General features: G+C 41.2%; 1 protein-coding gene across 3 annotated transcripts; it reads left to right on the top strand.

Moving 5' to 3' along the window:
- Positions 1 to 1,888: 1,888 nt before the first annotated feature.
- Positions 1,889 to 59,187, top strand: BAZ2A (bromodomain adjacent to zinc finger domain 2A). Of its 3 annotated transcripts, none has more exons than XM_075199509.1 (29): positions 1,889 to 1,993; positions 23,506 to 23,643; positions 24,964 to 25,476; positions 31,321 to 31,488; positions 33,738 to 33,947; positions 35,152 to 35,319; positions 36,596 to 36,656; positions 39,115 to 39,223; positions 39,872 to 39,973; positions 40,560 to 40,767; positions 40,914 to 40,975; positions 43,109 to 43,153; positions 43,386 to 43,625; positions 43,787 to 44,041; positions 44,164 to 44,378; positions 44,546 to 44,620; positions 45,011 to 45,167; positions 45,590 to 45,652; positions 46,086 to 46,230; positions 46,484 to 46,995; positions 49,082 to 49,292; positions 49,820 to 49,975; positions 50,138 to 50,298; positions 52,216 to 52,493; positions 52,626 to 52,758; positions 52,849 to 52,995; positions 53,607 to 53,812; positions 54,179 to 54,322; positions 54,744 to 59,187. In XM_075199509.1, the coding sequence occupies exons 2-29, from the start codon at positions 23,508 to 23,510 to the stop codon at positions 54,910 to 54,912; spliced, it is 5,049 nt and encodes a 1,682-aa protein (XP_075055610.1). In that variant the 5' UTR covers positions 1,889 to 1,993; positions 23,506 to 23,507; the 3' UTR covers positions 54,913 to 59,187. The 3 variants fall into 3 exon arrangements, with proteins under 3 accessions (XP_075055610.1, XP_075055609.1, XP_075055611.1); XM_075199508.1 differs by lacking the exon at positions 1,889 to 1,993 and adding an exon at positions 18,265 to 18,441; XM_075199510.1 differs by lacking the exons at positions 1,889 to 1,993; positions 52,849 to 52,995 and adding an exon at positions 18,265 to 18,441.
- Positions 59,188 to 72,089: the final 12,902 nt, after the last annotated feature.

Genomic DNA, 72,089 nt, shown 5'->3' on the forward strand with positions numbered 1-72,089 from the left:
CAGTATTGTCTTATTAATGTTTGTTCCCAATTGTAAAGCTCTACGGAATTTGCTGGCGCTATATAAATAAATGTTGATGATGATGATGATGAATATTATATTCAGCAGCAAATGGGCTCTCAATATGGTCTCTTCATGGGACACCTAAGTCAGTACTGCTTGTTCTGTAAGATTTCCAGCTGATAGACCAAATGATTAGTCCTCAATCATGTTTCAAACAAATTCCATCCATTCATTAGTATACTTTCTATATCAGTTGCTTTCAACTAAATCCCTATTCCTATAGAAAGATACACTGAAGGCTTTAAACACCCTTTACCTATTTACATGTCAAGCTTATAACAATGAAATTCTTTGCTATGAGTGATTTTTTTTTAAGATTTCCTCTGCTTTCAGCATATATGATCCTAATGAAATCTCCAGTCAGCAAAAGCTGTGATTGCAGAGCTGACAAAGTCGGTAAATATATAAAACGTCAATGTTTACATTTTGCATATATACATATATATATATATATATACACCTCTTACATGAAATAGAGCTTTATAATTAGCATTTTAATTTTATTGGGTTCACTTTCATGTTATGCCATGTCTAGACACTCCCATAGACAGGACTAGACATGGAACAAACTCTGCTATATGTTAATGATCCCACATTTGAACATAAATTCAAATATATGATCAAAACAACAAAAATGATCAAATACAACCCCCGGAGAGACTGAAAATTACTAAATAGCAAAGATGTGGCTTAAACTTTTCAACTAAAATATAAAATGTGCTTAACTGTATAGCATGATTGTTAATATAAACTATATTGTATAAAATATATGAAGGGTAAAGTATAAAGTAAAATGAAATAAAGTGAAAGCAATTCTGGAAGTCGGGGCTGTAAATAGGAGTGGATCTAACATTTAAAATAGCACCCTTCTCATTGTTTATACTCAACATAGCCATGTATTTTAACACACTAAGCCAGTGGTTCCCAAACTGTGTGCCTAGGCTTCCTGGGGTGCCTAGGCGACCTCACAGGGGTGCCTCGGCCAGGGCAAGTGGTAAGCAAGGCGGGGAACTACTTGGTAATTATTTTGGCTTAGGGGTGCCTTGAAATAATTATATAAACCCTAAGGTTTCCTTGAACTAAAAAACTTTGGGATCCACTGCACTAAGCTAAAATAGTGTATTTTTATATCTAATTGTTTATGTTATAAGAAAAAAGCCATGAGTCCAGTCAATGGAAACAAGAAATGTGCATCTTAACGAATTCCTTAGAACTGACTGCCCTTTAATCCCTACTTACCTGAAATAACTCCCTGTGTATATATATATATATATATATATATATATATATATATATATATATATATATATATATATATATATATATATATATATATAACATATGGCAGGTAATAATTTATTTCTGAAAATGTTTATTATTTGCCAGCAGTATATTCCTATTCAAAATGTACATTCCTTAGGGCAAATAGAGACAGCCACAGAGTGAAAGCTGCTATTCACTTCAATAAATATGATTTCAGTACTATTTGGAATTGAATTGTGTACGTACCAAAGCATTGATAACATTCACATTACATACAGTTTTAAAAAGAACATATCTGCCATTACAACACTTAACCTACCAATTGTGCTAGACAGTAGAACAGATATATGCCCCAAGCAATCTGTCTCTAGTTCAGAGTACACAAGCACTTATGCAAGACTATTACCTGACTGTTATTTCGAATCATATTGTGCCTCCCATCTCCCCAATGATGAAAATGGATCCTGCGTCTTTAAATAATTCATGTTAATCTAGCTGCTGGATGGAAATGATGGGCAGTGAATACAGTGACATCAGCAGCATAGCAATATCAGCCACCTGCTTCCAGCGAAGAGACACACACATACACAGAGGGTGGAGGGAGAGCCCAAGCTACACCCCCTCCTTAACTCCTCATTACACTTGAGCTCCAGCACAGGATATCCAGGTGAGTGACCTGCCCTCCAGACACCTAACTGACCTCATCCCTCACCCTGCTCATACAATACTTTGCAGGCAGCTCTGCTTCATTTCCTGCAGCTGTCGGCAGCATCTGGTGACTGCTGGGTCTCAGAGGCCTCGGTTTACAGCCGAGAACCAGTTCCTAAATCTACCTACGTGATGCCGCACTCCTCATTGTTTAGTCTCCATAAAAGTGTATCAGTGGTCCAGGGCAAAAGCGTGGCTGGCATGGCAGCATGGGTCAAGCGTGCCACACTACCTGGCAACATAGATCACCTGATGTCTCACACTATAGAAGTTAGGTAACCAGCAATCCGACATCGTCATTCACCTAAACTCTCAGTTCTCCTCCCTTTATAGCGAAACTATAGCTAACCACTCAGGTGCCAGGTAAGGGGCTAATCGGAGGGGATAGAGGATGGAATGAGGTTATGGGATGTATAACCTCTCCATTCATGTTCTCTGGTTGTGAATAGAACAGGACATAAATGATATCTGTGATTTGTTTCAAGGCGTCCCACCGTCAGATATCTTCATATCAGGGCAGGAAATGGGAGGAGGTCAGGGACTCCCAATAATGTAGGCCACTAGGTAGGATGGGCTGATAAATGGTCACAGACAGGACCACCCTGAGATGCCCAAATATACATAGGAAGCAGCGTGGAGCCAAACTCAGGGGTGCTGAATTGTCACTCTTCCCGGCTGCTATATTAACGTGTAAACGCCCCCACCTTCTTTATCTCGTTTTAGAAGAAAACAGGGCAATCACATTGTGCTATGGAGTAAATAAAGATGTCAGATCTTCAGCTTCCTGCATTAATCAGGGCTCGTTAAGAGTGCCGGAGCCCCAAGGGCTGCAGGATAGGCCAAGCCCACTATCCACAGCTCTGGCTGTGTGGGGTTTATGGTGGTTTAAAAATAAAATAACAAAACACTGGCAGCTTGTGAATGAAAACAGGTTTAGCCAATTCTAGTTTTTGCCTGAGCTTGTGAGCTTCGGGAGGGGGGAGCGAGGGGACTGGGGAGGAAGGAGCACAGACTGATTCGTGACTAGAGATGTGGGTTGGATGGGAGCTCAGTGTCTGCTCTGCCTGTGGTTAGATGGATGGTATTATGTGTAGATAACTCTTCTCCACAGCAGCGCAGAGCAGGCGTCCCATCTGCCGTGTGCTGCACCTGTGACTTGTTCTTGGCAGAAGGTGTGCGCTGAGAGAGAGGATCATCGTGTGGAAACAGGTCACGGACAGGGAGAGCCTTCATGCCATCGGAGAGAGCATTATATTCTGCTCCTCCAAGGTAAAGCTGGGGGAAATTTCACGGGATGGTAAAGATCTCCAATATTGTAAAGTCTTTTTTTTATATACTATCCTAAAGTAAATACATTTGGAGGACCATAGTCTATTTTTATATATGTCCATTAAGTTCCTTAGGGTCCTATTTAACAAGCATCTAATCCCCCGAAAACTGCTGGGAGACCACCACAAATTTAAGTATGCCCTCTATTTGGGGCCTATTTATCAGATTTCCCCCTGTAAAATCATAAATAGCAAATTAGTGTTTAATCCCCGAAAACAACAGTTTTCGGGGATTAAACACTAATTTGCTATTTATGATGGTAGCATCGCAACAGATATCATAGATATCTGCTGCTTTGCATCTCCTATAGTTTTACTGAGCACTCCCCATAACAATGTATTGGGAGTGCTCAGTAACGCTATTTAACAATAAATGTATTTAACTTTTCAAACATGTTAATGTACGCCAGCTCAAGCTGGCATACATTATTATAAATGAAAAGTTTCAGTGCTGTCAGCTCTGCTCCGAAGAGCAGAGCTGAACAGCGCATGTGTGGAGGGATCACATGAACCTTCCCTGTCACTCACCGCTCCCTCTCTGCAACTATAGTTGCAGAGCGAGAGCAGAGATGTCTGTGCGCATGCCCGAGGGTTTCACTCGGCGCATGCGCACTGGAGTAAGAAGAGGAGCCCTGTTGACCGCATACTGCTTCGGAAACGAAGCAGCAGTGGTAAGTATGTTTGCTACTTCACAGGAACAGTTTTTCAGAACTGCTGTTCCTGTGTTGCTTTTTTAATAAATATGAGAAATAGTTCAATCAATGCGATAAGGATTGAAAACTATTTTTCATATTTTGTGAGTTTTGATAAATGTGCCCCTTTGTAACTAGGGGATCGCAGGAGATATCTCTGATATCTGCTGCAGTCACACTGTTATCATAAGCAATAGCAGTCCCCATAAGAACTCGTGTCTGATGGCTAACGGCTTCTGAAGATGGTGTTAGCCATTAAACCCTATGGGGAGAGTATTGTGGTAGAGGGATCTTCAGATCCCTTACCGCATCTTACCTGCTCTGCCCTCCGGTGACTATCGCAAAGATGGCCAATTTGTGATACTGACCATAGAAGAGATAGGTGTTCGCCAGGATAGCCTTTATCGTGACTGCTGTCCCAACAGAACAATGTTAATAAATGGCCACAATCTTTCATTCCTCATCATTGCGATAAGGAATGAAAATGCTTGTGCCAAAAAGACACTTATTGTTTAATATGCCCCTTGATTCCTTCATCTTCATAATCCATTTTTATGTTCATAAGGCAACATTAATTAGATAATATATGTAATTAAGGGCAGTTGCCTCACAGGCCATTATCGCACTGTTACTGAGAATTATGCCCAATATGGAGCATGTACTTTCCTCCCTGCTCCTCCCAGACCCAACAGATTCACATTACAAAGCTGTTTCTGCCACGGACTGCAGGCCAGAAAGTGGAGGCTCCATTTAGACCTATGTATGCAGTGTTGCCTGCCAATTAGAAGGAACGGGCATAAGAGTAAAGTAATCAGTTATTCAATAGCCTTCAATATTACGCTCACTGCTGCTTCTTCAAAGGCTGTAACATAATAAGGGGTCTATTTATCATTGCTGGCCAATGGTCGGCAGTAACATTATGTATACTGCAGCAAATACATAGGGGTCTATTTATCATTGGTGGGCAGAGGTACTTAAGGATCTGCATTGTTGCCGATTGCAGCGATTCAGAAAGATGTATCGCTGCTATTAAAGAACACTTACCTGCTGAGCGCTGCTCAGGAAAAAATCCTCTCGGCAACAAAACTCTTGTTTCGCTGTGAATGGGACTGGCTCCACTGAACAAATGGAGTTGACTTACTGCACATGCGCTAATGTTTTATCGTGCATGCGCAGTAAAGTCATCTCTGGCCTAAGAATAGGATGAGTTTATATAGGTCACAGAAAATCTAGGTGACATCACATATCTATAATAATTTACAGTAATAGGTGCATTATTTCTTATAATACACAAGTTTTAATAATGAAAACTGAAGACATCAGGTACCATCATTGTGTATTATAATGTTAATCGTTGTCATGAAACAGCATTGTAAATTCAGCAGTAATGACACCATGCTTTTTTGACACTTAACATTTTTGATTAAACAGTCTTCCTCTGAATGCAGTTATATGTATATTTTTGGTAAATATGTTTTTTTATATGTATGTCTTTGGATTGTGGGTGTACTCGCCCAATTCAAAGTCATACTAGCAGCTTAATTTGGCCTTTGCCTAAATTGGCCCTGAGGTACGTACAGTATGTTTGTTTGCCTGTGGTAGGAAAGTTAAATTGGAAACTCTTTTGGGGGGAATATCAGGGGCAGGCTGGCAAGAGTGGCAGAGGGAGAAATTGTTGACCTCAACTACATATGACACCCTGTAACTAGAAAACCAGAAATTGCAATTTATACATTTGCATTGTGAACATGTGAAATATCATTAGTTCATTAGTATAAGCCATGGTCAGCTGTAATTTTCACATAAATACCAACTGTTACAGTCCCACCATGAGTATTCAACTATATGGAGCATACAGCTATATGAGGAACATTGGTTATCTGGGAGCATATTATTGCCTATGTGGTAGAAAATGATTATCTATGTGGGAGCGTATTGGTTATGTGGAGCCATATTATTTGCGATGTAGGGTTATATTGGCTATATATTGCTATGTGGGGCTATATAGAGCTATTTTGGTTGTTTGAGCTATGTTGATGGGTACCGGTTATGTAGTGTTGTGTGAGGCTATATGGAAGCATTTGAAGGGGTAGGTACATCTAATATGCATTGTATATTGTTTTCCATACTATGCATATTAAGAGCCTCATTAGAGTTAAGAGCAAACCCAGCTAAAGTGTGTAAATTTGCCAATATGCAAATCATGTTGTGATGAAAGGGGTGCAAATGCAATTTTTTTTTTTTTTTCGTTCAGGGGAACCACTGGCTGCTGTTGCTTATGTAACACACAGATACTGGCTCATTTTTACACTGCAGGTTAGTTAGGACCCTTCCCACCCAAATCAAAATCTGTCCACACATTTTAAATTTGTCATGTCTGTGTGTATGAAATTATCATGGCACAGTTAATATATACTTTTTTTCCACTATGGATTTTGACCAATTTTATCTTTGAGTCTGATAAAGTGAGTTGTGCTAACTTGTACCCTAGGATCTCACTATTACATTATTTTCAAGTTGGCAGGTCTGTTTGGGCTTGAACTGGAGCCTATGTTTTTCAATAAATTAATGTAAAGAAGGGTGGAAATTTTAGTTCCACATAAGTTGCACTTGGGCCCCTTATGCCTGGAGCGGTGTATTGGGGGCATGCATCAGTACAGTAAGCATGGCACCCCCCCCCCTAGTATTGCCCTCCATCCCCCAAGTGAAACAAGTTATTGTGCTCATGGCTTGGTCTGGCTAATAGAAACATGTGAAAAAACAGCAGTCTAGCCTATCTCCCAACATTCGGGTAGGTGGCCTTTGGACAGTGGACATGACCACATCACGATGGGGGCGTGGCCTGGAGCTTTGAAGCATTAGGCTACCCTTTCTCTCCTCCCCTCCGCTCCCTGGTTGGGATGTATATATCTTAGTATGTGACATTACAATATAGTCATGGCTGCTAGACCATACTTTGCCCTGTAGTGTTACAAAGCAAGGTACAACGAAATAAACATGCATGTCATGTAAAAAGTCTTTTAATTGAAATAAATACTCACTCAATCCCTCATCATGATCTTTATTTCACACCTAAATTCTTAGGGATCTTCCTTTCTTTTTTCTTTTCTGTAAATCCAGTGGTCAAAATAAAAAACAGTCTTGGAAGACAATAGATATCTTCCGCTAGGAGCCACGTTGCTAAAGGCAGATTGGAAGCCTGTTTGCAAGTAACCAAGCAGAAGGGCTTTGGTCTAGTTGGCTATAGTATGAAAAAGCCTCTCTGATTGGTTACTTGCATTCAAGTTCAGTGATACCCACTGTATTCTACACAGTAAATGTACTTTTTACATTGTATGTGTGCATTTATTTCCTTTGAACTTCAGGTCCCAGAAGGCCTTGGATGCCAGGGCCTGTTGGCACTTATTGTTCTATAAGCTCCAGTCTGTTCTGGCAGCCATGGGTATGCTGACACTTATAGTTCTACAAGCTTCAGTTTCAGTTTAACCAAGCAGTTAATGGCTGCCAGGGTGACTTATAGTGCCATATACTAAACCGATTACCCTATGAAATTCAGCCCATGTTGTAACAGGGGGACCCCATGATGTAGATGTCCCTGTTATAGTGTGACCATCCCAGTCTATCATAGCCTGGTGTTAATTGCAGATTTACAGGGGTGTCCCCATGCTGTTGGTCCAGCCTGCATTAAACTATGAGTGGTGGTGCCTGTTTCACTTCGGGGAAGAGGGGGGGGGGGGGCTATACTGGATTTATCAATTTATTATGCATTTAAAATGCCAGTCATCCTCATCAAGACACCAGTGTATAAGGCAACTTGTATTTATGTTTCAGCCTAGTACGGGCAATTAAAAATGAACAAAGAACAAAACATGTTATTGTTCTCAAATAGTCACTAAAATCATGTAAATCAGTTCTGAACAATTAGCATTAAAATCTAAAGTTCTAAAACAGGTCTAAATGACTTACAGATGTATGTACAGTATAGAGGTCCTGTTTCATTGTCCAGTTAGCCAATTAAACTTGGTAGGATAGCATATAATATAGCATAATGTGGACACAAGTGACAAAAAGTATATGAGTAGGAGTGTGGCTCTGCAAAACAGTCACTAGCGTAACGTGTCCACAGACGCACAGTTTCAACTCAGACCCTAATGGCGCTAACAGTTGTAATAGATAAAAATAATATTAAATGTAAAGCTGCAGTCACAAAGGGTAGTGGGATTACCCGATAGAAGATAACTGGTATGGGAGGTGTGTCTGCGCTAAAAACAAATGGCAATAATCTTAATGATCATAAATGTTAAATATTAAGAGTCGCATTCCCAATACAATAAAACATATCACTGAATTTATTAACATACAAAAAATGTTAAATAATGTGGACACAAGTGTTTAGTGGATAAAAAAAAATTAAATAACATTTGAGCCAAGAGAGAACCTCAGGGTAACATTACCCATAACGTTAGAGGACGAACCAATGGAAATTATTCTCTAGGTGAATCCAATATGTGGCCTACTACATTATTAATTCTCAATAAACAACAGTAAAAACCATAAGACAGCACAGAATTAATAATCAATTCATAGATCTGTGATATCTTAAAGTATGAGGATACAAAAAAATGCAGAGAGAAAGATGGACACAAACAATTCAGCCACGTGGCCTTTTCCTCAGAGCACTCTCCATGTGTATTAATGCTGCTGTGGGATTTTTATGTTTTCTCGAGGCATGTAAAATCAAAGAAAAAATTAAAATGTGTTATTCATCTGGGTGCAGTCTTTGCGCATAAGTTGCATTTGAAAAAGGAGTATCGAACCTTTGCGTAGTTCTGACCATATTCAAATCCAAGCGTATCTCATGATACGTTTACATTGGAATCTGAGTACGCTCTGCCTACATATACTCTGCACTATAAGCATAAGCGTATGTACAATGAAAGGTCACAATAGAACGCATGCTGTGATCAGCATAATCATTTATATAAATATTGAATTTTAAATATTAATGTTTTTTCTATTTTTTAACATTATTTACATAAAGATGCTTTCAATGCGTACGGTTTATTCAATGCATTTTTATATTATATCTTACTTGCACACTTATGTTCTGTGCTAGCTAGTGACACGCATATGTGTACTTTTTATATCAATGACTATTCCGTGACAGTCATTGGCCAGTCGGCATTTACACCTGACCTGTAGTTGGTGCAAATTATACGGCTGAAACCAATCGTACTTACGAGACACCCTGTGGGTATAGCATTAGCCACCGTGGGCACCACTTAGCCACCGTGGGCAGCATGGTGGCTAAGTGGTTAGCACTTCTGCCTTACAGCACTGGGGTCATGAGTTCAATTCCCAACCATGGCCTTATCTGTGAGAAGTTTGTATGTTTTCCCCGTGTTTGCGTGGGTTTCCTTCGGGTGCTTCGGTTTCCTCCCACACTCCAAAAACATACTGGTAGGTTAATTGGCTGCTAACAAATTGACCCTAGTCTGTCTGTGTGTGTGTCTGTTAGGGAATTTAGACTATAAGCTCCAATGGGGCAGGGACTGATGTGACCGAGTTCTCTGTACAGCGCTGTGGAATTAGTGGCGTTATATAAATAAATGGTGATAATAATAATAATAAATTCTACAAAATGACAGCTAGAATCTGATTGGTTGCTAGAGGCAACATCTCCACTTTTTCAAACCTGCAGCTTGATAAATTTAGCCCCACGACTTGAATCGGCCACATCTGCTTCTGAACACCCTTACTGTATATTGCCTACGTTAGTCCGCCCCTTCTCTCCTCCGTGCCGGATTGAGCGCAGTTTCTTTCAATAGCATAATGTCCATTTCTGTGCATGCGCAGAGCTTTTTCTTGCAAGATACACAAAAGACCGTACGTCTGAACATGAATCAGACCCATTGACTTTATTCGGCTATGTTACATGGATGCCACAGACTGAAGAACAGCAGTTTGTGTTGATGCTTTGCCCATCCAGTAGTTGGTGGGAATAGTTCATTGGTGAAAAAACACCAGTGCCTCTAGAAAACCATTATACCCTGTCAAAATTATTACTTTTGGACACCATGGAAAGTGAAATAAATTAAAGCAAACTTTTTGCAGCTGTATTTACACATTTTAATCCTCAACCTTTACAAAAATTCTTAACAATTAATATAATTTAATTACTAAAATGCCTGGTTCGGTAAAGTGATCATACCCCTAGGGTAACCATAATAAACATGCTCAAGTACAACCAATGACATTTCAGGTCACACAATAGGCTAATTGACCACAACTTGACATCAGTTGTGGTTTAGATTTTCTTCAGAAAAAAAAGTCTGTTCCTTGAGGATTCCACTGCTAGTAGTGCATGAAAAGGATTCACCATGGTTGGAAAGGTGCTCTTAGAAGGGCTCTGGGATTATGTTGTGGGAAGTCACAAGTTAAGAGAAGAATGTAATAAGGATTTCAAAGCCTTTTACTCTTCCTCTGAGTACTGTTCAAAGCATTATTAAGAAGTGGAATGTGTATGGCACACCAACACCTTGCCTAGATCGGGCTGTTCCTCCAAACTTGATGACAGAGCCAGGAGGATATTGATTAGGGAGGCTACTAAGACGCCAATGGCAACTTTGAAAGACTTACAAGACTTTATGGCTGAGATTGGTTGGTCTGTGCATGTGACAACTATCTCACAGGATTATACAAATCTGCCTTGTATGGCATTTTTATGACCTGGCATTTGTTTAGCTTTGACATACAATATAGTGGCAAGAGGCAAACAAGGCCACCTAATAATATTACAAAGCACAAGTCAGGCACTAGATATTAGAAACCAACACAATTTCAAAAGTGAATTTGTTATTGTAGCACATTACCTAATTAGTCTTTATTAAAAATCAAACAAGGATTTATCTATGCTTGCTCACATTATTACCTTCTCTTACGATGGTACAACAAGCATTGGGTAATTTTCACAATAATCTGAGCTATGGCATCATTGTTATTTTAGAGTCTGTGGAGAAATATTTCTTTAAACTGGTACCCAGGAAAATGTTGCTCATATTTGCCCTTTCTCCAGAAATGTCCTGGAGACTCGCAAATTCCGGGTAGGTCTCCTGGACTCCCGGGAGAGCAGGCCATTCTCCCGCATCCTGCCCACTTCCTAGTGACATATGCAAGATGGTAGCCTACATGATGCAATTTGCGGTGAATTGTGTTATTTAGGCCCCGCCCCCCTCCCTCCTCACACTTCACCTCTCCTCCCGGATATCCCAAAGGGAAAGAGTAAAAAGTTGGTAAGTATGATTTGCTGTAATTGTAAACATTCTTACTTATTCTCCGGTGTTTCTGTGAGATTCACAAATTTCCTGTCCAACTCCCTAGTGAAGTGGATGGGGACATGGTCTGGAAAGGAGGTCTAAAATGTAGGCGAGTATGTTCTATATCTTAAAGGTTATCATTAGGTTTGAATTAGTTTGGTACCAGAAATGAAAAAGAGAATGTTTTTCATGAACTAAGCGGTAAAAAAACAGCACAATATGAGAAGGGGCTGAGCATAATGTTGCTGGTAAATCATTAAAGCTCCATACTTGTCATCCATCATTAATTTAGCATCCAAACCCAATCCCTGCAACAATTACATTTCTACATGTTTGGGACAATTACCACTGCAAACCTGGTCTAATTAATTAACAAGATGGCTTGTTATAAGGATCTTTTGTTTACTAGACACTAGCTCTACTTCTCTGAGGTCAACTGAAGTGCCTGAATCACACTCTGATTCAACTCATCAGCCTGACCTGTTATAAATTATGTGACGTTACCAAAATAAAATCTGTTTAGGAATGCTCGGTCAGTAAGCTGGTACCGATGCTCCCGGTTGCCTTCACACAGTGCCAGTACAACAAGGTACAATGTGAACTTGTATTTTATGTAACACTCACCTTTTGTACCTGGACATGATAGCTGTTATCCATTCTTCCCATCAAGGATTTTGTATTGCAGACTAACTTGGCATATACTGAAAAAACTTGGCTGCTTCAAAAGGTATTCAGTGGCAGGGCACACATATTTATTAGTTTATAGTGTCAAGCAGAAGTCAAAGTGGGCTGGTATACGATGGTGTGCCGTACCACCACTTCATCTACTGCTTTGATTGTAAAACTATCAAATTCCATTCATTTACATTTTCCACTTTAAACACTGTTCCCAAGTAACAGTCTACAGCCAGTTCCTCCTATTTATCCATTATACTGGGATGTTTACTGCAAATAGAACCAAGGAAATCTTCTAATTTGAAAGCACACAGAAAGGATTGGTTTGATGAAAGCCTGTCTGCTTCCACGGCATATATGAATGAAAGAACGCTGCATTCCCAGTGTTTCCTTCATATTTGGAGAAGGAGTCAGGCCGGAGCAAGGACGCACACACATGGCAATGAGATTATCTGGCAGACTCAAGTCGGCGCAAAGTGACATAATGTGTCTCTGGAGCAGCACTCGGAGACACACCGAGTTTTTATAACACATTTCTGCTCATTTTTTCTCGTGTCCCATAGAGGTGCGCAGAAAAATGAGCAAAGATTGCCTCGTTCTTACTGTAATAACGAGACGATGTTCAGCGGCAGCTCACGCTGAAGTGAATCTGCCTCATAGAGTGAAAAGTAGTTCTTTTTTAAAGAACAAAATTTAATTAAAATTAACACCAAAATTAAATTCCAATTGTCACCAAATGTTTTGTAAAAAATATGTTGAATTACGCCCCAAGATGAGTAGGTCTAGAGACCTCATCCTGCTAATTTTAGGTCCAATATGGTACGGTCACACACAGTTTATATATATATATATATATATATATATATATATATATATATATATATAATGTATATATACACACCAATCAGCCACAGCATTTAAACGCCTGCCTAATATTGTGTAGGTCCCCCTTGTGCCTCCAAAACAGCTCAGACCCATGGAGGCATGGACTCCACAAGACCTCTGAAGGTGACCTGTGTTATGTAGCACCACGACGTTAGCAGCAGACCTTTTAAGTCCTGTAAGTTACAAGGTGGGGCCTCCATGGCTGGTTTTTCCAGCATATCCCAAAAATTGTTAATCGGATTGAGATCTGAGAATTTGGAGGCCAAGTCAACACCTTGAACTTTTTGTTACGTTCCTCAAACCCTTTCTGAACAATTGCTGTAGTGTGGCAGGGCGCATTATCCTGCTGAAAGAGGCCACTGCACTGCCATCAGGGAATACCTTTATCATGAAGGGTCTACTTGGTCTGCAACAATGTTTAGGAAGGTGGTACGTGCCAAAGTACACATCCAAATGAATGCCAGGACCTAAGGCTTCCCAGCAAAATATTGCCCAGGGCATCAAACTGCTTCCGCTGACTTGCTTTCTTCCCATAGTGCAACCCAGCGCAATCTCTTCCCAAGGTAAACAACACATGCACTCGGCCATACACTTGATATAAAGAAAACGGGATTCGTCAGACAAGGCCACCTTCTTTCTTTGCTCCATGGTCCAGTTTTGGTGCTCACCTGCCCATTATAGGTGCTTTCTGCGGTGGACAGGGGTCAGCATGGGCACTCTGACGGTCTGCAGGTACCCAGCCCCATATGCAGCAAGATGCGATGCACTGTGTGTTCTGACACCTTTCTATCATAGACAGCATTAACTTTCTCATCAATTTGTGCTACAGTAGCTCTTCTGTGGGATTGGGTCAGACAGGCTAGTCTTCGCTCCCCATGCACATCAAAGAGCTTGAGCGCCCATGACCCTGTCGTTGGTTCACTGTGCTTCCTTGGACCACTATTGGTAGGTACTAACCACTGCATATCAGGGACACCCCACAAGACCTGCCGTTTTGGAGATGCTCTTAACCAGTCGTCTAGCCCAAATCCTTACACTTGCCCATTTTTCCTGCTTCCAACACATCAACTTCACGAACTGACTGTTCACTTGCTGCCTTCTATATCCCTTGACAGATGCAATTGTAACAAGATAATCAATGCTATTCTCTTCACTTGTCAGTGGTTTTACTGTTATGGCAGAACGGTGTATATATACAGTACTTGAAAGTGGGGCGCTAAGTGCCGGTATGACAAACCGCCACTTCTCCCTTTCTTAGCTGCATGCATGTTCTCTAACTGTTATATAAACTGGAGAAGGGGGAGCACAGTGACACCAGAGTGGAGAAGCACTGATTCTGCAGTGACACCAAGTATCAGGCTCCTGCATTGCTATCATTGCAGAGCCCAGGATGTGTATAGTCAACTACTCTTTATTTGAGCCACAAGGTTTTCCATAGTTTACTTACATTCCCATGGCATCTGGACGACGACACAGCTGCAAGGTAGCTGCTTAAAACGCGTCGAGGGGAGATTATTGAGGGCTACTCCAGAATGATACCACTGCAAAACAACTTTAAAATGTAAATATTGACTTTATTATTTGTACCCTACTATGCAAGCTTACATATACCCTGACTGCTGAGGAACGACTGGATTTCAGGTTTGTCTACTTTTTTCCAGATGCAAAATGTGGTATCACCTCTACTGCTGAGGTAGTCCATCTAGTAGGACAAAATCACTGCATTCAGCAATGCATGTGGAATCCAAATTTTAGGCAGTGAAACCCCAATCAAGCTACAAGTTCAATAAGTAAATTTCAGGTGTGATTATGTTCCTTTAATTGCAAATACATACTACTTGGCAAATATATGTGTGTGATTTTCAACTCTTCTCCTGCAGAGCCAGTAATGGGATTATATTGGCTATGTAGCCAAATGGCTAATGCTTACAACACACATAAAAAGGTGGATAAACAAATCACATGTAATTAGATGTGCATGTGGCACACAGATAGCTGGTAAACACTGCAGCAATATCAAAGATTATACTGCAAACCAAAGATACTGCACGTTTAATACTGTACACCAATTTATTTTATATTTTTCCTGCATCAATATATTTTGGAACTTGGCAGAAATAAATGTGTTTTTATTTATATTTAGATCTTTACTTCAAGTGGGCTTTAGTCTTTTTTTAAAATGTACCCATCACCTAGTCACAGTGGAAACAGGTGGACAGGGAGAGAGTGGGTTACCTGAGATAAAGATATAGACACAAGGGAAGAGTGGACAGACAATGGAAACAGGTAGGGAAAGGAGAAGGGACACATAAAGGAGAGGTAAAGAAATACACAGGAGAAAATTCAAGGGACACGAGATATGAGGGAAAAGGTAAGAACAAAAAGAGAAATGGGGGAGTGGTGATTGGAAAAATGAGAGGTGGGGGACATGGGGCAGATAGCCTTGCATCATTTAACATGTTCTGTAGTATACTAAATAGTGTTCAAAAGCATCTAACATTAATTAGTTTCTGGGGGTTTTGCAGCCCCCATGTCCCAGATCATTCATTTCAAATTTCCATACCAGCACTTCTAAATTTCCATTTTAACCATTGCATAGTTCACACTGTTTGTTTCCCCTTCTCAACACTGCTCCCCCTTCATCACAATCTCCATTTTCATCACACTGTGTCCCCCTTTGTCACACTGTCATCCTTTATCACACTGCTCCCCTTTCATCACGCTGTTTCATCTTCACAAGAGCTTTTCTTATCTTCCTATGACCTTCTTTTCTTCTATCTTCTCTTCTGGCAGCGGCTCCTCTCTGTGCAGCTCCTCACTGACAGTGTCGGGATGTAATGATGAGCTCATGCCCAACAATCAGTGAGCAGGAGAGAGGAGGGTGCCAGAGCGCATCACATCCGCAGATGCATTAGAAGGAGTGAGGCACTGTCTGAACATCTAGTTAATAGCTCACTCACCCAAAGAGATCCCTCATTGGGCTTTTCAGACCTACACTTGTTGCCTATTTTTAGCCAGCACTAGCACCAGCACTAGGGGTCCTGGCCTTGGCCGCACTACCCACTTTCCATGTAACTTCTCATCTTTCTTTTGCCTTTCTTATGAATGCCAGTCACAAAGTCATGTCCTTGTGACCCCACTTTACACTTCATCTTAAATTACCAAAGCCAGTATTTGCTTTCTACATGCTAATTGTGTAACCTATAACTGCTTGTACTATTGTTAGAATTTTGATTAATGGCAAAACTTATATATATATAAGCTTTGTACTAACCAATATTATATATTGAGAAGTGCTTATAAGTCAATATAAAATGTTAATACAACTGACAACACAGACAGCATGAAATTCAATTGTGTTAAATCAATTATTGTATCACCATACTAAGTATACTAATAATGGTAAAGACACATTATTCATAACAATCATTGACAAGTGCTTGTCTTTGAAACCCTGGCTGTTTAACAATACTTATCACAGGTAGCCAGGGCACTTGGCAGCACCTGGTCATCCCTGACCAAAAAGGGGTTCCATGCTTCCTTCAGTCAGGTACACCCCACTCCTGCCAAGTCCTTGGCAATCACAATACATATTGCAGTTGGCCACAAAGCTGGGTTTCCATTTCCTTTAAATAAAATGTATTCAAACATTTTAAAAACAAAATAACAACTAGTACTTGCAAAACACAAATTTGATCAATGTGGACACGTCACCAGGTCTTCTAGCATTAGTGCAGAGTGTTGTATGATAGAATAAGTCTGTTACTGATCTCTCCTACACTGATGTCACTGCGCTGGCCTCATATGATTTCTACTTTAACCGAGAAAGCAATGATACAGCATGTAGCAGTCACTTTGAAAGCTGATTCTTGGTCCTATTTCAGGACCCTCCTACTACAGAAGGGTACAGAGTAGTTATCAGTGATAGTTGTTACTTATTTTTCTTTACTAGCATAAGTTTGCTAATTATAATGGTGCAATAATTGATTTCACACAGTACCATATCTTGGTTTCTACATTATCTGTGTTATTATCTTATATTACATTATAAGCACTTCTGCAAACATTTTCAAGGCTGCGGTATATCCCATTTTAAGTATGTCTTGTAGAAGCTGATTAATTTCCAGCTCTATCCAGACAGCCTTGAACGAGTAGGTTTAATTAAGAATTTAAGGTGTTCAGTGCAAAACTTCCCGCTATGCCTTTCTCTATATGTTCTATATGCATTGAACCCTTTGTAAATAATGTGGTGGCCATATTATGGAGAAAACGTCTGTTTACTCTGAATGGCTCATCGCACTTTTGTAAATAGACCCCTTGATAAGAAGATAGTTCTTCAATGCTAAAATATATTTGGGAAATCACTTAAAGAAAATATTGAAATACAGTAACATGCAAACTAATAGTATCTTGAAATGCTAGTTCGTTATTAACAATCATCACTGAAAATGGCAGACCTGTTATACCCAACCACATCCAATCTAATTGAATTATATTATTCTATACTATACAATCATCATCACTAATTTATATAGCGCCAGCATATTCCGTAGCGCTTTGCAATTTGGAACAAACACAGTATAAAACAATACTGTATAATACATGCTTATAAGTGTACAATCTATTGTTACTGATAATAATAAATATTTTTATCTTTCTTGTTCAGTTGTAGAAATATACAAAGTTGAGTATTGATACATGATTTTTTTTTTGGTTTTTTTAAGGAATTTTACTTTGGCCCATTCTGCAGAGTTTTTATCAAACATGTTAATGCCTCACAATTTTATTCTAGGAATTGGTAACATCATCATCATCATCATCATTTATTTATATAGCGCCAACATATTCCGTAGCGCTTTACAATTGGGGACAAACGTAATAAACTAATAAACAAACTGGGTAAAACAGACAAAGAGGTGAGAAGGCCCTGCTCGCAAGCTTACAATCTATGGTTTATCTACAGATAAACCTGTCGCTTTTGTGCAGTTCACAGACCAGGTTTATTACCTGACACAAATTAACTTGTGATGTGATGTTCAATACTCATGGTTATTCCAGGAATGAATATCATCATCAACATTTATCTATATAGCGCCAGCAAATTCCATAGCACTTTACAACAAACATTAATAAGACACTACTGGGTAATACATACAGAGAAGTAAAAGAACTATATATATATATATATATATATATATATATATATATATATATATATATATATGTCAGTGACTGAGCAATGAGCCTCTTCCTGATGATACAGATATAACTTAGGACGGCTTGGGACAATAGTTAAGCAGAGAAGAAGTTAGTACAGAAGTGCTGCCTCTAGGACCTGGCGGCCTCCCCCAGTACTTCCTGCCTCGCTCTCACACACACACTGCTTCCAGCCTCCCAGGCCGCGGTCTCGCCCCGCTACCTCCCCCCAGGGCTCGCAGGACAGGCCGGGGATACCATGTGAGAGTAGGCCGCGAGCAGCAGGACTTACCCCCAACCTCCGGCCGGCTTCAGGTGAGTACGAGGAGCCGAGACATAGCACGGGGGAGGCGGGGAGTGTAGGCCCAATGACTGAACGGTCCTTTCATTGCCACGGCCGGGGTCTGGTCTCTTATACAGACACTTCCATCAACTTCTTTATGTGACCATCGGGGTAATAGACTGGAGGTGACCGGTACATCAGTTACGTAGTATGTCACATATTACAATACGTAGCACCGGGAGGACAGGGCTGTGTACCTGCCTGTGGTGCCCAATCAGATAAATAAATGTCTATCAAACCCTCTTATCTGACGACAGACTAAAGGCCTGGGCTGAGATGTAATGGCCTCCTTATTAGTACAGCATCATTAATATGGGAACAACACGGCTGGCTTGTGCTTATATGCCGCAGACTTTACTTCTTCCTTCAGCAGTGTTATTGTTATTTGTTTTTACTTGGCTAGAATCTATATTGTTTTGATTAAATTAAATAAAAAGTTGTGCCTTTTATTTTGTTTAGGAAGCTTTGCTTATATTGGTCTGTGCTGTAAACATGGATCAGCCGGTGATCTCTTCCTATGAAGAAGTCTTGTCCCTCTCTTCTAATGATGGAGCTCTCCATTTTATATCAGAATAGTTTCATCCTTCTCTAATATGTGTAATCGCAACAGCAAATGAAGCACAACTGTGCATTTAAATTCCTTTGACGTTTTCATTTGTCAAAACAAAGCTGCAGTTTTTTTTTAATCTCCCCCCTTTAGGGTAGTTAAGGAACATTTTACAGTTTTACCTAATTTATTATCATTTAAATATCCCCAGCATACTGTACAGTACTTTACAATTGGGAACAATAATTGTAGTAATGCAAGACTGGGTATTAACAGACAAAGAGGTAAGAAGGATCACATGCTTACAATGTATAGAGAGATAGGTGTTTGATAAATGAGATTAAGCAGTACATACTGTATATTGATCCAACCAAATTGCAATGGGAAAAGTACTTAGTGGTGCTATATGATTGTTACACAGCATTGTAAGTTTGGGGGTCAGTAAGTTGTTTAGGATAGAAGTAGAATAAATGTAAGTTTGAAGGAATTGTGTAGAGGCTGGTAGTGGGGTAGAATAGACTTGAAAAGGGGGTTAAGAGTTGGTTCGGAATTTTGATAAGTTTTCCTAAAGAGGTCAGTTTTTATGGAACTTGAAGGTCTGGAGGCTGTGGGGATATGTCTTGTATGACAGGGAATTTTACAGAGTGGATGAACCCCGATATAAGTCCTGTTACCGGAAATGAAAGCAGGTAATGAGTGTGTATGAAAAACACAGATCTCGGGCAGAGCCAAGAGGGGAAATATTTTAAACGAGATGTATGTTGGTGTAGTTTTGTTTATGGACTTGCATGTTAAGTATTTTATGTTTGATTCCCTAAAATAAAAGCAACTAACAACGGTAATGACAAAGCGGAGCAGATTGTAGTGGTGAAAGTCTGGTTTGGGGAAGATGAGTAAGGACGGAAATGCAGTAGTCAATGCAGGAGATGATGAGTGCAGTACTTGTGTGAAATAGATGCATATTCTGGAAATGTTTTTTTAGATGTATGTAGCAGGATTTGGCTAAAGATAGAATGTGAGTCAAGGATGACAGGTTTAGGGTTTGTCGTGTTGTTAATAGAGGTTTCTTGTAAGTATCCTCTTTTGGCTGATGGGAGTAGTATTGGCTCAGTTTTTGAAAGATCAGAGTTCTCCCCAGCACCTATTTCCTGGGTGCTCCACCTGGCTCTTGGAGCCCAACAGAGTCCTATTATAATATAGTACAAACCATTGTTTCTCCTGTTTTAACAGGCACTATGCGAATCCTACAGCCTTCAATGTGTGTTAGACCAGTCCTGACAGGTGTGGGCAATAACCGCCAACATTTTTCAATATTGCAAAGTAGTACACTGCCCCCACCCGGCTACTTGTTAATGCCACCCTGCTGGCTAAAGTTTTTAAGGTGAGCACTGAAGATTGAGGTGGCGAGAGGACATTCAGTAACATGGGTGTTGAGAGATCCATAGAGGATAGATAACTTTGGGTATTATGTGCATAGAGATGATACTGAAATTGAAAATGAGATTTTTATTTTTTCAATAGAAGATCAGAGGAACTAAAACTGAGCTTAGTGGTACTCCAACTGATAGAAGCAGCAGAGAGGATATGAATTCAGATAAAGGAACACTGAGAGATATGATATGATGAGAACCATTAAAGGACACTTTCCTGAAGACATAGGGAATCTACTGTTTGTATAAGAACTGAGTGATCAACAGTATCAAATGCAGAAGGAAAGGTCCAGGAGAATTAAAAGAGAGTACTGTTCTATAGATTAAGCAGTGATCAAATCATTGACCACCTTAGTCAGTGCAGTCTCTGTGGAGTGTTAGGATAGAAAGACTGCAAGGTTGGTGCAGGCAAGACTCTTAAGGAGCATTGGAGGTGAGTGATGGGATGGTAATTTGAGAGAGTGTTTGGGTCAGAATTAGATTTTTTTTTCACAGTACGAGTGATAACCATATGCTTAAATAATAATGGAAAGATACCAGTGAGGTGGGGAGAGAAAGTTTACTGATGTCAAGTCTGCAATGAGTGGCTGAAGGATAGATTAATTTCCTCTTCATTTGTGGTTCAAATGAAGAGAAGGTGTTTGAAAGGAATTGGAACAGGTTATAATTATTTTCGTTCATATTGCACTACTATATTAGCGCTTTAACAGAGATTATCATTTACATCAGTCCCTAACCAAATGGAGCTTACAGCCTAAATTGTCTCCCACACATACATTAGGATTCCTTGTGTGAGTAACCAGTTAGCTTATCAGAATGTTTTTGGACTGTGGCAAGAAACCAGAGCACACAGAGGTAACCTACACAAACTCAGGGAGAACATGTAAACTCCACATAGCTAGTGCCCTGATCTGATCTTGTCCTTGGAAGTAGGAAGCAAGGCATTGATGTTAGTCAGAGGGGTTTGTTTGGTAGGCTTAAGAAAGAAGAGATGTAAATGTATTGAAATGTGCTTGGGCTTAAAAAACTGAGGGAAGATGAGAGATTTGCAATTGTTATTTAGATAGGAGTGGTAGATGGCAGTATATTTGAGGATGGAGGGAGTTTCCGACGGGTTTGAAAAGTGAAGATGTTGCCTATACAACCAATCAGATTCTAGCTATCATTTTGTAGAATGTACTAAATAAATGATTACTAGTATCTGATTGGTTGCTATAGGCAACATCGCCACTTTTCAAACTTGTCCGAAACTCGCTGCTTGATAAATTTACCCCCAAGACTTTCTCTAATGTTCTACTTTGCAAGAAAGTATTTTGCTAGCAATTCATAAACAGGTCTGATACATGGGAGTTGGGTAAAATATATTATTTTTGTAAGGCTAATGCCACGAAAGGATAGTAAGAAAAACAATGTGGGAATGAGAATAATAGAAATAGAGATAAATAAAGCCACCAAGTTACATTGACCAGGACAGTAAGATGAGAAGTGAACTTTCTGGTGGTTGTCCTCAGATATTGTTTAACAGTGATTTATTTTTATTCTTTTCCCCCTTTCACTTAGTGAAGAAATAACAAATAACTCCACCTTGACTGACTGCATTTTATATGGTCCTATTTATTAAACATGGAAAGCCATATTTCTGGCAAAACCAATGTTTTTGCTGGTGATTGGTCTTCCTCCATATCTATCAAAATCAGTGCTGTCGCTAGCGGTAGCCTCTGCCGGCTTTCTCCGACAAGATCTGGAACCTATTTAACAAGTACTGTGGCATTACATTTATAGCCTCAATCCTCCTTTCACTATCGTCCTCACATGAGGTTCAGATGTAAGAGAAGTTAATAATGGCTGTAATTGTAGTTAAAAAACTGGGGATGAAACAGAGGAAAAGTGGTTAGACCCAATCATGGGAGACCGTATGTGATATAATCACATTCACTGCAGAACAGGTCATTTCACAGAGGTGCAAAGTTCTATCAAGACCATCTTCAAATTTCATTTTTGCTTCACCATTCTGCGTGATGCCATTCCGCACAGTCTTGGTGAATACGCATTTCGTAGAATTTACAGTCTATGAATAGAGCTAAGGCAAAGGGCAGGTATTCTGTTGTGTGGTTGGGTTAGGACTAGGAACACTTCAGAACAAATTCTGACTGAAAATTTTGCAGGCCAAATGCATGGTCAGTGTTTGTAGTTAATTCCCTTGTAATCATTGATCTGTATGACCATTGAATTCGGCTTTAGTATTACATTACCTTGATATACCCAGCATTAAATTCCTTACTGTAACATTTCTGATACTGAACCATTCGCAGCCCTTCACCTTGACAAGCGTGGATTTAGAGCTTGCTGAAAACACTGTAGGTCTACATACAGCTATAGCAAATACCAAAATTTAATTTGTATATTATTCCGTGGGGGTTTGGGTAATTTGGGTCTGTAACATGGCTACTTTGTAATTTTTGTCCGTTTGTAATTGTGTAATTTTGATTCATTCGTGTTATTGTGTCTACCTCATTAGACTGTTTTGGGTTATTTTTTCCTGAAGAGGTGATTTCTCCATTTTAATTACTATTGGCAGAGGGGGCACCTCTGCATTGTATGTATGCAGAAAGTGGCATCAGCCACAGTTTGCTATTGCTATCTGTGCGGCTCTGCTTAGCAGTGGAGCCCCATAAACACTAAATGGTTGGTCATATGCCTCTGATGATCAGGCCGAGCAGCTGGCACTCTCGCTCTCTCTCTCGCTCTCTCTCGCGCGCTCTCTCGCGCTCTCTCTCTCTCGCGCTCTCTCTCTCTCGCGCTCTCTCTCTCTCGCGCTCTCTCTCTCGCGCTCTCTCTCTCGCGCTCTCTCTCTCGCGCTCTCTCTCTCGCGCTCTCTCTCTCGCGCTCTCTCTCTCGCGCTCTCTCTCTCGCGCTCTCTCTCTCGCGCTCTCTCTCTCGCGCTCTCTCTCTCGCGCTCTCTCTCTCGCGCTCTCTCTCTCGCGCTCTCTCTCTCGCGCTCTCTCTCGCTCTCTGCTAATGTGTGATATATGCTCATATGTGGGATTTTTGTGTTTCAGACATGGAGACAAACAATCATTTTGCCAGCTCTGGCCAACCTGCATTACCTAGCGCCTCAGGACTGAAACAGCTGCCTCAATTGATGGAACCAGTTTACACAAATAATTCTCTTTTAAGATTTCCTCAACAAGTAAACGGTGAGCAGTGGCACTAAAGTCTAATTTGTGTACATAGTCTTGTCAGGCGTTCTCAATTTGTTACATTTTTCTGTGAGAAATGTTTTTTTTTTTTTGTTTTTTTTTTTGCTCTTAAGGCTTTGTTGGTTCTAGGTATCAGATACTTCATGATTTTTTTTTTTTTTTCTATTTTATTTTTAATTTGGCCGCTCCAAGGTTTACTTTCTTACTTATCAGCATGGCAGATTCATAATGTTCAATAAAAACCAATAAACTTCACAAGCGCTACTAGGTGCCACCACACTTATAATAAATAATTAAAAGAGAAAACTATAAACCAATGGCGCTCCTACAACTGCTCCAAAAATTTGTAATGTGAATAATTCTCTGTTATACAGTAAACAAATCATTTTCAGCAAGTGCCCTAAAATATACTATAATTACACAAAATATATAATAGCACATTTTTGCACTATGACTAAAAAACTCATCTGATATAGTGAACAGGAAAGGGTTCCCTTTGGTAGCAAGAAAGCTGGTTTTTTTTTTTTTTTTTTTTTTCTACAAAAGGTGTCTTCAAATATACCGCGATTCCACACATCGCCATAAATCCATGAATGAAATAAGAGAGTGTGTGTGTGTGTGTATGTATATATATATATATATATATATATATATATATATATATATATATATATATATGTATATGTGTGTATGTATGTGTTGTTTTTATATAATGTGTTTCTCAACTAGCTAGTGTATGGAGAGTTCTTTTAATCCGGTCTTCTGTCCTCATTCAGTGGCAATATTTCAGTGACTTTACTCTTGGGTTCTGGGTCATTGCTCCTGCAACCTGTCTACCTCTTTTGGAGCTTGCAGCCCTGGAGGACGCTAATTGTAGTGCCTCATGTGTTTAGAGGAGAAACCACTCGTATTGTCCTATACCTTGTTGAGTTTAATCTCTACAGTTTGTTATAATTCAGAACAGTGGACGAAGTGGAGATTTATAAGTGACGGTATGAAAAAAAGTAATGGGAGTTGGAATTTGTTAGTTTTCCAATAAAGGCAGTAGGAGAAGTGGCAGTATGGCATACCTCCGTATACATCCCCACTTCCACCACTGACTCAGAATATAAATTACAGGTATGAGATCTATTATCTGAAGTGCTTGAGTCTTGGGTCTTTTCCATAGTTTGGAGCGTCATGTTTAAAATATACCCCCTCTCGCTTCCCCTGGTATTCTCCTCTTTGTGAATTTTTCAGCAGTTCTCTTCATAGGGACTGTAGGAGGAGACACTTGGTCATCATGTATGTTATAAATTTTTCCATTTTTCCCTTTAGGTCTGAATTGCGACATGCCCGTAAATGGCATAATCTCCCCCTCAATACCCACTAACCCTCATGGGACATTTGCGTCGGATGCCAGTACTACCAATCACCCCGCATCTAATACTTATGATTACCTCTGGAAATACCCCAAGTCTCCTATTGTGAAGGACAGTAATGGGCTTAGTGCACATCAGGTGAATGGTTCAACATCATCTGTGACAAATGGCCCCTTGTGTAAAGGAAGCTCACAGGACACCTGGGAGAACTCTGATTCCAGACGTCCGGCTTCTCTCGCTTTCAGTGGTCAAGACTTGTGTAATTTCAGTAATTCTAATGTCAAAGTGGCAGCTGCAGCAAATGAAACTCATTGCTTTTCTGAGGCATCCAGGCCTGCTCCTGTACTCATATCTGCTGTGCAGGCGCTCTCTCCTTCATCTCAGCAGGGAATGGAGTCCGATGCAGGGAAAGCATTGGAAAATGATGGTCTACTGACAGATGCATTGGAACCCTCTGGTGTACAACTAGGTGTGTATAATCCTTCCTTAAATTGTCTTCTAGACCTATGATATGCTGTCTGCTCTTCTGACACACTTTGTTTTTTTACAAAATTGATGTGAGGATGGTGACCATGTGACTGTGAAGCAAAATGACTTAATAGCACCTTGTAAGCAGAAGTAGAACAAAATAAAATGTATAGCGTCTATAAAAGTGTATGTGAGTAAGTTCTAGGTGTCTCGTAGCCAGTGAACCTAACAAATAACTGCCGGCACCTAAGTCATTTCTATTAAGGTCAATGGATGCACATCTCCCCTGGCTTCTTTAAAAATCCTCCTGGATCCTATCATAAGCTAATGGGCTGAATTCCACAGTAGTGGGTCATGCCTGGCTGAATTTGCACTCGCAAACACTTTTGTGGTGACGTCTTCAGCCAGGTATGCACTGCTTCTGCCGAGCCTCCCAGACGATTATGTTAAATAATGTAATTTGGTAAGATTATCCATTCTTTGTAATTTGGTAACTTGAATTTTATTTTTTCACAAGGTGGAAATAGCAACAACTCACTATAACCATCTTTATCTTCCCAACCAATCGGCTATGGGAGCTGCTCTATTGCTATGGAGATAACCTGATAACTTCTGTTGTGCTATGATCTGATTGGTAAAGAGGCATCGCAGAGTAGGTTAGGGGGGTGACTGTTGTTTCCTTCCTGTAAATTCATATCACCATTAGCAGTCGTAGCATAATAAGGTCATGATCACTTGTTCCTATGATGTAGTAGTTCTTTTGCAATATTTTCTCAAAGCAATTAATATATTTTAGAATGTTGGGGCTTCTAAAAACCCTTTAGCTTGGTGAAGTCACATATGTATACTAAAATAACATTAAAAGGCAATAATAATATGGCACTCAATGCCAGGTGCAGTGAACTGTGCTATTGACTATTTCTGAAGGGAAATCTTTCAAAAGTAAATTTATTGATTGTCATGACGCTAATCACAATATACTGATGTATTTATATTATTTATGTAATTTTGTTGTAAAAGAATGATTTCAATGCACTTGTTGTTTTTAATAGTTGTGTATTATTTAAATATATTACTGATCATAAGATGTATGTATGCAGGAACTTTAAAACTGCAGATTTATGGTTGAGAATATTACGTTTTTAAGATGATGTAATTTCTACAGTAAGTCAGGACACTTTGTATTATGAGTTTGTATTGTAGCAGTTGTGGTATATTATTACGTCATATGTACATTGCAGGGCACTTTATACAACACAGACGGTACATTATACACTTCTACTTGCTTTCCTTTCTGTGGAGATTTCTGTATGATATGCAGACGTTTTACTTCATTTATGAGACCTCTGTATTACAGAAGATTTGTTTTTTCTATTTAATAATCTGGATAATTTAAGTCTCTAATTAAATGGTCCCCCGCCAACACATTAGTATTCCTTTAGACAACACACTGCTGCATTTAGCCAACCTGGTCACAAGCTGGACATCAATCAAATCAATTTCTCAGCAATGCTGAGGATTAAAAACCTCTAGTCAGGGATATTTGTGTAGCCAGCAGCGGCTCTTACATCACCCAGATCAGATTGCCGCTTGCAGCTCCGCTATTTGTCCATTCCCTAAGAACATCTAATCGACAAATCTTGACACACTAACACACACTAACACACACACACACTAACACACACACACTAACACACACACACACACTAACACACACACACACTAGATAACCCTGACACACACACACTAGATAACCCTTGCTTAATATTTGATATTACCCTTGATAAATAGTTCCATCGCTCACATAACTATTCTTATTTAGCTAGAGTATGTGGCAGCCTGATGAGGCCAAAGTTAGTTAGTAAACATGTTGGCAAGTAAACTAAGCTGTGACCCTCTGCTATTTAGGGACACCCACCTGCAACTTCAAGTTATGAGCTACATTTACTGTGTGCATATAGTTTGAATCTCCTGCTTAGTTTGCAGTGACATCTCCCCTCTAATGTAGGTCTGTGCTGGTGGGGTAGGGCTGCAGTTCAGTAAAGGTGGAGGTACCAGAGCGATATAATGAGTGGAAGAGGTTTTAAGCTGCTCTTAAATATTAAGCAAGGGTTATCTAGTGTGTGTGTGTGTGTGTGTGTGTGTCTAGATTTATATAGACAAAGGCCTATATACCAGACCGAAATGTTCATAACGCAAATAAACGTCATTTTCTGTATTATTGCTGTTTGTTCAAGATTTGCATGTCGGGCAGCACAGTGGTTAACATTGTTGTTTCACAGCACTGGGGTCATGTATTGGATTCCGACCTGGGCCCTATCTATGTGGAATTTTTATGTTATCTGTGTTTGCGTGGGTTTCCATGGGGTTTCTCTCCTTTCTTCCACAGTCCAAAAACATACTGGTAGGTTAATTGGCTTCTGACAAAATTGACCCTAGTCTGTGTGTGGTAGAGAATTTAGTTTAGCCCCAATGGAACAGGGACTGATGTGAATGACTACATATTCTCTGAACACAGATGCATAATATGATTGTTTATTTATATAATCCAATCATAAATAATAACTAATATTTATGGTTTCTGAAATCAGCACCTGGGTATATTTTTTTAGATACAAGTAAGCTGCTGGCTTATTAAGATAAATATATCTATGACCATGAAAGTGGGACATTCAGGCTGCTGAAAAATGTGTTGGGCACACATTAAAATAGTTTAGATAGAAATATACCTAGAATGGAGCTAGACTAAGCAAAGTTTTGTTCAGGGAAATCTGTGACAGTAGCTATTTCAATAAAGCAGTGATTACCATAAGTATAGGGTTTGAATAGTGGTGAATTATAAGACTTTCCCAATGATTAAGGCAATTTTTAAGAGCTATATTAATCTAAATAATTGGATACAATATTTTTTTTATTGATGACTATTTAATCTGTATTCTGTATTTGTGGTTATTGGAATTGCCTTAACATTGCCTTAATATCAACATTGAAAGGTTTGCAGTAAAACTACACATACCTAATTGCTGCTGGTGAATTCCGTAGTACAAAAACAGAGTAATTGTTTTAATTCCTTTTTTAGTGACTTTCACACTAGCATTATTAAATTTGTTTCACGTGCTTTAAAAACATATGTAAATGTATGACACTACATGTTCCATTTTTTGTGTTTACTGCATGTAAATGCATAGAGAATTCTACAGTGAGCTCTAAAACGCTAGTAAAACTGAATGTCAAATGGGTTTCTTGGTTTTATAAGTACGGCAGTGAATATGGGTCCTAGGCTTAACTCATCATGCCCACTAGTGATAGCAACATTACATTGTGTGCTGTCAGCATGGGGTGAGTTAGTCGGGCATCTCAATTCCATAGAGCTCCATATACAATTTCTATTGAGCTCTGTGGGTGAGGGATGGATGGGATTCCCTCACCCTCACCCTCTCTCACTCACACTGTGCAATGTGAACACAGTATAATCAGCCTGCCGTGGTGTCTCATTTTTAGTAATGAGAGGGATGTAGATTCAAAAGGGGAACTTTCCTTTTCTTTCAAGCAAGAGGTTCCTTAGTGCATTAACATATATCTTATGCATCCAATTTGGGTCTCTGAGACCTTGTGTTAGAGAGGCTCCAATTAGGTCACTGCCATGCAGGAGAGAGGGGCTTTCTTTGGGGCTGCTTTGGTACCATGTTTTCTTAGTTTTGTTTTATTTCTTTTAGTCTTCATGTGCACACCTCTGCTGCAGCGCTCATCTAGAGCAGACAGCCTTGTCTTGGTGTCTGCACATAAGAGCGGGGAATAGAGTAGACTTGACTCCTCCATACTGAGTTCTCACCCATGACACTTGACTGTTGCCTCTCCCCGTGGTCTGAGTGACTGCCTGTTTGGTTCTGTAACCAAAAGGTTATTTTCGGAATGTTTTAAACCTCATAATACTTGACTCTTCCTCCAAGGAAACAAGTCTCCGCTTGATATGGAATATGTTCAGGGTGGTGAATATCTAGAATGCTTACTGGCATGTCCATATTTGGGAGGACCACTAATGTTTTTTCAGATTTACAGTTCAGTCCCAGCATTTCTAGTTTTGAGTCCTCTCTGGTCTGGTGACAGCCCCTCTGGAGATCACCAGGTTTATGGTGGTCTCCTATGGTCCAGTGGGATAGTGTTGAACTTTACTTGAACAATCAGGGCGGAGTACCCAACTCTACTTCAAACAATAATGAGAAATGTCTGAAGGAGTCTGCTTTGTTCTGCGTGAAGGTCAAGGGGAAGATGGTCTCAACCTTCGAGACCATGTAGTTTGCACTGTTTCATTCAAGGATATTCCAGTTTGAGCTTCTCTTGTATAGGGCAAGTCTCATTTTTACTTGAACCCATTACAGTTTTCCCACCTCTTAGGATGTGTTGCTTGCCCATTGGGTGGTTGTGAAGGTTGGCATTTTTAACAGGGGCTGTCCCTTTACAAAAGGGAATTGTACAGTTGTGGTGACAGAGGCCAGTCTTTGGGGCTGGGAGTCTGTAGTTCTTATTCAGGGTCTGTGGTTTCAGGCAGAGACCAAGCTCCTGGTTAATGTGCTAGAACTGATGGCAGAATTTCAGGCTCTAGATCAGGGTATACCCATAAAAGTACAGTCAGGCGAAGCTACCGTTAGATCGCTTGGATCATGTGAGGTACCCAACATAATGTTCCGGCAATATCATCAGTGTTTTTTCCAGAAGTGGGATACTGGAAGACTGATATTTTAGCAGACACTCCCTGCTCTCAGGACAGTGGTCCCTCAGTCAGGCAGTCTTCCAGCATTCTGGTGAAGGAGGATCTTGGCTGATCTTGACATGATAGTGTTTTGACTGGTGAAACCTCAGGGCTAGGGGACCAGGGTTCAGCAGGCGTTTCTTTGTTTACTCCATGACTGTTCTTTGGTGATGGTTTTTTTCCAGATAATTTATCTGTTCCCACTTGCAACATTGAAATCGCAGTTTCTTTTATAGAGGAAAGGCCCGGGGGCTGTCTGTAGCACCAGACTGGACAATTCGGTCATGGCATATGGCTTCAGCTGAGAAGCTAGGTGGGGAGGCCACATAAACCTTGATTCATACATTTACAGAGATTTTAATTTGTGTTTTCGGACACCAGTTCTGGTCAGAAGGTGCGGTGCCTATGCCCTGGAGGTGCACCTCTGGGATGTCCCACAGTCATAGTCCAATCTGGCACCTCTCTGGGTTTTTTGTGAAACATCCCATAGCAGTGAGCGTTTCCGTCCAGGAGGCTAGATATACTTGTTTCATTGTGCCCCCCCAATTGGTTGAATGAGAGAACAGGATTTTTAATGATTACATCAAATCCTTTTCTCTAAATTGGGGAACACTGAGCACCCATCTGTTTACGCTCTAGTTCTCCTGTTAAATGTTTTCAGGAGGTTTATTGTTTCTCTCGCTCTTTGTTTCTATCTCTCCAGTTCTGTTCTGTGGGGCCTAGGTTAGTAAAATAGCTGAGTTACCTACAGGATGGGGATATAGAAGAGGCCAGTGTCCTAATTGGAGCCTCTATAGCCCATGGACTCGGTGTCCCGCATGGGTTCAGAAAAAAGGATTTAACACAAGTGTAAAAATCCTGTTTTCAACATTGAGTTTGACAAATATGTGATTAATCCTGAATTGCAATATAAGTGCATTGTAAATGTTTGATAATGTTAAAACACCATCTTTCAAAGTACATTTATAGTAATCATCAGTCACTCTTTTTTTTTTTTTTTTTTTTTTTTTTTAATGTATTTTTCATTAGCACATTTCAAAAAATTCCAGAATATTGGCAACACTGATGAATTTTGTTTTTGTTCTTACTGGATAGGTGAAAGAATTTGTAAGCACAACGGACCAGACCTGGCATTAGAACCTCTTAGTCAGACTGTATCTAGCCCACTGCCTGCTCCTCAGTTTAATAGTTTGGATGACCCTTCTCAGCTTCCATACCAGCTTGGAGATTCTTTGGAGTCCTTTGAAAATGACCTCTACCCTGGTAAATTACAGTAAACACTGCAAAACTCTGAAAAGAGATTTATCTTATTGTAGTACAGTATAAATAGTCACTATGATGTGAAATTTCCCTTACTGGTTGTGTTTTAGTCATGGGGATGTGCGCAATGCACTCTGGCTACTCTGAGGCAAAGACCCCCTTACTTCACTACTGAAGCAGACAAATGCATCTTATTTAATGGAATATTGGACCTTTTAATAGATTTGTTTTTCTCCAAATGTAGTCTGAAAAAAAAAATGCATGTTTGTCTTGCTTCTTATTTTTACTGTGTGCAGCTGATTGGGGCATTGCCATGGGAGTTATTCAGAATCCCCTTAAGAGTTATGGTTTACATGATAACACAGGTTTTTTTTTTTTAGACATTGCATTATGCTCCAGTTTAAAAATGTGTGTGTCTAATATAAAATACAGGATCATTCTAGAACCTGATCTTTCCCCAAATTCTGCCCATTTGTTTGAATATGTGGTTATAACATTTTAGTACTAATCATTCATGCTTATTTATGACTTTATTCCCCATAAAGTCTATGTCGTCCATATATGGAACATGCAAGTTGCTTCTTGTATCAATTTTCTTTCTAGAAGTGGATACATCTTCTCTAATAGTACACAACGGGGCATATTCAATTGTTTACTTTTTCCGCAGCGGAAAAAGTATTACCGTTATTACGGTAATATAAGCCGGATATCAGCTCGCAGCTCCGAGCCGCGAGCTGAAATCCAGCGTGGAAAGTACCATAATAACGGTATTTACGCGCACTATTACCGTAATGACGGTAATAGTGAGCGTGGCGCTTTACTTTAGGCAGTAACGCCAACAATTGAATATAGCCCAACATGTTGATTTTAAACAGAGCAATTTGCTTGTATGATATGATTCTAAAATACAGGGGAGTGTTACCTTTACTGACAGTTTTACAGTACCCACAAGTGCATCACTACGAATATAAGTGATCAAATAATTACTGCTACATACCAAGGGGTAAATGTATAAAGCGGAGAGTTTTCCGGCGGGTCTGAAAAGTGGAGATGTTGCCTATAGCAACCAATCAGATTCTAGCTATCATTTTGTAGAATGTACTAAATAAATGACCGCTAGAATCTGATTGGTTTTTCAAACCCGCCGGAAAAATATCTGCTCACATTTGGGGGTAAATGTATCAAGCTAACATACAGTGTTTGTCTTTTTACTCTCTGTAAAGCTCATAACTTATTTAAAGGTAAAGCTTTCGATGTGAGTATATGTGACTATATATTTGTTGTCCGCTTTATTGTAGACATACAATTTTTGAGCAATGTTTTGCTGCAGGCTGACTTTATTTGTTAGAAATAAGCCAGCCTTCAGCCAGAGACAATTATGTTGAGAGTTTTAATGTTTTTAGAATGCAACAGTTTTCTGCAGTGTTTATTTTTATGGAAATGAAGAATTTAAATATCCATAATTTATTATGACTGAGCACATCGGGCAGCAAGAATAAACTTCATTTTTAATGTTAGGGGTTGTTTAATTTATTTCAAATAATCAAATGTCTCTATCTATTATGTAAAACTCTCTTATAACTAATCTGTGCTCCGTTACTCTGATCGGGAATACTCAGATTTCAAACGGAACTGGCAGAAAACATTGCACAATGCCCAAACGTACATACATATGCCCTATGGGATCATATGTACACTTTGGCAATATATGTGTGTGGACAAATTGCCATTCACTTTGGGCCCTTGGGCCATGTGTTTGGGTATGTCTGACTGTGGACACATTTCTTGACGTAAACTATGCCCACCTACTGTGCTTACCAACCAGGTCATCTCTGTGTGTGTGTGTGTGTGTGTGTGTGTGTGTGTGTGTGTGTGTGTGTATATATATATATGTGTGTGTATATGTATATATATATATATATATATATATATATATATATATATATATATATATATATATTAATAATAATAATAATATAATATAATTATATATATAATATAATTATATATATTAACTTACTGTGCTCCACCAGGTATTTTCTCAGCACCAAAGTGTATTAAAATGAATGAATTCCAGTACACGTCACACTGTTTTGTTTTTTTGTTTATTTTTAAACACTTCTTTTTTTTTTTTTTCTTTTTTTTTTTTTAATGTATCATATATTTGCTGGGTGAATTGCTTAATGGTAATGAATATTTTCTTACTGTTGCTTCCTCTCCCTCTCACATTCTGACTGCAATGTTACTAATAGAATCAGCCAGCAATACATTGTATGATATTGAGGAAACAGAAGTAGGAATCCAACAAAAGGACAGAAGCCCACTGGTTGACTCGTCAAGTTTGGAATGTCATTCTTATTCAAACACTGCCGCCTATCCACTTGTTATTGAAGAAGTCAAGAACTGTCATTTATTCAATCCTGCATCTGCGTCTCCTGAATTAGGAGACTCTGTATTACAAGGTACTTATCTGCAATTTATTAGTTTGCCACTAGGTGGCCCAAACGGCAGTCTTCGGTCCTTTACACTCTGGTGTTGCATTAAGCCAGTGACACTATGTAAACACATAGAAAAACACATTCCTACAGGCGAAGTGTAGTAACTGCTTCCTTGGCAGATAAGTGGACCCTTTCATTTCAGAGTACAATGATTAAGCCATTTGCCTGTAAGAATTACACTAAACATAATAGAGAAGACCATAGGATGGTGTAGAAAAAAGAAAGTCGGCAAAGGGTTGTTTTTTTTTTCTCCAATACATATTTTCTCTTGTGAAACAGTGGAATTGGGGCATCTTCGTATCTAGCTCAGTTTTTCCTAAGAATGGTATAACACCTAAGATGAAGATGTTAAAAGCAGTAAACTAGTGTAATGTGGGTGGTTATGAAAAACATAGTTGAGGCAAAATCCACCTGTCCATGAATCCAGTAATTTTGGGAACAAATACAAAATTGATGGAATAATGGATATATTCAAAAGGCCTCAAACTATTTATTTTTAATTGTAATACTCTAAATCCTAATTAGCACAAGTTCATTGTCTGCATGTTAAACAAATAAACAGTGCACTCTAGTAAAAAGGAATAAATGTTATGTTCTTAAAGGTTTGTTGATATACAACAGAAAAGGATCAACATAAAGTGCTATATAAATCGACTAGTGCTTGTAGCAGGAGAATGGTTTCTAGTTAGTCTTCAGACTGATTGTCCTCAGTATTGAAGTTAAATCAATTCACGTTCCTGGTAGAACGCTGAGCAGCAAAAATTGTCTCTGACCTCAACTGGTATTAGATATAGATATAAAGTGTGTCCCATCTGGTGAATCTAGGGCATATGACAGTATCTGAAGTTCATCAGTGTAGTAAAAGCAGACCACTGTTTTGCAGTTAGAGCCACTTTTTCAAAGCCTTTAAGAAATATGCTGATTAGATTATAATACAGAAATCTAGTAGGAGCTTTGAAAGTTTAAAACTGTCTCTTAGCGATTGTCTCTAGGTCACCTATATATGCTTAACACCCCCATACAATTTTGCAAAGCAAAAAATGTGCTGTTTCTTTGGAGCTGGCCTAATTGATAGATCCATAGCTTCATCTTTATGACCTTTATACTCTTAGGCTTGTGTTATTTCTATCTATCGCCAGCATGCTCTCATGAAAATGCATGTTTACAGATAATATGTCAGAGATGGATGAAAGCCCTGAGGGAAGTAAAGCAGAAGAACCCAGTACTGCATTGGAGAGCAACTTGCCGGCTGAAATTTACTCTGAAGATGTAACCCCAGAGCCCAGTGTTGCCCCTGAGCCAGAGGAGGAGGAACTGGAGCCTGGCGAAATAAAGGGTAAAACATGAGTGACAAGGACAAGTGTGCAACTGTACATGAGACTTCTATGGGGCCCAGTGGAAACAGTGTGCCTCTGATGGCCTTATTCAGGCTACATATTAATGTGTTCATAGTTTAAGTGTTTAAAGTATTTTAAGCAATAAGTGCAGTTTAGTGTTGGGTGATATTGTGGGATTAAGAACATCTCGGTAGGTCAGTATGACTTTAAGGTGGAGCAGAGCTGAGAAGCTTGTTTTAAGGGCAGGGGCATCTTCATTGAGTGGCTATTGAACCAGTCTTATGGTTCCACCTCTGTACAATGTGTTCCAATTCCTTTTTCTTGTAGTATTAACTGGCATTTTTTTCAGAAACTATATTTATGTACTGGGGATCAGTGCACACAGGGTCTAGCTCCTCCAGTAATTGTACCATGGAAATATAGCATTTGTTGGTCACAATTATTGTGTAGTCCTATTTATTCACTCCAATTGAACAATATTCTGCTGCACACGTGGTGGGAGATTATTTCCTATTGATAACTGCCACAACAGTTGGTGAAAGGCAAGTGTTGTTTAAAAGTTTATTAAAAAAAATAAGTTGAACTTGCATGAACATGAGCATATTAAAATGTATTGCCTGTTTCCAGTGTCCCCTAGCTATGTGCTTCAGCGGGATCTCCATCTATAGGCAATGAGGGACATTGTGTTTCAATGCCTGTAGACAGGTCTGCCATAATGTTTCTAATTGACAGTAGAAGGAAATCCCACCAAAATGTCTAGAGGACACTGAAATTTGATTACCCATTATTTGATATGTTCAGCAATATCCTGTAAGTGCAATTTGTTTTTTGTAATTAACATTTAACAGCACTTAATCTCTCGGTGCTCCCCAGCAAATTGAACAGTTCTTGACAATACTGCTTACACAGTATTTAAAATATGAACAGACTTTGGAGGTAAACAGGTGAGCTGGTCAATATCTCAGCTGCCAGTGTGTTCAAAGGACCTAAGACATCAAATCTGCCCTTTTATAGGGCGGCATATATAACTTTGATGTAGGGCATATAGAGGTATGAGTTGGGAATGTTTATGACTGTTTTTAGGATTTTCGGTGTAGGTGAATATCTCTGTCCAATTAATTTGCTCCTCAGTTGAATATATGTATTTACTTAATACATTTCTGGGCAAGGGGTACAGGTTTAACATTAAGAAGAAAAGTATGTCTTTCACCCCTGCTAGTATTACACTGTGTAAACGTTTTAATGATGTCACCAAGAAATGACTTCATGTTTCAGGTGTTCCTGGACGGAGGAGAATAGCAACGCCGCAAGAGGTGCGTCACCCGCTCCTGCATGGGTGAGTTACATTACGGATGTGTTTAATATCACTGGTGTTTCTGTTACCTTAACTGAAAGATAAACAGTTGTAAGAATTTATTTTGCTGTGATGGAGGCCTCCCTGTTTCCTGTTTGTTTTACAGAGCACTAATGTTAACATGGCCTCTAGTACCACTGTGTTTTTAAAAACCCAATTATTCAGGTGTGATGTAAGTTTCCATACATGCATGTCTGGATGCTCAAACAGTTTGCAGACACTAGAGGGGCGAGTGGAATTTTAGCCATAGATTTTCCGTAAAGTATCTAATGTATGCGCCAACACAGTCCTGACTTTTCAACTTGCATTATTCACTATTCAAACAGTTTATAGCACTTGGGGAAGGAGGGAATGTTTTTCCCTTCAAAAGTGAGGAATGTCCATTGCTGTGGACCTTGCAGCTTCTTCTTACCACAGTGACTGAGGTGGGGACGATGTGTGTTTGGTACACACCGCAGTAATTTCCAGCAGGGAGCTCGGCAGACAGCATTTTCAAGTTGATATTGGAAAAGAAGGAAAGAGAAATAGTATATACGGGCACTCTTTTATACAAATATTTACAACAACATTAGTAGATAGACTGATAAAATCATAATCTTTATTGATAATATGTTTAAAAACAAAAGCAAAATATTAAAATGTGTAAATAAATCTGAAAACCTGGTGATTCAACTATTAAAAGGTAGAACTCTACCAAGCTGACCTGCTATTCCTAGTATGGATCTAATGAATCCACTAAAATAATTGGCTTTAATTATCTAATCAGAAATGACTGATAAACATATCAGAGAGCCTGTATGAATACCCAAACAAGTACTATTATATGGGAGAACAGGAAAGGATCCATGTGCTAAATAAGCCACATACAGAAAGAAATCTGGGTGATATTGGTTATACAGCTTCTATATTGTTACATAAAAGGCAATTTGGTAGCCTAATTCTAATAGGGTGTTGTTATAATACACAGTAGTAATAGTAATACCGTTAATAATAAGTCCCTATGTATCGCTAATGGAGAAATGTGGCAGAAGGCAGGTTCTTATAAGACGCTATCCTTTTAAGCACTGATAGTGGTATATCTAATGATAGTTCCTATATCGCGCTGAATACGAAATATGGCAGTACTATGGCTTGGTACTAATGTGGTACTGTCTCAATAGCCAATAATAGTATGGATGCACCCATAAGCAACTCACTGCCTATCACTAAATAGTGGATAACAGGCTCCTAATAATCTGAACTAAATTTCATGAGTGAACAGGCTACAGAATATAATAAAGAACCAGGAACAGCAGGCTCAGCATAACTCCGACGCACGTTTCGCTTGTGAGCTTTAACAAGGCAACCCATTTTCAAGTTGGTAGTATATATTGGTTTGGCCTATGAGTTATAGTATCCTGTCACATTCTCCAGCCTTCTTCAGGGAACACTATTGCATTGGCTCTTCCTTGAGAAACTGGCTCCTTCACTACAACATCATAAAAGTGCCTCCTTCCCCACCCCCCTCAATTCTCTCTCTGCTCCTGGGTAGTCAGATGGATAAGGAGCTTTATGGGGTCCAGGCCTACAGGTCCTTCAATTTCAGAGAATGCATAAGATTAACCTGTCCTGGTATACTTATTTGATTTACCTGTCCATTGATTGGCCTCTATACTATGTTCTTTGGCCTTGTCTGCTTTCTTAAGGTCCTTTTTTTGCAAGCTCCTGGTGAGCCAGACTTTAAAAGCATGCTATTGAAGCCGTGATCTTTAGACAGAAAGATGTTGTTGAAGCCATGATTGGGACCATGCTGAGGGCTCAAAACACTCTATATGTACCATAGGGTTTGGGATAGCTATCTTTCCTGGTGTGAGGAATAGGCTCTTTATGTAGTGCTCTCTGACATTCCACCACCTCTGTCCCTCTACTGCAGAAGAGTTTTCTGGTGTGGTTTTTTTTTTTTTTTTGTTTGTTTTGTTTTTTTAACTCCCATCTTAAAAAAATGTTCTCTCTGATGTGTGTAGAGTTACACTGATGTCCTCTGTAGCTGCCACTTTTGTAATTCTTTCTTTTTTCCCTTGCCTGAGTCCTGTTAAACTAGCCAGGAGCTAAAGAGACAAATGTTTTATACGGAGGTGAAGGATCCACTTTTCTTCCAGTGCCCTGCCTCCTGGAGTATTGACTTTACTCACCTGCTGTCTGTATCTTCTTACAATAACTTTTTGTATTGTTCTTTGATATAACGTGTAACCTTTATTATAGCAATAAGTTTTATTTGCATGGCATTGTAATTGTAGTGAAAGGCTGCAGTTATTGGATTCAATTCAAAGTGTTCTACTGTGATGATTCTGTGTTTGTTAGGATTTAAGGATTACATAATATGATTACATAATATGTAGCAGTAAATGCCAGACTCTGTGGCCTTGTGGACATATATGTATTTGTGACTTCCTGTGTGCAGGTGGAAGCGAGAAGTACGGATAAAGAAAGGTAACCACCGCTGGCAAGGGGAGACCTGGTACTACGCTCCTTGCGGGAAAAGAATGAAACAGTTTCCTGAGGTCATCAAGGTAATTTAGTTTTTCTGCATTTTGTGTGGCTGTCTTGGTACAAGCATTACCTAAACCATCCGGTTTATAGAGGTCCCTTGTCCAGATTTAACCTAAATAAAATGTAGGGAACCTTATACATTTTTTATAGACAAAGTGTTTTTTAATGTGGGTGGACCTCTTTTAAAGAGGATGTCCACATTTGGACAAGCCTCCTCATTTAGATGTGCCTGACCAAGTGGATTATCTGAAGCTGGGGGCAGATAGGTGCTGTGAGCTCACAACGCAGGAGAATTATATCCATCCAGTCCTCTGCAGGTGTGCTGCATGCTAGGGGGTGGATACAGGTAAAAATTACGATGAGGGTTGTGCAAACGTGTACAATACCATTAAAGTTGTGTTTAAGCACAAATACAATATATATAACCAGTTTTGATGAATGTCATTTTAATCTTGAGCTATGGTTTGACAACAATTTAGAACCACCATATGTTGTCATTGAGGCTAAAGGTGTTAAAGTGTGAAAGTATTTGCAATTATGCTCATTATTGACGAAGTATAAAAGGCATAAAACTATCTACGGCCTTAGCATTGTTGTAGTTCTCCTGTCGTGTTCTGTAAATTATAATGTATTATGCGTTTTTATTTCTCTGGTTTTCCCTTCATTAGTATCTTTCTAAAAACTCTGGTCCCCACGTCCGAAGAGAACACTTTAGTTTCAGTCCCAGGATGCCTGTTGGAGACTTCTATGAAGAAAGACACACTCCAGATGTGAGTTGTTTTGGGTGCTTGTATTCTTAATACAGTTTATGGCACCTATTCATTTGGGTTTCACTTATTTTGTCATTAACATTTTGGGCCATGCTCCTGCAGCCAGCGCTCTCCCAATCATTGTGCTGGCCATTCAATAGTTTTGCACAAATAAACAATACTCAACTTGTATTCTTCCAATTTTGGGGCATGTCCTTTAAACTAGATTGTTTTATGTCAAGGCAAGTCTGACATACTCTTAACTATAGATAGTCAAGAAACATGGATAGGCAACACTAATAAAATGTTTTTTTGCCTTTACCGAGGAGTAGGGATTTGCCATGAATATTCAGTACTGGGTATTGTACATATTGCGTTTTATCATCACAAGGACCTGGTCTTTACTTGGCTATCTCTTTATCTAGTGAGCAGCTTTTCATTGTGCCTCAATCTGTTGTTTGTGTGCGCTATTCCCAGAGCGCACATGTAGGGCGTGGAAAGAAATTCTAAGCAACTTGTTTAAAGTTATAGCATGACATCTTCTGAAACATCTTTTTATGCAGGTCATGTGTCTACATTACATTATCTTTTTACCTCCCCTCCTCAGGGCCTGCAGTGGGTGCTACTAAACTGTGAGGAAATCCCCTCCCGTATTATGGCCATTACAGGAAAGAGGGGGCGTCCTCGTAATATGGAGAAAGCTAAAGCAAAGGAAAATAAGGTCAAAAGAGGTCGCGGTCGACCCCCAAAAGTAAAGATGATTGACCTCCTAAGTAAACCTGATGCTAAACTCCTGAGAAAGTTGGAAAACCAAGGTATGGAGAGCTCATGGAATGTTATTTTATGTCGTGTGTCCAATCTGTACAATCGTTTCATGGCATGAGTTCTTCATGTCTTTATTTATGTGTTTCCATGCCTAATGAGCGTATTTTTTAATCTATTTTTGGTTTGTTCCTTTTAGATATTCTTAGTGATGTTGAAAAAGTGCTGCTCAGTAAGCTGAGGAAGAAAATGAGAAGAAAGGTTAGTCTACATTTATTATAATTTAAATAAAAAAAATAAAGATTCCAAGAATACATTGCGCAAGCGGTTTCATTGTAATCCCACATGATAAATTCTCATTATGTATGCTTTTGAAAATGTGAGGACATCTGTAACTTAGATTATTGTGGTAGTGAACATCAACATTTAAGCATTTCCCTATAATTCATATGGAGGACACAGGCGGACCAGTACTCTGCTAATTCAGGTTCTGTGGGAAGAGAAGCAGTCCGAACAGTCAAAACTATTGCGATGTGCTGCTTCGACAGTGGTGCACTCTGATCCTACTCCCAAGATAACGTCATCCTCGGAGGAAGATGACAGACTGAAACTTGGAGATTCCTCTAAGTGGGGGAATTCTCCTACTGGGATTTCCCCCCCCCCCTTGTTGCCTGTCCAAACAAATGCTCAGTTTCATTTTAGGATGTAACTAATGGTCAGCATCCAGCTTTTTGCTTTTTTAGGCAAAGCAATGGAAAACTGGGTTACATGTTCTTCCCTCATGCTGTTCTCGGGCCAGGTGACGGAAGCATCTTTTTCCATAAGTGGCTTTGAGTTAAATAATTGCAGGGACTCAGTTAATATGTTGGCTGCCTCGTTTGCATTATGGCGCAGCACTTGACGGGTGAATTTTACTTCCAAGAAGAATGATTGTTCGTGCCTTCAGCCAGTAGTAGAACTGGGACCAGTCTGTGAATGAGTCCACTGCTGTCTATGTGGCAGAGAACAACTCCTCTAGCAGGATAGATGACCCCTGGGCTGAGATTGGACTTGCAGTGGTCTGCACTGTTACGGAATTCGGCAGGGGCTTTGGTCAGGCAAGGCTGTGGTCAGGCTATTCTGCTAAGCCCTGCACTAGGGACAACCTTGGAAGGGACATCTGTCCTATGGATAGCTCCATCTATTGCTTCAGCAAGAATGGTGTCTGAATTGGCTATCCTATCTTGCAAGTCACTATATCTAGTCTTTCACAATGACAGAGTTGTCCTGTGCATGTTGATTCCGCGCACAACAAAAGATGTCCTGCAACAAATCAAACTGTTGCAAGAGACCTACACCAGTTCCTGATAACAGCCCAGTCTATCAGATCGGTGAACGCATTGGAGCCTTCGTTGAACAGGTGTCAGGCAGCAGCCTTGCTCTCTGTCCATACTTTTACCAAATTCTCCCACCATACCCTCCCCTATGGGCAGATTAGGAACATCCCCAATGTTAGCAGTGTCCTCCAAATAGGAAGAAAGAGGATTTTTATACTTAAGAGCTTGAAACATTTGGGGACACTGTGTTTCCACCCCCTCTTTCATTCTGATTTTAAGGTTGTGTGGTTCTTGTTTGGTTATTTCAGTCCTATCCTATGGGCTTTGTTAGCTAAAAATAAATAAATCAGGAGCTATTAGTGGAGTGTTATAGTAAGGGAGGAGCTTGAATTCAAACCGGTTTAGAATTAGTGCTTACTCCAGCACCAGCTCCATCTGTACCCCAAGGTTATCTGTGTCCCCCCAAATGGAATCAGGGAATGGATTTAACGGTAAGTACAAAAATCCACTTATCCATTTGGCCTTGGCAACAAGTACTTTTCTGTTTCTCTTTGGGCTGTTGCTGCTAGTACCGTGACAGCATTTGTGATCCACCTTTGGCATCAGACAGTGACCAGTCTTCTGTTTTTGTGTTATTGAATCCTTTCTAATGTAAGTCACCTTGTGGTGTCTCAATATTGACGTACTGTTCACACATCTGGTGCTTTTGGCCGTGATTTACTCTCTGCCTTTCCCAATTTCACCTTAATCAGTCCCTGGGCTTTCAGCTACTTTGTGTTGCTCCCTCTCATTTGAGGCAGATTGTTTTGCGCTGTATATTCCCAGGTGCATCCCAGGTACTTTTTCTGTACTTTTACTTTCAAGGTACATAGATCCAGGATGAAATAAACTAGAGATAAAGAAGTGGTAGATGGGCTATGATGCTTTGTCATTAAAAGAATCATAAATGATTTCAAATATCGCTATTTGTATTTCAGTACAATAGTAAGCAATGCGCTACGTGATTGGTGCCATAAAATGAAATCTTATTGTTCATTTTACTGTACATTATAGAAGACTTGTCTCCTTTCTCTTTAAGGCCAGAAGTCAGGAAGCTAAACAAGAAGCAGCAAAGAAACTAAAAGTGAGTATTGTTATAGAGCAGTAAGGTTTAATAACTTTGTGTTAGGAATATCAGGACAAACACATATTGTAAATATACTGACAGATGGGCTCCAACGTTTCTGTATGTGGTGTGTATTTCATGGTAAGAGTCTACAAAACCAAGAGCAGCCTTTATTTCACTTTTTTTTTGTATTTTTTTGTTTTCGTTGATTTACACTGAAAACTAATCCTTGTCACTTTGATTCGGATAGCTAAGGGAAAAGAAAGAGAAGGAGAGGGAAGAGAGGGAACAGAAGATAAAGGAGGCTGAGCAGAATGCAGAGAAGAGGAAAGTAAAGAGAAGGTCAAAGGAAAAGGCAGCTCCCCCTGTCCACAAGCCAGACAGGAGGCAACTTGCACAACAGCGCCGCCTGGAGGAACACAAGCGCCAACTGTTTATGTTGGAGGAGCTAAAGAAACCCACAGAAGATATGTGTTTACCTGATCATCAGGTGCGATTGTAGGGTGGTAAATTTTAACAATAGATTTTAGAGCACTATTAAGTTGTGAGATGTTTTTATTTTGGGGTTGTGAAGTTAGCTACTTTGCAGCACATCTGGTGAAAAGAATCTTTATAACCAATAACACTTTAAACCATTGTTTTTTGTTTCAGCCGTTACCGGATTTTCCACGTGTCCCAGGATTAGTGTTGCCCAGTAGTGCCTTCTCTGACTGCCTAACCATTGTGGAGTTTCTACAGACATATGGAAAAGTATTTGGATTGGATGAAGCGAAGGACATTCTCAGCCTCAGTACCCTGCAAGAGGGGCTCTTCAATGTGGGTGACCGTGTGGGGGAGGTGCAAGATCTGGTGGTGAAACTACTGCGGGTGGCATTGTTTGATCCTGGACTTCCACCATTTTGCCAGGTATCTGAAAATAACCCGAACGGCATGAGATATAGATATAGATCTGTTCTCTTTAATTGGCTTGCAGAGTAATATGGCTTTATTGACATATGGTTTTCATTTTTGTTTCTTTTCCTCTTCAGTCTTTGAAAATCTTAGGGGAAAAAGTTTCTGAAATCAGTCTAACCAGGGAAAATGTCTCTGAAGTTCTACGTATCTTCCTTGAGGCATACGGCGGGGACCTTCAGCTATGTGATAGCCTCCGCACATGTCCGTTTCATGCCCATCCTCCCCACACAAAAGCTGCAGGGCTTGCGTTTCTTATTAATGAACTCAATGCCAGTACCCTCATTATCAGGTACAATTCCTTTTACTTGTCAATCTCATGATGCTGACGAAGCATAGCTTGTAGTTATTTATTTTTCTTATTACCTCCTCACAGTGTAGTAATGCTGTATAGGAAATGCCATTCATGCAGTCTCTTCAGTTACCATAGAATAGGCCTCTTTGTGTTTGTTTCTACAGTGAAATTGACAAAACTCTGGAGAACATGTCTAACTACAGAAAAAACAAGTGGATAATTGAGGGCAAAATACGCAGGTAACACACACATTCTGAGTCTATTCCTTTTTTCTTCTGTTATGTGGTGTAATGTTTATAGTTATTACCGAGACTGTTGAGGTGTATGATGGACATGAATTAGCATATGTCATGTCCAAGCAAGTCCATGAGTTCACATGTGACCAATTACCAATAAGGATATATTCATGCGGTACTTACAATCAGGGAAAACAATCTGTTGATACCCATGTTGGTAGAGAACAGTCCTCAAAAACATGTTTGTTTTTTTTTTCTTCTTAAAATTAGTTACAAAACTTTATTGTTTGTATCCTATATATTTTATCCTTCTTACTCCATGTCATCAAAATGATAGAAACTTAAAACTAAATTGGGACTATTCACTACCTTTGTATTATAATCCTCCCACAGATTGAAGTTTGCATTAGGCAAGAAGACAGGTAGACAGGAGTCCCACATTAACAGTGCAGAGGAAAGTAGGAGGAGACGCAGTGTACGTGTTACTGATGAGAATGAAGATCTGGAAGGGGGTGAGCCTGCTTCACTGAAACCCAGTGCCGAAGAAGAGGTAAGTCACTAAACACGTGCTGAAACTTAAAGAGGGATAGTTATCTACCCAGTTTTAATAAACCTGCCCCATTAAAAAATAGAGAAAAAAAAAAAGTAATATTTAAGAAAATACCTTTTTAGTTGAAAGGACTATTACTTCCCTATGTGCCTGTTTTCTGGGTACTTTCTGGATCTTGCTTAGGCTGATGTCATTATTATCATCATCATCATCATCATCATCATCATTTATTTATATAGCTGCACTAATTCCGCAGCGCTATACAGAGAACCCATTCACATCAGTCCCTGCCCCATTAGAGAACATTCTAAATAACAATGCTCTATCGCATTTGCATTTGTATATAAGGAATAGTCACACATTCCCAATTAAATGTTACCCTGTGTTTACTGATATGTTCATTTCATGGTTTTGCATTGCAGGAAGACGTTTCCACTAGCGTGAATACTGGGGATCTGGAAAAACAGATAGAGAAACTCACTAAGGTACACTTGTCTATATATAGATGGAAAGTTGAGGATGTCTAGCACTGGTTACTGTACTTCCTTGTGAACAGGGATTGTATTTTACAGATGACGTGGATTGTAAAATAATAATGCAGAAATTATGTAGAAATAGTTAACAATTATTTGTTAGTTTGTTTACCATGCCAGAATGACTTTGAAAAGCTTCACAGTCTATCTAAACAGTGCTTGTAAAATTTATTGCAAAGTTTCAATTTATAACTATAAAGGGCTATTAAATGGTGGATCCGTAAAACTGAAAGCAAAACGTAAATTGAAATGTACACCATAGACTGAAGATCAATTTGTCGTCTTAACAGAATAAGACTGCATACTCATGGCATTGCTTTATTGTTTTATCTGTGAATGTCTTTCTAAATATTTTTTTTCTTCCTTATATAATATTGGTTTACAGCGACAGATGTTTTTGCGAAAGAAAATTATTGGTTCCTCTCAAAGACTTCGGTGTGTGTGTCTGGGGCAGGATCGGTACCGCAGATTCTACTGGATGCTTCCGCACATAGGTGGCATTTTTGTGGAGGGTTTAGCGGACAACCCTGGTAAGTCCCTCAAGGAAAGAAAAGTGTCCATATTATGCCATACTCCTGTCCTCGTACTTAAGGAACTAGGGATATGTGGTTCCAGATTTATAAAGTCTTTAATAGATGATGTGATTCGGTAATCAAAAGGTTTAGGTGACAGATAATGTGTATAGACAGTCCAACTCAGGATCCCGATTGTTTTCACAATCTAAATGTAAGTTCTTTTTCTAGTTAAAGTGTTTATCACTGACTGATGAATGTTCACTTTCAGTTCAGACTTCAGAACCTCCATTGACTGAACCACAAGAAACATCTTGTGTGAAGAGTGAGGAGGAAGAAGGGGAAGAAGACAAATATTACTGTTCTCTTAACCGCTCACGGGGTCGTCCACGGAGATCGAAGGCAGAGTCCGAACATTGTAAATATTGTCAGTGTCCTGAATCTCAGGAAGTTCCATTAAATGGCCTCTTGCAAACTAGTACCCCTATTTCTGAGAGGCCACAGGACATGAGCCAGACAACGTTTTTATCGTGGCTGACACAGTGTCAAACTTCTGTCATGAACAGTACTGTGCTGACACCAGAGAATAGTCCTCCTCACCCTGAAACAACATCTCCCTTTGATATTGGACCCTGTCCTGGAGCCACAGACACAGATGAGAAAGAGAATAAGTTGTTTAACTCTCTCCCAAGGACTTCTTGCACTGACCGTTCCCAAAAACTCAATTCTCAGTCAAAACTCCTTCCCCCACCATCTTCTGCTGCATCTACACCATCGATACAGGTATAACTATCATCGTTATGATTGTTGGTTTTTCAGTGACATCTCCTTTATTCCCTGCTGCTTATGCCGAGTCTTGTGTACATGCAAACAAGTTAGAGTTGTAGTAACGTGGCTGCTGATCACTAATGGGATACTGCACTATTTCCCCAGTACCTATATTTATTTCTCTCCGCCTACCCCATTCATAAGGCTTACTATAAAAGGGCTGTGTCTTAATACAAACTCATTTGTGTGGATAATTTAAATACAATTATACAAGTACGTACTTTTTATTTGTTTGCCCATTTGGTGATGCAGGATTTCATCTAGGTTGAAATGGTTTTGGTTAAGGTAATATCACGTTATGTAGCATAAACCGTTGAATATGTAAACAATGTTAGATTTATAGTCTTTTCTTTTTAATCTAAAAATATTTTATATTCACAAATATCGAAAATAGCTTTTTAAATTTAGTTTTGAAACTCAATTTTAATGTGGAAAAAAAATTCTACCTAACACTGCATTCACAGATCTTAGCAGAAATTTTAGCCACTTAAAATTTTATAATCACACTTATCATTTTGACTGTAGCAATTTTAAAAATCTCCCTTCATGGTTCTATCAACCCCAGATCTTCACACTGACCTCCTGCCCTATTGTAGACTATATAGTGACTGTTATCTGTTTTTCTCCTACATCCTATCTGGGGGACACTGCTACCTTGCGGTTGTGTGAGTGTGCTGGAGTTTGCACTTAACGGTTAACTTTGTAAACTAACCTGAATCTCCTCCCCTCTCCCAATCTGAATGTTCCTCAGTTTTTACTTAAGTGCCTAAGGAGTGGGGCAGTGTTCTGTGGGGCTGCCTATGACAGCCTAGTTAGGGTTCATTTGTGTTTTTATTTTGTTTTACAGTTTAGAATCATAGCACTCCTGTTCTCACTCTTCCCTGTGTATGTCCATATGGGAGGAGGAGGTGCTGGTAGGCATTCCACCCCTCTCCGCTTGTTCTGTGCTGAGAACAGCGTGTAGGGGGCTTTTATCATTCCATAATAGGCTGTCGAGTCCCCTTATATTAGCTGGCGCAAGTAGCAGTGGTGAATCCAAGATGGCCACCGTGACGGTGTGTCCATTACCATGCTTGCCCCACTCCCAGAAGAGTTCAGAAGGGAGTTATTTGGTAAGTATTGCTGTCTCTTTCAGCATTATTTAGACCCTTTTTCAGGGGCTGAGGCCACTAGGGTCATGCGAGTCGCTTTGGAACCTGTCTTTAGACAGGAGGCTCCCATTGCACTGGGTCTCTGAAGTGGGAGAAACACACCTACATATAGTTTCTCACTGGGGGCGGACTTCCCCACTGGAGAAAGACCTCCACACGCACACTACTCTCCCCGGAAGAGCTGGAGGCTGTGTCTGTGTCTGCATGCGACCTGTTGCTGGGCTGAAGCTCCTCTCCACTAAAGGGTTTTCTTCTCAAGAGCTCCTGCTGCTGTCTTGAAGCCTGGGGACTAAATACCTCGATTACCACATCTGTAGTTCTTCTATACATTTGTATTTATGTGTGGGAGATTGTTATACTGTTGATCCTTTTTTAGATGTGATAAGAGCTCTTAGTCTTTTGAACGCCCAAGGTGTGTCCAGGTAAATCCTGACTCCCCCGCTGGTTCTCTGACTCGCATGACTCGCACTTTCAGGGTTGGCAGGCATCTAAACAAACTATAGCTGGACTGATGAGATCCACTGTTCAGCAGGTTTACTCTAGCTCTGGTTAAGCAGTTCCTGAAAGTGTTTCGGCTCACTCCACTAGATCACTGAGTGAGTGCTTCTTGGGCAGCAACCTGGTCTGCTGAACATCCTTTTGCCAGATTTTACTGGTCTCATGTTTGTGTCCAGAGATGCTAGTTTTTGGACAACAAGTTTTGCATTCAGCTTTGTCTCAGTGTACCCTCCCCTAGGGGCAGCTTTGGAGCGTTCCAAAGGTAGCAGTGTCCCCCAGATTTTTTTTTTGATGGGCTTAACATTAAGTACAAAAATCATCTCATCTCTTCTTGTTCATAAGGCTAGTTTGTGAGCTTTATTGTCTTTATATAATTATCTTCTATTCTGCAGGTTGGTGCACTGGCAGAAGAGAAGTCTCATTCTGTTGGCACTCTGTTGACATCCGCTTCTGTGCTTTGCCATGTTTGTAACAAGCCTTTGAGAAATGCCACCACGTGTAGCTCGGCACTCGAAAAGCGTAGAGGACGACCATCCAGTAAGATGTTCACACAAATAGAGCAAAAGTACTACAATCAGCTTATAGACCGTCCCATTCCAAGCGGTAAGTTTCTTATACAAGCCAACAGTCCTGTGCAGTCTTTTCATAAGTCACTCAATAGACCAGGTTAGTACAGCTAGGATTTTCACGGGAAGAATAGTTTTTGTGTTTATATTATTTTTTATAAATACATATTGATTCTGTTAATGGAGCAGTTTTGGACAGTGAACCAAACATATAAAACCACAAACAGTAAAACATAAGGCAAGTTTCCAGTTGAGCCTAAGATTGGACAATGGTGTTTTAAGCTTTGCTAGAGGAGATAGGGGACCTTCATGGAGAAAAATATGTAAAGTGAAAAAAGACTTTTACTTTAGAAAAACAAAAAAGGTAAAAAGATTATTTCTGTAGGTGTGCAGTTTATTTCCAGTTTGTGAGCCCCTTTTACATATTACTCATCACCTAATTTTATATAACTTTTCATTTTAAAATTACTTTCTTTTTTTATCCTGTCATTTCCCATGTTTGTTTGTTTTTTTTCCTCCTTTTACATTTATCCATTTTCATTGTGATTTTCTTTTCTTGAATAGACATGAAAAATACATGGTGGTGGATAAAAGACCCGGTCATGCTTGACTCATTACTAAAATCTTTGCACCCACGAGGCATCCGTGAAAAATCTTTGCACAAGTATCTCACAAAGCATCTTGGGCACCTGAAGGAGATGTGCGCTCGGACAGCTACCAGTAAGATATATACATATATACATTATTATTCTTTTACTTCAAATAACATTTGTCTAAAGATTATTTCACAAAGGCTAGAAAATGTAAAAAAATCTTTTTAACATTGTATATATGTAATTTGTTAGTAAGTGATCACCATTGTATTTGTTTAACTGTTTACAGATGCCCTCTTTGAGTCCAAACCCACAGAAGGTCCCTGTGCGAGTCAGGAAACACTGGACCAATGGTCAGTTGAGCATTGGACATTCCAAGTGGATCTATCTGTGCTGAAATGGGTGGAAGACCTGGAACAGAGGGTTTTGTTGTCAGACCTGCAACTAAGGGTCAGTTAGAACTACCAATACTAATTTTCTTATAATCATTGTTCTTGATTTGTACTACAAAGAATATAACACTGATCAGCCACAACATTAAAACCACTCATAAGTGAAGTGAATAACATTGATGATCTTGTTACAATAACGCCTGTCAAGGGGTGTGATATATTAGGCAGCAAGTGAACAGTCAGCTCTTGTAGTTGATGTGTTGGAGGCAGAAAACATATAGAAGTGTAAGGATCTGAACAACTTTGACAAGGGATAAATTGTGATGGCTAGATGACTGTGTCACAGTATCTTCAAAATGCCAGATCTTGTTGGGTGTTCCCAGTATGCACTGGTTAGTACATACCAAAAGTGATCAAGGGAAGGACAACCGAAGGGCTGACGACCGGGTCATGAGCACCCAAGGCTCATTGATGCATGTGAGGTGCAAAGGCTAGCTCGTCAGGTCCAACCCCACTGAAGAGCTACAAATTGTTGAAAAAATGAATGCTGGCTATGATAGAAAGGTGTCGAAACACACAGTGCATCGCAGCTTGCTGCGTATGTGCGTAGCCACAGACCAGTCAGAGTGCCCATGCTCACCCCTGTCCACCGCCGAAAGCGCCTACAATGGGCATGTGCGTGCCAGAACTGGACCATGGAGCAGTGGAAGTGTCTTGGTTTGAATCCTGTTTTCTTTTACATCATGTGAAGAGTCGGGTGTGTGTGTGTTTACAGGGGGAAGAAATGGCACCAGGACGCATTATGGGAAGAAGGCAAACCAGCGGAGGCAATGTTTTGCTGGGTAACCTTGGGTCCTGGCTTTCATGTGGATGTTACTTTGACACGTACCACGTACCTAAACATTGTTACAGACCAAGTACACCCTTTCATAGCAACGGTATTATCTGATAGCAGTGGCCTCTCAGCAGAATAATACGCCCTGCGACACTCCAAAAATTATTCAGGAATGGTTTGAGGAACATAACTAAAAGTTCAAGGTGTTTATTTGACCTCCAAATTCCCCAGATCTCAATCCGATCAAGCATCTACGGGATGTGCTGGAGAAACAAGTCTGAGCCATGGAGTCCCTACCTCGCAACTTACAGGGCTTAAGGGAACTTCTGCTAACTTCTTGGTGCAAGATACCACAGGACACCTTCAAAGCTTTTTTGGTGGCATGAGAGGATCTACACAATATTAGGCAGGTGGTTTTAATGTTGTGACGGATTTGTGTATATCCAGCATTTCATTTGTCCAAACGAAACATTTTCTCACTCAGCCGGATAGGGGACAGAAACAAAAAATAGGAGGCAGGATACTTTAAGCTAGAATAGGAGGAGTTTATTCTTCGCAAAAAAAAAACAACAACTTTCTTATATTGAATATTGTTTGTCTGTAGACTGGTTTAGATCAAAATAACATTTATATATTCTGTGTGTTTACTTATTTACATGCAGCTGAAATTAGTATTGGAGGAGCCATTTACATGGTGTCCTTTTGAGTCAGTGCTTTACCAGCAGGGTATTCAGAACATGGTACAGGCATGTATGTATATTGTAACCCTAACTATGAAAGTAATTACACAATTATTGTGAAGAAAGTTAAAGCCTGTTAATTTATTTTAATCTAAATAAACAGGTAATATAACATCTTAATTTTTAATCTACTCTGCTTTTTAAGGTTGATGCCACATGTGTCCCTTTTACTCTTCAATAAAATTGTTACATGTGGGACCAAACCACAGTTCTCTTCCCTGCCACTGAAGGGTACTGCGATCATGGAGTATAGTAGGTGGACTTGGAGCTAGGGCACTTTAATTATCCAAATGTGGAAGGATAGCTCCTCCCCTACTATCTGCACTCTAGTTGGGCTCATAAACGCTGTGATTTGCACCCTTTACTGCTATTTGTTTAAATGTTTTTACATATTTTACAGGGATGGACCCCTCCTAGCTTAGACTCTGTTCGAAGTGACTTAAAATATTTTGAGCACAAGTTGGAAGCAGCAGAAGATATTTTTGCAAAAGTGAAAAAAGAAGAGGGGCAAGCGCACAGGGAGCCAGGTAATCCATTGGACATAGCTGTGCTGCGGCTTCTGGATCTGGAGCAGAATGTGGAGAGGCGATACCTGAAGGAACCACTCTGGCCATTGAGTGAGGTGCAGCATGAGAAGATTGTGACCACTGATCCAGAGACAATGTCTACCACTGAAATGTAAGAGGAAGAACTTCTATATTCTTTATTTGGATCTCCAATTGTACATAGGCTTTAGCCTTTAACTTTTTCATGTCCTCCGTTTCCATAAATCCTTGTTTAATCTGTATAATTTCCTTTCATTTGCGGCAGTCAGTACAGCATTACATCCAGGCTACGTTTGTGGCGACAGACAGTGGAGAGATGCCGAAGTTCAGCTCAGCTGTCTCTCTGTCTGCAGCAACTGGAGAAGTCCTTCGCCTGGGAGCGCTCCGTTAATAAAGTGGTATGTAATTTCGTAATTAGGGACCTGATTTCTTCCTCTTCACAATTGCTATATTTAAAATATGTTTTAATATTGCGCTTAATGTTACAGACTTGCATATATTGTCGAAAAGGTGACAATGATGAATACTTGCTGCTTTGTGATAGTTGTGATCGTGGTTGCCACACTTACTGCCATCGACCTCGAATGATAGAGATTCCAGAAGGGGATTGGTTTTGCCCCAACTGTGTGTCTCTGGTAAGTGGTATTTAGAAGAGATTAGGTTTCAGTATTTGCTTTTTTTTGTCAATTTGGGATAATTTGATCTTTAAGTTATACCAATCAGAAGTCTTGTCTTTCCTTTTTATTTCTCTATTTGCTGTTCAGGTAGTACAGTAATGTCATAAATTCTAGTGAGACTGTCATCCTGAATTACTTATTATGTTCTCAGATCTAGTGCATATGATCACAATAGAGCACAATTACCATTCAGTTTAGCGCTTTATTGTGACTTTATTTAATATATATGACAACTGATCTCACAGTGCAATGTGATTTAAAAGCAAATTGATTTTTTTTAAAAAAAAAATGTCAATGATTTAAATGTATCTGCATCTTTGTGAAGTTGTACTAATTATAATGGTGTTTCTTCAAACAGGACTTAACAAAAGTTAAATAGAAAATAAAATCCAGACACAACACTTCTTGGAGTTTAGTGCTAGAACAAAATGTGCATTCATTTACTGCCTACTCCTCAAAAGTTTTGTTACCTGTAAATAGATTGGGTGCCATTTATGGAAACTGTTCAATTGCCTTGCCTTACTGTTCTGGTTGTATGTTAGATTTTATGTGAAACATGTTCTTTTCAGCAAGGTGAAAGCGAGTATCTTCGACCTAGTGGTTCTTCAAGAAGAGCCAAAAAGAGTGTGCAACGGTATCAAGATGACAGTCCCTTAAAACAGTCACGACGGAAAGAACAGACTGCTGTATGCCATCAATCCCCATCAGAAATATCACTGGCAAAGCGGCGGCGAATCACCACGAGGAGCCAGTGTCCTGATTTAACCTTCTGCGAGTAAGTGTATAGCCACATAGGCAAACAAATGTGGTGGATACATAAACCAATGCCACCAGAGGGTCTGCCATTTTTATTTATTTGAACAACTGGATAGGAATGTCTCTGCTAGCGCTTTGTCTTTGGAGCAGAGCAGTACAATATGTACTAGCGATTACATATAGCGCAGCTTTGCTCAAGAATGGTGCAGAGGGGAGAAAATGGTGTAACACACTGCATGGTACAGATTTATCTTATTACTGCGCATGTGCCCTCACTTTGGCTTGGTTCTCCATTTACAATTTATTTATTTTTTTTAAATATAATTTTGTGAGTAAAGTTTATTAGACCTGAGAAAAGCATCCAACACTTTTGCCTGTATTCCAGAATTATCTTAATGGAGATGGAGTCACATGAAGATGCATGGCCCTTTCTAGAGCCCGTGAATCCGCGGATTGTACCCGGCTACAGGAAAATCATCAGAAACCCTATGGATTTCTCTACCATGCGGAACAAGTTGCTGAACGGAAGGTAAGGAAGTCTATTTTAGAAATTGAGTAGTCCTTATAGCATATAAGCAGCTAATGACTCTGTACTGTTTAGAAGATGTTACAGTTTTATTATTTATAAAATATGCCTAACCTATCCTGTTGCTGAGGGCGAGTGGCAGAGGTCCCAGGCTCTATGTTAGTGCTGGGCCCCTGGTACATAATGGGGCTCCATGTGGAGGAAACTATCAAAGCTCTTTAAAAAACGTGTATTGGAGTGAGAGAACCCCTCTGATGAAACATTGCCCATTGTAACGCTCCATGTATGGTTAGTAACTGGTTTGTGAGCTTTTTTTATTAGTCGTATATGAAAGCTAAATATGACAGTTGTGTTTCTGATATAAGCGGTTTGATTGAGGGAGCAACCACTTAATAACAGTATTTCCCTTTCCTTATCCCTGTAGGTATTCAAGTTGTGAAGAATTTGCAGAAGATGCCGAGCTTGTGTTTAGTAATTGCCAGTTGTTTAACGAGGACGACTCTGTAGTAGGGAAGGCTGGCTTGGTTCTGAGGAAGTTCTATGAAAGCCGTTGGGAGGAGTTCAAACAAGAACGTCAAAACAATATACTCTGAGACTGGAGTCTATTGATTCCTAAATTAACATTATTTGTGCATCACTGAAAACGGGTTCATCTCTCTTGTTGTCACTTCATCTTTCAATGTGCCGCACTCCACTTTGAGGGAAAGTTATGGCAACAAAGAGGTTAATTTATCGTTATCCAGGACCCCCCTTCCTTCTATCCCCATAGGGTCTGGATCCCTTACGTTCCCCAATTACATGATCTTTGTACAGTTCTATAACCTTGTCACCATGGCACTCTAACTTCTACTATATCTGTAAGTGTCTGACACCCTGCGTGTTCAGCTCCTTCACTGCATCCACATCTGTGTTAGACCATACAGAACACAATTCTGAAGTACTATAGGAATTACTGAGTGTCCATCTGTACACAAACAGACCTGTTTCACACCTACTGAACTTGCATAATGCAACTGAAATATGTACATTTACATGTATTCCTACATGTATTGTATGAGCAGAATGTGTGAAATGCATATATATACGTATGTATACGTAATTCAACACATACACACACACAAAACGGGCACAAAGTTACGGAATAAGATACATTCTAGTTATTTGTACGACGAGGATGAGTTTTCACGTTTCACAATTTCAACATTTGCTCACTCCGTTTCTGTCGCCATTGTTTAATATGATATATTGGACAGCAAGACGTATTTAATAGCAATAGAGATTTTGTGCATTTTTGTTAGGACTATAGATGAGGTATCTGCTATATAGCATCTCTTCAAATGTGTACTGTGTTATATGGCCAGTAATCTGGGCACTAGCCCGGACAGAACAATATTCCTGTGTGCTCTGGACTGGACTTCATTCTATCCACATTTTGTTCAATGTGCTGCTTCCATTGGTTCTCACTATTTGTTGTATTATATCCCCACCCTTGGTTATCATTATTTGTTGAATTTTTTCCCATTCCTACTTAGGCACTACCTCCTCCCATGTCAGTGGCTTTTATATCCTTCAATTTTCCCCTCCTAAAAGGTACCATCTAAAGTCTATTATTGTACCTCTGGTCTTTATAGGCCTTAAGCACTACAGGGTTCCCAGAGTTGCTACTATGGTTTCTCTCTCACTTGACTGTTGGCTGAGTGGTGGAATACTGATGCGGCATCCTCCTTTTTATGTACATTGTATATTTATTTATCACTGTCTCTGCTGTACAGGCCATTTGCTTCTGGTATTTAATACCTTGCCCTCATTGAATTGTTCTTTTGAAGAAGTATATTTTAGAGAACATCTGAGAACCAACCCCCACCCCCCCACCCCCCCCCCCCCCCCCCGTTACACTCTACTAAAGGCCTACAACATTGACAGTTCAAAAGGGTTCCATGAACCCACAATTACACCATCATTTGGCTGCAAATGGTTTCAGATGACACACTGCCCCATCTGTTGTTAACCTGTTCATGCCCTACTGAATTTCAGAGCTAATCTGTTGACTTGATTAATATGTCCCTGTGTTTTTTTTTAGTAGTATAACAATTAGTGTGATTGTCTCATTAACTGGTTTTCATGCACTGTGGACACATGCTTGGATTTTTGTGTGTGGTCTATATGTTCTATTCTAGGCTACTGTTGGGATAATTGATCCTTACAACCAATTAAGTTCCCAATGCACATGACATGTGTTTATCATGCATGTTTCTATCATTTATAGCAGTGTAAAACAGGGGAGAAAGTGCTTTATATTATTTAGTCTCAATTTATTTTTCTTTGGAAGCCTGTTATCATTTACCCATTGTCATTGACATAAAAAAGGTGTTCTAGACTAGCATTCACCATATATCTCCATTATAAAATAAGCAGTGCCAGCACATTCCATTCCTTTCCTCTGCTCTTAGTTCTGCCTACAAAATAATTCTCTATACATTCACATCTTGCAACTGTAGTTTCAGTTCCGACTTGTCTGCTATAGCTGTATTTGCACTTTAGAAGGGCATTCCTTACCGAACATGACCGAAATATCCGAGTCTCGATCCCTTCCAATCTGATAGTTCAGTGTATTTTACCAACCTGCCTTGTATCTTAGGAGAAATACTAATACGGATTCCTTAGTTGAATCCCTCGTCATGTGACTGCAACATTACTGGGACGGTGCCGATTTTATTTACAGCAATATTAGATTTGCAGCAAGCTTGTTGCATTTTATAAAGCAATAATCCATAATATCCTATGCACTCAGCCCAATGAATGAATGTCACCATGTGTATTAATTAGGCAAAAGTAAACCCTAGGATTTTACACTGAATTTTTATCATATTCGAATGAATAGAGTTCAGTTTCAGGTAATTAATACATAAATGACAGAACTGGGCAAGGACTGATACTATAAAAGCATTCTGGCACTGCAGTGACAAAAATATATTTTTATATTCTGGAAGCTTAAGATTTGTTTTTATTTTGGTATTCAGTAGAGAACAGACTTTAAATTGAGTTTATAAGCTGCATAAATATTTATTTGATCTAAATAACAGCACTGTATCTTTGTGTTTAAAGTGTACCTGTCACCAGGTTCTTGAGCATCCTTTTTTATTTTGCTTTTGCTTCATAATTCCGTGTGCGCTGTGTAGTAAACTGATGGGGCATTTAGTATCCTACGCCCCAAGTTCTCTATATTCCACAGGTGGCCCAGGCACAAGCATATCTTAGAAGCAGAGTTAGAGTGCTCATTCCCAAGCTGGCTTCCTCGATATGTTGTAGCTTTCCCCAGCTCACTTAATAGGTTATTTTCAGGGGACCCCATTTGTATTGTTTGTTGCAGAGTGCACATAGTAAAAATAAGAACTGACGCTAGAGCATCTGGTGACAGGACTGCTTTTTAATATTGTTGGAACCTTTGTTGTTGGGGTTTTTTGTTTTTTTTCTGGTATTTGAGTTCACTTTGTCTTTTCTTCTTTGGGAATTTTATTACTGACGTAAGGCTGGTTTAGTGGACATAATTGCTCAAATAACCTTTTTTTTTATGATGGGTAAGTGTCTTTTTGGGCTATATCTATGTCAAGTTTTATTTGTGTGTTTTATGCACAAATACAATTAGCTTGGGTAACCTGCAGATCTAATCTCCAAAATGGAAATTTTAAACCTTTGGTAGCTCGCATTGTAAATAGTCACTTTTGAAGGTTCTTGGATTTAATGTGATCAGTCTTTACGTTTGCATAGTTTCTTGTAGGGCAAGTTTTCTTCTAAAATATATATTTCTGCAATGATCCTTTTAAGGTTTTTCATATCTTTTGTGAGACACTATGCATTGGGCATACAGTTATTCCATGCCACCTGCCTTACCACATATGGTCAGGAAGAAGCTAGATGGAATACAAGCTCGAATTCCAAATACTGGGAATGTGACTATAAAGTGAACCGGACACTGCTGTGCAGAACTAGTCATGAGAATGCAACCTAGGAAGTGTTTCTAGTGAAATGATTGGCTGCATTCTTAGGGATATTGCTTCATGCTCCAAAATGTGTGCCTCCACTGTTACAAAGTGACAGGTATGCTCTGTGCCACATCCTGTATGGTGAATGACGCTTGCATTATTCTATAATAAGCCTTCCTGACAATATCCATTTTATTTTTTTTCCAACAGTGTAAGCCCTGTAATCAACCACCAAATTCTTGTTAAATATGTTTATTCTGGTTATTTGCTATCACACCAACTTGTATCTAGTCATCATTTGTAAATTACTTTAACAAAGAGGCCTCAACATTTCAGTTCAGTGTGTTACAATTTTCTTAGCATAATAAGGGTTTATTTAAAGTACTGTGTTTATTTAACTTCAAGACATAAGTAATTTTCATGAAACATATTCTTTGTCAAACTGGTAGCAGATATATTGCAGAAATCTCCTCAACCACATAAAACAGGACAGGAAAACACAGGTTTAGTCTTTGCTACACTGAATGAGAGTATGCGTGCAGGTTTTCTATTAGTGCACTAAGCATCTTTGTGAGATTACTTTCCCTCGTCTAGGTCAGTTCTGCAGCTCAAAGATGCTTTGGACCACCGTAGAAATATCCCCACCAGCTCTCACGTTCTCTTATATTATTTTTTATATATATGTAACCAAACTGTGTTATAGTGACTTTTGATAAATGTACAGTTTTTTCTGTGAATTTAAATTTATTCCTTTCTATATTTTTAGGACCAATCTCGTTTTTAAGAAATGGAAAACCTAAAAAAAAAAAAAATTAGAGATTGACGTTGTTGCTGTAATGTGCCCTTTAGCAGCTGAACTATAATAAAAATAATGAGTGATAGAAATGTCAACTGTTTTCTTTTGCTATTTGAACCAACACAATCAACTCCTAATCCAAGTGTTTTGTATTTATTGCAACACCTGATACATAAATGACCACAGCATGTGCTTATTTGGGAATAATGTCTTTTGAATGTTTCTGTAAAGTAAATGGCATATTAATGACTAAGGCTAAGGACACACTGGAGCTTCCTTCAATCATCGTGCAAAACAGACGTCATACAGCCGTTCGTTCATATGTCGGCTTAGTGTGTATAAATACACAATAGTGAAAAGTTGTTCAAAAGTGCGGATTGTCTGTTCATTTGGTTGGTCGTACTGTAATCTCGTTCCAATCACCTTACGATCATGTAACATGTATACGTTTCCGATCGATCCACGTCCAACTGCCGATAGTTCCTCGAGCAGCGACTGTAAATTTCTGATGCCTATACGTCTGCCACATGGAAGGGTGTCCGCATGTCGGTGAACGGCTAATTAGGTGCTTCTAATGTTAAAGCGACCGTAGCCATCTACTACATTGGTGTATAGCATGTCTGCTTGTTTAATTATACACCTTTGTCAGTACAGTCTACAAGAAAAACGCGTAGCTTTGTTTCTCTTTCATCCAGTCTGGGGGACACTGCTTTACCATGGGTTGTGGAGGGGAGCTGGGAGTTGGCACCTAACTAGTTAACTTTAGTGCTGCTGATAGACCCCTCCCCTCTACAATCCCCCTGCCTCTTCCTGTATAATCCAGGTTTTTTTAGGTGCCCTGGAGTTTGGGCAAGTTTTTTAGTGCTTAGTGTAATTTTAATACATTTTATTTGTTCTTTTATGTTTTCTCTTTTTTTACACAGGTGGCAGCGCTGGAGTGTGTTCTACTATAGAGAACACACTCACAGCTTGGCAGCGCAGGCATTCCCCTGTCAGCTGAGAGCCAGCGGTTCTCACTGACAGGGGCTGAAATACAAAGTGCCTGATTATAGGGAGTGACAAGCGGTCTCATGGACCGCTGCACTCCCATAGCCTCCCCGATAACCGGCGCTGCCATTACAGGCATAGAGCGCTGGTTATCGGGTAATGAAGATGGCGGTGGCCATCTTGGATTCGGACAGGAGAAGGGGCTAAACCAAGATTCCCCCCTCAGAAATAGGAGGGGGGCGTCGGGAAGTACCGCTGCGGAGACCTCTGTCCTGGGAAGAGGATCTAATAGAGGTCTCCACTAATCTGCCACCAAAAGCCGTTTGTTCCCTATGGATTTTCACAAAGAACAACGGCATCAGGGAAGAGGGGGGAGCTAAAACATAGAGTTCCCCCCCTTCTCACAGAGAAAGAGAGAGATGGACCTTCCCAGGGTTCTGGCGCCAAAGCAGAAGCCCGGGAACAGGAACAGAGCTGAGGGAGAGCACAGACTGCTGTTGGACTTCTCCCTGTCTTGGTGGCCCTTGGGCTAAGTACAAGCTTATTTAAACACATATTTGTTGTTTTATTACTGGCTTAGCAGGTTTACATTATAGTCTCCTGCTAGCCTAAAATATTATGGTGTTTAAAATATTCAAGTACAACTTTTTCAAAGACGTTAGTTGATTACTTGTAATTTACTCTGTTCTTTTAATATATTTCTCTCTCTCTCTCTCTCTCTCTCTCTCTCTCTATCTGTATATTCAGCTAGATTGATTTTGTTTGATTGGTGTGCCTTCCTTTATATAAAATGACAGATAAGGGAAAGGGCCCTATGGCAAAATATTTCACATGTTCTAAATGTCATGTAAAATTACCGTGTGGGCAGAAGGACCCTTTGGCGTTCTGCGCTGCATGCGATGCAGGGGCCCCCTCTGTGCAAAGCCAGCAGGTTACAGCCCCTTCGTCTGAGGAACCGGTTTGGGTAACCTCCCTAACACAGTCGGTTACCTCCCTAGCCCAAATGGTTTTTCAATCAAATCAGTTGCTATCAACTGTGGCAACTTTGGTGGCTAGCAATACTAATACGCATTCAGACCCCCAGGCTTCCTCAGATGCCAGTGGATCGAGTTTGCCGGGAACTTCCACATCACAGGCTGACCCAGCCCCTGCTAATACAGACCCGGCTTGGTCTACAGCCTTTTTGAAGGGATTAAACAAGCTTAACCAGTTGCTAGATTCCTCTAATACCCCGCCTGCTAAGAGAAGGAGGTTTAGAGCAGTAAATCCCCTTGTGGTCCTTTCAGATTCGGAGGAAGAGTCTGAGGAAGAGGGGGAAATCTATTCGGATGCTGACCATAGTCATTCCTCAGAGCAGGAAGTGTACCCTAGAAACCAATTTGTTAATGATTTGGTTTTAGCGGTTAGACAGGCGCTGGACTTCCCAGAGCCGGAGGAGGTTTCCCCCAGGGACAGAAATCTGTTCAAGAAGGCCAAAACAAAAGCCAACCGTTTCCCTCCTTCTGCAGAACTCAAAGAAATTGCTGAAGGAGCTTGGAAACAACCTGAGAAAAGGTTTTTCATTCCCAAAAGGTTCGCCTCTCTGTATCCTCTTCAGGAGGAAGAGGTGACTCGCTGGGAGAGTATTCCCAAGGTAGACATTCCTATTGCTCGCCTGGCTTAACATACTCTACTCCCAGCCCCGGGTTCAGCGTCTCTCCCAGACGCCAATGACCGTAAGGTAGAATCCCAGCTCAAATCAATATTTGCGGGTTCTGGCTTTAGAACCACATTTGCTTCAGCCTGGGTAGCAAAAGCCATGGAAGCATGGGCAGACCAGCTGGCAGAAGCTTTACAGGACTCCGAGCTCCTTCCCCTTGCTTTGCATTTAAAGGAAGCTTCGGGGTATCTCTATGAGGCGGCCCAGAATTCAGCAGCGGTTTCCTCTGCCATTCAGGCGGCCTCCATTTCAGCAAGGAGAACACTATGGCTGAAATCCTGGGAAGGTGATGCAGAGTCAAAGCGCTCCGTGGAAACCATCCCCTTTTCTGCAGCGGGCTTATTCGGCCCGGAATTGGATACCCTCATTTCCCAGGCTACGGGGGGCAAAAGTACTTCTTTGCCAGTATACGCTAACAGAAGCCGCGCTCAGAGAAATAGCTCCTTCCGACAGCCCTTTCGTGGGACCTCCTTCCAGAGGGGTCAGTCCTTCAGAGGAAGGCAATCTAATTCCCGAGGCTCCTCCTCTAGGGGAAGATCCTCGTTTGCTACCAAGCGCCAGGCCGCTAGGACCCAGGAAAAACCTGCGTCCTGACGACCAACCTGTACTGCAGGGGGCGCCAGTGGGAGGACGTCTGTCCCTGTTTCAGAAACAGTGGACAGTGTCTTCCCAAGATCCTTGGATTCGGAAAATCATTTCAGAGGGGTACAGAATAGACCTATTGGGCCCGGCTCCACAGCGTTTCTTCCAGACCCTGCTACCTCAGGATCTTTTAAAAAGACGAGCTATATATATATATATATACTGTGTAGCTTCTCTTTTACTCCAGCAGGTCATCTGCAGAGTGCCAGATGGACAGAAAGGAAGGGGTTTTTTATTCAAACCTGTTCCTAGTCAAGAAGCCGGATGGCTCCTTTCGGCCCATCCTAAACTTAAGGGGCCTCAACGTTCACTTAAGGGTGGACAAATTTCGGATGGAATCTCTGAGGTCAGTAATAAACGGCCTAGAGATAAATCAGTTCATGGCGTCCATAGATATAAAGGACGCTTATCTCCACATTCCCATTTGGATCCACCACCAGTCTCTCCTCAGATTCTCGGTAGGATCTGCTCACTATCAGTTTTGGGCCCTCCCCCTTTGGCCTCTCAACTGCGCCAAGGGTCTTCACGAAGATTATGTCAGTTATGGCAGCATGTCTTCACCTGCAGGGAGTTCAGGTCGTTCCTTACTTGGACGACCTACTCATCAAGGCTTCCTCAGAGGTTTGCCTGCGTTATCACCTGTCCCTCACCCAGGCAGTTCTCGAGGGCCACGGTTGGCTGATAAATTCAAAGAAATCCCAGTTGATCCCGTGTCAGCGCATGGTATTCCTGGGACTCATCATGGACACCAGGAGGCAAAGAGTGTTTCTCCCAGCAGAAAAAATCTCCTCTTCAGTCGGTAACCTCCCAGGTTTTGTCTTACCCAAGCCCCTCAATGCACTTGTGCATGAGGCTACTCGGAAAGATAGTGGCCTCTTTCGAGACCATTCCCTTCGGGCGAGCCCACTCTCGATGTTTCCAATGGGATCTGCTATCGAAGTGGTCAGGGTCACACCTACACCTGAAAAGTCAAAAGATCTCTCTATCTCAAAAAGCCAGAGAATCGCTTCTGTGGTGGATGTGTCTGAACAACATGAGCATGGGAAAATCCTTCGCACAATGGTCATGGATCATAGCCACGACAGATGCCAGCCTGAGGGGCGGTAATCCTTCACCTCCGACTCCAAGGGATTTGGTCGCCTAAGGAATCAACTCTTCCGATAAATGTTTTGGAACTGAAGGCCATTCTCTTGGCTCTCCGGGGAGCCCAGTCTTTTCTTCAGGGCCAACTGGTCAGAATTCAGTCCGACAATGCCACGGCCGTGGCATATGTCAACAGACAAGGAGGAACCAGGAGTGCAGCGGCTATGGAGATTGCAGCCCAAATATTTGTTTGGGCGGAGCAATATGTCCCAGCAATATCGGCGGTTTTCATTCCAGGAATAGAAAACTGGGAGGCGGACTATTTAAGTCGAAACCAGCTGATGCCGGGGGAGTGGTCTCTTCACCCGGATGTCTTCCAGTCTCTGGTTCTCAGGTGGGGTCTTCCGGACATAGACCTCATGGCCTCCAGACACAACCGGAAGGTCCACAGGTTTTGCGCAAGGGCAAGGGATCCCTTAGCGACGGCAGTGGACGTTTTGACGATGTCATGGGAGTGCAGGTTGGGTTACCTGTTCTCCCCCCCCCCCCCCCCCAATTCCTATGCTTCCTCGAGTTCTCAGAAGAGTTCGGCAGGGCCTTCTACCAGTAATTCTGGTCGCTCTCCCTTGGCCGCGCCGAGTGTGGTACGCAGACATCATATCTATGGCGGAAGGGCCGGGGTTCCGCCTTCCGTATCGAATCGACCTGCTTCTGCAAGGTCCATTCCATTTCCAGAATGTACCTCAGCTCAATTTAACGGCATGGCTGTTGAAGCCAGCCTCTGGAAGGCTAGAGGTTTTTCGCCCAGTGTAATTCAGACTCAGATGCGAGCCAGGAAACCTGTTTCTTCTCAAATTTATCACCGGATTTGGAAGGCCTACATTAGATGGTGCGAAAATAGGACGTGCCACTCGTCCTCCTTTTAAGCTTTCCCGTCTATTAGCCTTCCTTCAATATGGCTTGGAAGCAGGCCTTAGGTTAGGTTCCCTAAAGGTCCAGGTTTCGGCATTGTCGGTATTTTTTCATAAGAAATTAGCCGAATTGCCAGACATTAGGACTTTTTTTCCAGGGAGTTTTACATATCCAACCTCCCTATGTCCATCCTACAGCTCCATGGGATCTCAACATGGTGCTGGATATGCTCAAAGGCCCTCCCTTTGAACCTTTGAGCAAGGCAGACTTAAAGTGGTTGACGTGGAAGGTCCTTTTTCTTTTGGCTATCGCTTCGGCTCGTAGAGGTTCCGAATTAGGAGCTCTGTCCTGTAAGGAACCATATTTGGTTTTCCACGAGGACAGAGCGGTGTTAAGAACTCTCCCTTCTTTTGTCATCTTCTTCCCATGCAGATCAGCTATCGATGGAAAAGTTAGATGTGGTTAGGGCTCTCCGCACTTATGTTAGGAGAACTTCCCAAATTAGACGTACTGACTCTCTATTTGTCCTTTATGACGCTAATAAAAGAGGCTGGCCAGCCTCAAAACAGTCCATTGCAAGATGGATTACGTCTACCATCAGACAGGCTTATATAAAGGCTAGCCGTCCTGTGTCGGAGAGAATCACAGCCCATTCCACCAGATCGGTAAGGGCGTCGTGGGCAGCAAGGAATGGTGCTTCTGCGGACCAGCTTTGCAGGGCAGCCACCTGGTCCTCTGTCCATACGTTTACTAAATTTTATCAATTTAATGTCTTTGCATCAGCCGATGCAAATTTCGCTCGTAATGCCTTGCGAGCGGGATATTCAGAGTAGTCCCACCCTTTAGGGGCTGCTTTAGAACGTCCCCATGGTAAAGCCGTGTCCCCCAGACTGGATGAAAGAGAAAAGAGGATTTATGTACTCACGTTAAATCCGTTTCTCTGATTCCGTCTGGGGGACACTGCGATCCCTCCCTTCTGCTTTTCCGCTGTATGCTCTTGGTTGACTGCCCTTTTTTCTCCTGGGGCTTTTTAAAACCAACTGGATTGTACAGGAAGAGGCAGGGAGATTGTAGAGGGGAGGGGTCTATCAGCAGCACTAAAGTTAACTAGTTGGGTGCCAACTCCCAGCTCCCCTCCACAACCCATGGTAAAGCAGTGTCCCCCAGACGGAATCAGAGAAACGGATTTAACGTGAGTACATAAATCCTCTTTTCTCATTCATCCATTCTGGGCTGATACTGTGAAATGGGGTTGTATGAGGTGCAGGAGTTGGCACTTAAACAGTTAAAATAAACTTGCTGCTGATGCTTTCCCTCTGCAACCCCTACTAGCCTCAGTGTAGTTTGAAACGTATTACAGGCTTAAACAAACTGATAACTCAATCCACAAATATAACTTGTCTGAACAGCAGAGTCCATAGGCAGCACAGCAAGATTGTACACCAAGTCTATATACTAGATCACAAAACTTGTAAACACACCAGGCAGCACGGTGGCTAAGTGGTTAGCACTTCTGTCTCACAGCTCTGGGGTCATGAGTTCAATTCCCGACCATGGCCTTATCTGTGTGGAGTTTGTATGCTCTCCCTGTGTTTCTGTGGGTTTCCTCCGCGTCCTCCTGTTTCCTCCCACACTCCAAAAACATACTGGTAGGTTAATTGGCTGCTAACACATTGACCCTAGTCAGTCTGTCTATCTATATGTTAGGGAATTTAGACTAAGCTCCAATTGAGCAGGGACTGATGTGAATGAGTTCTCTGTACAGCGCTGCGGAATTAGTGTCGCTATATAAATGAATGGTGATGATGATCCCTGTACAGTGTTCAATATTCTGTTGGCATTGAAAGCCTGTTATAAGCTGTTCACTTATACAAATGGAACATTCAAAACAGGGGAACGATACCAGTCGCTGGAGAGGAGCAGCGTGCAGATCAACAATATGTGAGTCCCAATATGGCGATCTCCGTGCAGGAACAGGAAAAGTGGGGTGGAAGGAAGTTCCTTCGGATCCGCCCCCAAAATGGCTGCCTCTCCATTAAGCCTATCAGCACATACTTAAAGTATGGATGTTGGCGCCTATTGCACACACGCTGTGCAATTGTGCCCAGGCAGCGTCTGTGCTGTCCCCTCCACTGTCTGCACCACCTCCCCTAGACCTTCGATGCTTGTGGTCTAGGGGGAGGGGGGCTTGCTGGCATGTCCTTCGGCAGGGGAGACGGATCCCTGCATCTCCCCCACGCAAAATCTAGTACTGTGTCCCAGTCCCTATTTAAGGGGATTCCTACGTGGGGCACCTAGAATGAATAACATCTATCCAGGCTAAAGCTCGTCTGCAGGGTAAGTGCCAGCTAAATGAGCAAACAGCTATAAAATAAAAACGTCAATCTAAAACTAGATCCTAGGCCCTAACTCCTAAGACACTTAAAAAAAAAAACAAAAAAAAAAAACATCTGAGGTATCCACAGGAGAGGAGGGGCATAGTAGGGGAGGAGAGTAGATATCAATGAAGTCAATAAGTGCCTAAACTCCACACCCATTACTATACCCCAATGACTCAGTGTCCCCCAGTGGCAGGAGACAGAAAACCCGATGCTTCCTTCAAATGCATGGCTAACGGAAGAACCTCTGAATCCTGTAATCCAGGCCGCTAGTTGAATCAGTCCAAGATTCCATAGCCCTAGCAAACCATGCCGAAGAAAACATGAACCCACAGCAGATAATATCTGACAAGGGGACCACTCTGGATCAAGTCCCTAGCCTCCGCCATGGAAGACTCACCAGTGCGATGTTGCGGGCCACAGAGGTACGTGAACACACTCTTGCAAACACACACTCCCTTCCCATAGGGGATGCTGGCACCTCCTCCCAAAGCCAATCGGCTCAGAGCGCCTGCTATCGGTAACCCACAGGGCCAAGAGAGTCATTCCGGATGTGGACCAAGGCTGCAATCCTTCAGATCATTCCTCAGATGAGGAGGTGGTATTAGAGCTGGATACACAGTAAGAGGACTCTGTTAGCACAATAGATTGTGCATCGTCCAATAATGTAGATAATCTTTTGGGTATCGGACATCATCATCATCATTTATTTATATAGCGCCACTAATTCTGCAGCACTGTAAGAGAACTCACCCACATCAGTCCCTGCCCCATTGGGAGAAGATTCAATTAAATGGGAGGCTCCCCCCAGGGATGACACTCCTGTTGCCTGCTTGTCCTGCTCCTCGGCAATCCCCACCCAGGAGCGAGTGTCTCTCAGGGACCCCACAGATAAAAAGTGCGATCACGCACTCCGTTCTGCCTACATAGCATCAGGTAGCATGTTCAGGCCCACCATGGCGGTGGCCTGGGCCACTCTTGCTGTCCAGCTATGGGTGGAGCAGTTAGTTACAGGTATCCAATTGTAAAGCGCTACGGAATTTGCTGGCACTATATAAATAAATGTTGATATTGATGATCCAGAACAACACCCCGTGCGCTGAACACCTCTCCCTGGCCGAACATATCCAGGCGACCATGGATGCGGTTTCCGTCAATGCTAGGATCGGCGTACTTATCATTGCATCCCAGCGTACCTTATGGCTACGTTCCTGGACCACGGATGCCGATTCTAAAAGCGCTCTAGAAATTTTGTCATTTGATGGGGTCACTGTTTGGGGCAGAGCTAGAAAAGGTCATTGAGGTGGCCACGGGGGGTAAAAGTAATATTCTCCCCAAGGGATCTCACAAACCACATCATGAACGCTTTGGATCCTTTCACTTCTCCCGGGGCCAAGGCGGTCCACCGATAGGTCAGTCATCTGCACCCAGGGCAGGGTATAGCAGAGGCATGCCTAGGCGCAGAGCCTCGAGGCCAAATGATAAGCCCACAGCTTGACCCACACCTCCACCCAAGAATCCGTGGAGGGGGCATGTCATTCGCTTCCAATAGCAGTGGTGGACAGCCACCTCAGACGTTTGGACATGGGGGGGGCTGTGTCTACATCATAGACCTAGCCCAGCCACTGCCACCGAGGTTCTTCTCGACCCCTATCCCCAACTTTAGAAGCTATTCTAAAGTTGCTGAGGGCCGGTGTCATTGTACCCGTTCCAGCACAGGAAAGAGGTCAGGGTTTCTACTCCAGTCTCTCCCTAGTGCCAAAGCAGGACATATCCTTACGACCAATCTTAAACCTGCACAAGCAGGTAATTAACCAGAGATTCAAGATGGAGTCCCTTCGGACGGTCATCGCAAATAAGGAGCAGGGAGAGTTCCTAGCATCTATCGACATCAAAGATGCCTACTTGCATGTTCCCATATGGGACCGGCCTTGCTGCCTTCTCGCAGTAGGGGCTTCCCAATTTCTGTTCAGGACCCTACCCTTCAGCCTAGATTCCGCTCCATGAGTGTTCACCAAGCTCATGGCCACAATGGCGGGGATTCTGAGACAGAAGGGAGACACAATAGCCCACTATCTGGATGATCTCCTCTTGAAGGCTTCGTCGGCAGAACTCATCTCGCCATATCCGAACTTCCATGCGGGTCCTGGAAGCCCATGGGTGGATTCTAAACTTACCAAAATCCTCCCTCATTCCAGCTCATGCGCTTTCTGGGTCTTGTGTTCGACACGGTAACCTAGAGAGTCTACTTACCACAGGCCAAGGTCAGCGCCCTCCAGTGCAGGATCAGGACCTTGATGGTCCGACCACATGTATCCCTTCTCAGCTGCATGAATCTTCTGGGAACATAGGTTTCAGTATTCGAGGCAGTACCGTTCGCTCAGTTCCATTCCCGGCTTCTCCAACTAGAGATCCTCCAGAAGTGGTCAGTATCTCGGGAACATCTAGACAGGCAAATTATTCGCCTGTCGAAACCCACTCGCTTATCCCTGGCGTAGTGGTTGTCCACAGAGAATCTAGCCAAAGGTCAGACCCTCCAGACAGGCCTCTGGACCTTAGTCACCTCGGACGCAAGTCTGTCAGGCTGGGGAGGGCTAACGGGGCCACTAAGATTTCAGGGACTCTGGTCTCCCCAAGAGGCTACACTTTCAATCAATATCATAGAGCTCCGGGCGGTTCACTGGACACAAGGGCACAGTGGTTTCTAGCAGGGAAGCCTCTTCGAATCCTAGGCAACAACCTGGACTCTTCAGGCTCCCTGTCACCACGCCCGGCCAGCTGTCAAACAGCCGTGCACGCGCGCGCAGGCCTGTTCAGACCCAGCCATCCTTGGCTGATTACTAATTATGCTGCAGCCTGATTCATTAGTGCAGCTGGGCGCACTAGATCTCATTGGCCCCACTGCTATTATTACTTAGTCAGGTCCTGGGGATACTATCAGGGCTTTGCCCTGATTGGCTGTTAGCACTATTTAAGGCAGTGAGGACTGAGCCTCACTGCCGGTTATAGCGGTATGTTCCAGTACTGCTGCCTGCTCCTGTGTCTTGGTGTTGAAACCTGAGATTGATTACCCATGTATGATCTTTGCCTGTCCCTGGAACCTGTGACATTGACCCTCTTGCCAGTACCTGACATACTCTCTAGTGCTTTGTCCAGTCTGCTGATTCCTGGCCTGCCTCCACACCGTGTGCTACCTCCTGTACCTGTGCGCTGCCGTGTTAGCATAAACTCATACTACTCTGAGCATAAGACCTGGGGGCATCTGAGTACCTGTGAGCATAACCAGTCTCTACGGGAAAGGCGGCTACTAAAGGTGAAGACCTCTTATACGTGTTCTATGAGTTTATGCCGCACTGGTGGTCATAACACCGGCGTTCCGTCCCCACCATCTTCCATCTCTGAGGACGACTTGCAGTCGCTGGATGTGGTCCGGGCCCTTCGGGACTATGTCGACCGCACAGCCACAGTTCGCAGGACCAAGGATCTCTTTATCCTGTACAATCCACAGAAGCGCAGTTGGCCAGTGTCCAGTCTATTGCTCCTCCACCATCAGACTGGCCTATGTCCGAGCATCCCTGGCTGTCCCGGACTCCCTAAGGGCTCACTCTACCAGAGTGGTTGGCGCTTCATGGGCGGCACGTATGCAAAGCCACATGGTCCTCTGTCCATACATTCGCTAAGTTTTATAGGTTGCAAAGCTTCGCATCCTCAGATGGAAGCTTTGGGCGTAGAGTATTGCGCGCAGCCATTCCAGAGCATTCCCTCCCTTAGGGGCAGCTTTGGTATGTCCCCAATGACTCACTGTAAATCCAATTTCTCTTACTCCATTGGGGGACACTGTGCACTCTCCCTTGCTCTGTAAATAGTGTTATGTGAATTTGTATGCTTCTATTCTTTACCCTTCAGGGTGCCCCTTTCTCATACGGTTGGTTAGTCAAAACTGAGGTATCCATAGGAGAGGAGCGGCATAGTAAAGATCAAAGAAACTGATACATGCCTAAACTCCACACCTACTACTATGCCTCAATGGCTTGCAATGTCCTGCAATGGAGTAAAAGAATTTGATTTTACGGTAAAAATCTTTTTATATGCAGCAGCACACAGAACACAGCGTCCATTTCTTCTGCGGTTTCGGCTGCAGCTGTTTCTGCTAGGAGAATTCTTTGACTTAGGTCCTGGGATGCAGATGTGGAATAAAAAGTCACTGGAAGCCCTGCCTTATGCCGTGTTCGGTCTTTTTTGGACCATGATAAGTCAGGCCACGGGAGGAAGGAGTACTTCCCTACTCGTGAATTCGTCCAGAGGACGAGTTCCTAGGTTTGGTTCATTTTGGCAGTCCTTTCGGGGCAGCCCGGTTCACTGGGGTCACTCTACCAGTAGAGGCAGAATCAAGGGTTCCTGGGGACAGGCTGCCAGAGGCAGGGGATCTTATTCGTAGAGGTGCCCTGTCCTCAAAGACTGATAAAACCTCTGCATGACAGGGTTCCCTCTCTCCTCGTGGGGGTAGGGGTTCACCTACATTTGTTTCAGGATCAGGTGGAGGTGACCTCTCTAGACAATTGGGTCTTAAGAATTATGTCCAGGGGCTACATCTTGGATCTTTCAGGACCCATTCATCAGTTTTTTTTACACACCTGTTCCACGGAATTCGGAAAGAAGGCAGGTGATGATCAGTTTGGTCACCTCTATTCTTTCCGCGGGGGTTATATGTCATGTTCCGGAGTCTCAAAAGGAACAAGGTTTTTATTCCAACCTCTTTTTGGTTCCAAAACCAGACAGCTAATTTCGATCGATTTCTTAATTTAAAAGGCCTGAATCAGTACATCCGGGTGAGCAAGTTCCGGATGGAATCAGTTCGTTGAGTCATCCAGTCATGCTGCATTCATCTTTCCCTCTATCCTGACTAGTCTCCCACTTCCTGCCACTGAAAAACATCACCACAGCATGATGCTGCCACCACCATGCTTTACTGTAGGGATGGTATTGCCTAGTGATGAGCGGTACCTGGTTTTCTCCAAACATGACGTCTAGTATTCATGCCAAAGACTTCAATCTTTGTCTCATCAGACCAGAGAATTTTGTTTCTCATGGTCTGAGAGTCCTTCAGCTGCATTTTGGAAAACTTCAGGTGGCCTGCCATGTGTTTTTTACTAAGGAGTGGCTTCCGTCTGGCCACTCTACCATACAGGCCTGATTGATGGATTGCTGCAAAGATGGTTGTCCTTCTGGAAGGTTCTCCTCTCTCCACAGAGGAATGCTGTAGCTCTGACAGAGTGACCAACGGGTTCTT

The sequence above is a fragment of the Mixophyes fleayi genome, chromosome 2, assembly GCF_038048845.1.
Source record: "Mixophyes fleayi isolate aMixFle1 chromosome 2, aMixFle1.hap1, whole genome shotgun sequence".
Classification (NCBI taxonomy): domain Eukaryota; kingdom Metazoa; phylum Chordata; class Amphibia; order Anura; family Limnodynastidae; genus Mixophyes; species Mixophyes fleayi.

What these genes read in the sequence shown, in the direction of transcription:
- BAZ2A (XM_075199509.1), top strand. Translation starts at nt 23,508, where the DNA reads ATGGAGACAAACAATCATTTTGCCAGCTCTGGCCAACCTGCATTACCT. An exon ending in GGAGCCTGGCGAAATAAAGG is followed by an intron (nt 35,320 to 36,595) that starts GTAAAACATGAG and finishes TTCATGTTTCAG; the next exon opens with GTGTTCCTGGACGGAGGAGA. An exon ending in TGTCAGACCTGCAACTAAGG is followed by an intron (nt 50,299 to 52,215) that starts GTCAGTTAGAAC and finishes CATATTTTACAG; the next exon opens with GGATGGACCCCTCCTAGCTT.